The sequence below is a fragment of the Pelmatolapia mariae genome, linkage group LG6 (assembly GCF_036321145.2).
Source record: "Pelmatolapia mariae isolate MD_Pm_ZW linkage group LG6, Pm_UMD_F_2, whole genome shotgun sequence".
NCBI lineage: Eukaryota > Metazoa > Chordata > Actinopteri > Cichliformes > Cichlidae > Pelmatolapia > Pelmatolapia mariae.
In genome coordinates, this window is record NC_086232.1 from 29,671,315 (window position 1) to 29,743,403 (window position 72,089).

The 72,089-nt window shown below is 40.0% G+C and overlaps 1 protein-coding gene and 1 long non-coding RNA gene across 2 annotated transcripts; both read left to right on the forward strand.

The window, feature by feature from the left end:
* The first annotated feature begins 8,885 nt into the window (after positions 1-8,885).
* On the forward strand, positions 8,886-45,251 carry cygb2 (cytoglobin 2). Its single transcript, XM_063476539.1, has 3 exons — positions 8,886-9,558; positions 32,831-33,062; positions 38,435-45,251. Exons 1-3 carry the CDS (start codon positions 9,365-9,367, stop codon positions 38,597-38,599), a joined length of 591 nt encoding a protein of 196 aa, XP_063332609.1. The 5' UTR covers positions 8,886-9,364; the 3' UTR covers positions 38,600-45,251.
* Positions 45,252-53,840: 8,589 nt separating this feature from the next.
* Positions 53,841-69,324, forward strand: LOC135933146 (uncharacterized). Its single transcript, XR_010573684.1, has 5 exons — positions 53,841-54,056; positions 58,857-58,947; positions 64,291-64,341; positions 65,657-68,232; positions 69,310-69,324. It is a non-coding gene; the product is annotated as an uncharacterized LOC135933146 (long non-coding RNA).
* The last annotated feature ends 2,765 nt before the right edge of the window (positions 69,325-72,089 follow it).

Here is a 72,089-nt window from a genome sequence, read left to right on the forward strand (position 1 = left end):
GGTTTTGTTTATTATTAAGAAAGAGTTTGTGAATACTTGGAGCTTTTCTGATGCATGAATTTCTTTGAGTTTCTTGTTCAGGTTTCCCAGTCTTCGCCCACATTTCCCATAGCTTAAAGTTGCTGTGTGCAGGTATATCTACCTCTGTATTCAAGTTACTTGTTTATTTTGGTAATACTTATCTCCTGTGTCTTGTGTCTGGTTCTGTCTTCCTGATTTTTTTTAACCCATGTTTTTTCCGTAGTGGTGTCCACTTCCTGTAGTTAGTGCATTCATAGCCTCAGTTCTCCCATTGCCTTTTGTCATGTTGCAGTTCATAGCAGTGTGTCTCTGTGTTTTCTTTATTTGTGAACTAAATCTGACTTCCACACAGTTGCTCTATGACATTATCTGCATAGTTTTTGTTGCTTCAGCTTTTCATAGAGTTCATGCTTTGTGCACACTTTCACCTACATTGAAATGTAGCTATAAACAATATTTTGCTTTTCATATTACACATTAAGCCCATTAAATGACCAAGACATTTTATAGACATCTATAGATAGCACAGAAAGTTGTATGTATAGCCAGCTGTATACTGCCCACCTGTTATTCATGTGATCGGTCATAACAATCACATAAATCCCAGTCCCAGTCATATATTATTTGATGTCCATGTGTCTACCTGCTGGTTTTAACCAGTTCTGAACTGGCCTCAGTCAGATTCTCGTGTAGAGCCACTGGAGCTGCTGTTTACATGGAAATCAAACTTTCAATCGATCAGACTTTCTGTACCATCTTTCAGCTTTGCAGGTGACTGACAAGCCGATAGTAAGACAGAAAAAGAATAAAGCAAAACCAGTTATGTTAATAAGCAACATAAAATAAGAAAAAATAATAAAGTCGATAAGTAAGGGTACATAAATGAAAAACAATGGGAAAATGAATAAAAAATGAAGTAAAAATATGTAAGTAAAATAATATAAAGTAAGGCTAGCTATAAAATGTAATATAAAATATAGTCAAGGTAAATAAAAATGCACAATAATGAATAAACCTAATCTATAGATGAAAATAAGATAACACAATAATGAGGGGGGAAAGCTAACAAAACAAAACCAAACCCAAAAACCCCTAAAAAATTGTTAAAGTGCTATGATTTTATTTGTGAAGCACCCAATGATTTGTATCTTGAAATACTCAATATAAATAAATGTACTTACCTATATGGACAGGCCCTGTGGGATAGCCTTTTTCTTTTTTTCTAAACTTGTAACTATGTTTCTATTCTGTTTTTTTTTATGTACCACCACGACAGGAGTTATGTTCCTAATACAAGCTGAAATTCGTAATTCACACTTTGCTTTTCATTTCTCCTCCTGCTGTTTCCTGTAGTCTAGCAGCAGGATAAACTTACACTGTTGGCATCCACCTCAATGTTTTATTTTTAGGCTCAGCTCCATCCTGACAAATACACATGAGCCCACACAGAGAAATCTCATAAAAACAGTTAAACATAAATCCCGCCCACTGTCCAAGTTACTGCTGGTATATTTATTAAAGTACAGTCAATCAGACCTTCTTTAGGTATATCAAACAAAATTCTTATATATATACACTTTATACATTAAAAATTGAATTCCTTGCATGTATGTGTGCAAAATTAATATGGCAATATTATTCACAGCACTAACAGCATCAACACCCGCACAGAATTTTGCTAATTCTTGAGGATTTTATTAGTAAAAATTGCTTTAAATTTTTCTTTTCCCTCAGGTATATTCTCCAGTATTATCCCAAATACACCTGTATTATTCCTTCATGAACATCTGTTAAACCAAATGGTTTTAAAATATATCTGTTGTTGAGTACGTCCACAAGTAATTGAGTACGTCTGTTAAGAAAAGCAAGAGTAAATTAAAATAAAAGTCCACATTGTCTTAGTAAACACTTACTTCACATACAAATATTTAAATAAATCATTGAAACAAAATCAAGGTATTTAGTTTCTTTAAAAATACTTAAGTGTAAATAAATTGTATGTGCCTCTTCACTTCTTCTGTAATCTCTTTGCTCCACAGACAGATTCTCAAAGTTTGTTATAATAAACTACTAAGTGGTAAAATAGAAAAACGACCTATACGATTGTGCATGTTTGTCTTGTAGGAACTGCGCCTCTCTGCATCTGTTCAGTACTTTCAACTGGTGAAGAACCTGGTTTATTCATTCTGCATTAACACCAACTGACCACAAGATGGAGTCAGAGAGTCGGTGCTTACCCTGAGAAATTCATCAGAGACGCTGATACAAATTACTTTACAAAATGTCCCAAAGTTTCCCAGACCGGGTCTTGAAATGACAGAATTAAGAGTTTGGAGTGATATATGAAGACTTTGAGTCAGCCAAGTAGAGCAGGTAATTTAGTGACGTATTCAAAGCTAATCACGCCTCAGCTGGTGCTTCCTGATTAAACATTATTAAGGCTAAACCTAGCATCAAATAAATAAATAAAAAAGCGCCAAACCAGATTATTTTCCATAGCACGGCAGTAAACACAAACTATCTAACAGAACACCAACTAGAAATGCCCAAAATAGCCTAATATCTAACTCAGCTATGCACTGACATACAAGTAAAGCAGTAAAAGTTGTATCTTATTCATGTAGCATCTTGCTAACATGTTAGCTACATGAGGATTCAGAGTCAATTTTCATGCTTTTATTAATATTTTTTTTCTAACCATTTTTAAGGTCATATCATAAATGTAATAATACTTCTCAACAATAATCTCAATACTAATAAATAAAATGAATGAAAAATAAATAAAATCTTTAGGTATTTACTGAAGTTATTAACATTTATACCGTCTTACTGTAAAAAAAAACTAAAACTAAAATTAAAAAATACTAAAGTATTTGACAGTGGATCAAAATGATATAGTCTACTTTTTAAATTTGAGTTTTATTTTTACAGTGTTTGTAATTACTATCTATCTGCAATTTTTAAAAAATATAATATTGTAAATTTTGTAGTGTTGTTGATTTTTTTCCAACTTCATCAAGGGACTTTTAAAATAAAGAGATCAGCTCAGTGTGGACCTCCAGTCTTTTGAAAAGAAGTTTCTCTTTCAAAGTCTTTGGTACACTTGCCTCATGTTACTATGGGTGCAGTAGACAGTAGAGGGCAGCAGCTGCATAAACTAAAACTTTGCTGACTTTGAGCCTCATGGGTCCAGTTGAAGTTAGTGGCTAAAACCTTTGTTACTCACATACTCTTTGAGTCATGTAGTGCTTGACAAATACACGATTATATACTTCATGTATTGTCAAAATGACACTTCATAGTGATTTTCATGCTCAGGGGAGTTTGACAAGTTTCTAATTGTATTTTATATCCATTTGTCCTTCTTCATAAATGTCCCAGACGTTCATCACCACACAGCTTTGGCACTCACAACACAGTGCACTGAGTAGTTTTTTTTCTTTTTTAATATTTCATGCTACATAGTGAGCACCAGCATAGCTGTGACAGATGCAAGACGTCTGAGGCAGTTATTGCATCGTGCATTGACGAGTGACAGAGTGACACCCTTTGGTGTTGCAGTGAAATCTGCCATTTTGAAAAATGCTGTGACAGCTCCATCTCTCGATTGTCGGCTTCTCCATTCGCCTCTGTGGCATAATAGACCTGTCAGCAGCATCGTCCTCCACCACCCCTCTGCTGCTTTTGTCTAGACAGCAGTTTAGTAGTTTTTTTTTTTTTTAAGATAAGGAATGTCAAATGTGGCGTTTTCAATACCACCGTGGCAGATTGGATTGAGATAAATGTTTGACCTCCTTCTCGGGCACAGTCTTCAGTCTTCTGCACAAATATAGATTGATGTGCTCTCCTGGCGCTTGCTCATTGCAAAAATCTACATCTTAATAAGCAATTTTCTCTGTCACCGAGTTCTGAAAATCTAATTTTCTTCACCGGATCAAAACTGTTTTTTAAATAGTTAAAAAAAAAAAAAAAGCACACACAAATGAGTCTGAAATATTTTTATAGTCGAGTCTCTTTATTTTATTCAGTCCCATTTTTGCAGCAGTTCCTACCACTCACTGAAAACAACCACCTTCCAGGACGCTGAGGTCATGATCTGGAAGGCCCTCTTAAAAGACCTGACTGTACTGGCAGCCCGTAGTGAAAGCTGTACGGTAAAATACAGGTGGCACACATCTAAGAAAACAGGCATTTACAGGCTTTAAACATGATGGAGCTGCACTCAGAGTAGCTCGAAGATTATTTGAAGGACTGAGAAAGAAACTGTGATTATGCAGGAGCCTGCATTAACTTTAATGACATTCTGGTCTGGTCTCTTTCCTTTCCAGGGCCATGTTATTCTCAGCTTCCTCCGGACCTGCTCAGCTGTCCACTGCAATGTCCAGAGAGAGTTTGTGTATAAGCAGAACCTTCTCCTTGAGTTTTAAAGCATGTACTATTTTCTTTGTCTCAATGCCATCTTTACATCATGACTCATTTCTATGCTGGTGCCCTCTGACAATAGCCCCTGCAGCTCATCTGTACAATAATAAGTTGCCCCTATTCTGCTTATTGCCATGAAAAGTGAATATATTTATTTTTTCAATACTAGAGCGAGCAAAATACAAAATGCTTATATAAGAAAATAGACGATCATTTACGTCAGTCTGGAGATCTTTAATCAGTAGCTGTTTTTAATTAAAAAACAGTATTGTCACAGTTTCACTAATTTTACAAGCAAAACTTCAGACATTTGCTCTTGTAGAAATGGTAAATATGATTGTTTGATGTGTAAAACATCAGAATCTGAGTACTTCACCTCTCACCCTGGGCTCTGGGGAATATTATGAGCCGTTTGTTTTAAAATCTTTATGAGTGAGTTGCCTCTGCTTAAACAGAACCGAATTAAATCTATCACTAAGTCCTGACAGTTTAAAGATAAAACTGTTAACTAGCTACTTGAAGATACAATGTTCACAGTGTTATAATAATAATAAAAAAATAACTATGATAACAAAATTAACATACAGGAAACTCCTATCACGTCATATCCTGTCATTATGTAGCCACAGGCTGCCATGTTGATTGTATAAATATGATAGACATAGACTGAATGTGCAGCACCTTGAATCTGCAGTCTTCTTAAAGGCCAGCAGGGGGCGACTCTTCTGGTGTTTTTTAAAAAAGGTCAGATATATTGACGTCTATAGGAAAACAGTACCTGGGTATCTTCACATATAACCTCATTAAAACACTTTCCTGATGATATTATAGCCTCAGCTGCAAGTTTCAAGTTCTATTGACTACAACATATCTGTCATTTTGTTCATTTAATTCATAAATATAGAGAAAGCAGTTCTCTAAGGCTGAGTGACCTGTGATGCAGCCAAAATGCTCAAGACAAAGCTTTGAAACAGGACTCAGTTTTGATGATATTCATTATTAACATCATTTCCAATGCTTAACTAATGTGGTAGACCACCACCCAATCTAAGATTTATGCCCTAAATTAACAGTATTGGAAACAACCAAAATCATTTTTACGTCCTTGTATTGGTTAATCCATCAGCAGGTGCAAGCTTTTTAATCAAAATGATATTTTTAAATGGTAAAATATGATTATTGTTGCTATCCAGAAGTTTTTAAATGTAATCTTTTATACTCAAATTTGGGTATAAAAATGTGAATTTTTGAATTTTTCTAAAATGTGTTTTTTTGTTTTGTTTTTATGTGAGGTGACAAGTTGTTAGGTGAGCATTCTAGCAGAACTAGGCTCTTCTGGGAGTTCTTTCTGTTAAAATTTAGTTTTTCTTTCCCACTATCGCCAAATCATGTGATTGTGGGATTTCTTTTGTTACCTTACTATGTAAAGTGTTTTGAGGTGATGTTTGTTGTGATTTAGTGCTGTATAAATAAAACAGAATTGAATTAAATTGCCATCATTTACAAAAGCAATAAGAGCAGACATATTCCACTAAACAAGCTTGTAAAGGAATCGCAGGCAGGTGGAGGTTGTTGTTGGCTTGTTGAGGTACAGAGAGGGGATATGATGTGGTATATTATCCATGAGACTGCTGCTCAAACTGCAAAGACAGGCTTTCCTACATCGGTTCTGGTTCAGGGCTCCTGATACATTAAACCAGTCAGTGAAACGGTTTAAATATGTGTCGCAGACCCAGCAGTAGCAAAGATGAGATATAAGATGGCAATTTTCTATCCCATTGTATGAGTACCGGTGGTTATTAGATTTTTCAGATAGGGAAGGTCAACCAGCTTTACGGTATAGAAAGCAGTGGTAAGTGTAATTATCTCCAGTGATGAAAGCATGGTAAATTAAACCTGGCAGGCTGAAAGTGGAGGCAGCAGCTTATTGATATTTTTACCCCTATAATCCCGAAAACAACTGAGAAGAAGTGTCAGATTTCTCTCTCTCTCTCTCTTTTTTTGTTTTAAATCTTACATATTTAGGTGATGTGAGCAATTTGTGGTCACATAAGTAGAAAGCACATCATCATCCACCTCTCTGGATCTGTTTAATAGCCTTGCTTTTATTTTCAGGTAACATTTTATGATTGTTGAGGGAACTTGAATGTGCAGTTTTTCCTAATCCACTTTGAGGCAGTAGAACAAAGATTGATTTCAAAGCTTGAAGTAAACGAGGATATGTTATTATTTCTGGAAAAACAGATTAAATGTGAAAATGTTCTGTTCCTTTATTAATCTTGGATCGACAGCAGTGACTCTACAGAATATTTTATTGTTTTACGTTCATGGCTATCAGCTTCACAGTTTAATTTTACTAAGATTGTTCAACATAGAAGAAAGAAAGAAAGAAAGAAAGAAAGAAAGAAAACTCTGAAAAACTGTGTTAGCAAGGTCAGCTTAAACTTCCTGACTTGGTACCAATGAACCCTTAAAAGCTAAGCTCACTTTATCAAAATACATTTATAGAACTATTTTTGACTATGACTATAATCCATTAAAGTCTTAAATGGCCTTGATGTAATGCCTTTCACGCTGCTAGCTTCTTTCCATGCTTGGATCTCTAGGTATGCAAATTAATTCCTGCCTCTTTGCTGGAGCTCGTAAAACTACTCTAATGCCATTTTCACACATGACCTCTAGATAATGTTGGGAGAATCAGACTGACATTTTTTGAAGTCGCTTCAAATGCATCCTCATTGGAAAGACATCACTTGGTTTAGGTCAGGGGAGCTTTCTGCATAGAGTGGGCAGGAAAAAGACACAGCACAGTTATTTGTCTTATTCTCACATGGGCAAAATCAAGCTTTATACAAGGAAGCTGTGCAGGATTGCACATGCTCACTGTACAACCCTCATGGTGCTTTTTGCACAGCTCCATGTTAAAAATGTAAAAGATAAATCTATAATGACTATTTGATAAAACAGCTAATAACAGGCAACATTAAACAAACCTGTCAGATCTGGCAAGTTAACCCCACCCTGCATGCTGACAGATTGGTTATTTAGGTGTGATGTATATGAACGCCAGGCTGTCTGGGTTTTTAAGACTGTTATTAATTAACTGGTTTCAGAATGGAAATGTCTTTTGCTCATATTTTTTCTACCAGCTCCAGGTTAAAAAGGCCCCAAGTAGATGAATTACCAGGCATTAAAATGACAGAGCATCAGTGAACAGTTTTATATACAAGCATCAGACATTTAGCAACAATTGAGAATTCCCAACATCGCTCTCTTTTTCTCTGGTTTTGGTTTTTCCACCAGCTCCCAAGTGAAAAACTTGCACTGGACACTTTATTAGGTACACCTATTCAACTACTCGTTGAATAGGCGTTGATTACACAAATGTGTAATCAGTCAATCACATGGCATCAACTCAATGCATTTAACCTTAAGCATTAGAATGGTGAAGAAAGGGGATTTGAGTGACTTTGAACATGATGTGGTTGTTTGTGTCAGATGACCTAGTCTTGGTACTTCACAGATCTGCTGGGATTTTCCTGCACAACCATCTCTGGGGATTACAGAGAACTTTCAGACAAAGAAAAAATATCCAGTGAGCTGGTAAAAGCACCTTGTTGACATCAGAGGTCAGAGGAGCATGGATAGATTTGCTTTGAGCAGATCCAGAGGTAAAAGTAACTCAAATAACCACTCCTTACAATCAAGTCACGAGAAGAGCATCTCTAAAGACACAACACGTTGAATCAGGTAAGATGCAGCAGCAGAAGACAACACTAGGTGACAGTTCAGCATTATTAAAATACGACAGCCTACCTGAACATTGTTTTAAGATTCACACCATGCAGCTGATAAATCTGTGACGCTACCATGTGAACATGGACCAAAAATGTCTGAGGAATGCTTCCAGCACTTTGATGAATGAAGCAGCTTCAGCCATGAAGCAGTGGCTCTGAAGGCAAAAGGGGTCCACCCCAGTACTAGCAAGTTGTATCTAATAAAGTGGCTTTTCTGTTTGTTGCTGAGGAGATTGTGTTTATTCATTAGCACTGTTTATTCTCTAAAAGACAGCACTGTGCAAAGAGTGAAAAAAGAATTAAGTTGTTGGCTTTAAATCATTGAGAGATGCTGAGACACTGGGAACCTGTTAGTCTCACACAGACTCATGCAGAGCAAAGGTTTCTCTGCTGCACTAACGTTGCACTGCTGCCTCTAATAATCACATATTTACATTTATTGATGGCATGTAGAAGAAAATATACCATGTAGATATAAATGGGTCCTCACTCTTTGCATGTGTCCACATATGCACTAAGATATGTGCTCCTCTCTCTCTCTCACCTCCTCTTTTATCCCCCTCCTTTCTCCTGGTCTCTCCACCCCTCTGTTTCTTTCTCCTGTCGTCTCCCCACCCTGCTCTCATTCCATCAGGTCCTCACAACACAGCCTCAGCACGCCTCATCTCCTCCACCCAGAGCGAGTGGATCAGAGAGAAGCAGAGGAGAAGTGACGCGAAAACAACATCAGCATCACCGACAAGCATCTCCCTCACCGGGAGAGGGAGAGAGAGGGAAGGAAAAAGGGGAAGGAGGAGGAGGGGAGAGAGAGAGAGAGAGAGCAGAACAGTGTGAGAAAGAAGTTTTTAGTTAGAGGGAGTACAAGCGAGTGAGAGTTTGGAGTGAGAGAGCTCGGTGGGTGGCAGCGGAGCTTCATTTTCCCTTTCCTTTTCTTGGCTCTGAGTGCCGTCTGCCTTCTCTCTCCTCCCGCTCTCCTCCTCTTCTTCTCTACTTCTCTTCTCATCCCGTCTCTCCTCCAAGCTCCCGCCGTGGGGTCTCAGCTCTCCGTCTCCCTCCCCCCCTCCCTCGCTCCCTACCTCCCCCGGGCGCTGCTGGGAGCCTCCGGGCTGCTGCGCCGCAGGAGGATGTCGCGCCGGGAGTCTCCGCCGCCACCCTCGCCACCTCCGCAGCTGCTGGGAGTGCAGAGAGGAGAGGTGGAGTGTGAGGACCGTCCGGAGCGCGCGGAGCCGCTGTCCGACACCGAGAGGGAGATCGTCCAGGACACGTGGGGGCACGTCTACAAGAACTGTGAGGATGTGGGGGTGTCTGTTCTCATAAGGTGGGTTTTCCGTCAGCGCGAGTAAACTTAGAAAGTCTCCACGCTTAAAGATCCGAAGGTTGATTCGTGTCTTTTGATGTAACACTGCTCAGTTTTCCTGCTGCTTGAGCTCGAACATGCAAACCTTCCTGGTGCCCTGAGCAACATCCCGCGCTGCTGCTGACCACTGATAGAAAACATTTGCTGCACAGTCACACCTGATACCCCACCGCTTCTTTACTCTGTGTAAGATAAAAATAAGTCAGTAATAATATTGCTTATCTTGGTTATTAAGTACTGTGATACGTGCATCTGTGTAGGTGCACTTGCCCAGCTAATCACCATTTAACACTCAATCCACTGCTTATAGTCTGCAATCATATTTAAACATTGAACTTTTATTATTTCGATGTTTGTTTCAGCTTTTAGCCGTAACACAGAGGGTTAGGACTCACAGTTTCAGTAAACATTTGCAACTCAAACTGAGTGTGCTTACAAATCTAACCAGGTATTAGGGACCAGCTGTTTGGCAGGCAAGAGTTGGACCCAAAATGCAGGACGCAGAAGACGAGGAATACTTTTAAGCAGCTTTATTGCTGAACTCATACTAAATACAAAACTCAAAACTAAACAGGTCAGGAGCTGTTATTGCACAACTAAGACTCTTCTAGGTATAAAACAGCCATGAGGGAGAACACGACAAAGGACCAGGGAAGACTGAGGCAATAAATACACACAAGATAACCAGCGACTAGGACACAGGTGGGAGGACAGCTGAAACCAGTTACAGATAATGAGAAAGGGATGCAGAAATTTTGCGATACTATCAAAATAAGACAGGAAATGGCTAACACTACAACCAGGACTAAGACATATGAACTTGACTCAGAGACAGAGGATAAAAAAAACACACAGATTAGACTGGAGGGACAGCATGGGAACAGCCTATCGTCAACTAAATCAGTCAGGGAACTAAAGGCACAGATAACAGGAATGTAACCGTAACACTAAAAACACAAGGCTAAGAAGCCTGAACATAAATCCAGAACAAACTTAAAGATGTTCGGAGCAGGCATCGGCGTAACTTTGTGCTTAACATTGGGGGCGTCAAGATCTCTGTCTAAATAAATAAATAAATCTGGGTAAATTCCCAGATGATTAAACATGCAGCTATTTTGCTGGTAATAACTGAAATGAGTAAAGAAAATTAACAGCCTATTTATGCAAGATAATTCATAATTTTATTGGGGGGGTTATATTGGTTGGGTCCGATTATTGGGAGGGTCATAACCCCCCTAACCCCCCGCAAAATTACGCCCCTGGGAGCAGGAGCACAGAATTGAAGGCATGAAATACCCTAAAACGAACTTGAATCAGTTAAAGGAAAGACCAAGACAGGTAAACACTAAGAAATAACAGAAAGCAACAACAAAATCAAATATCAAGAATACACAATGCAGAACTAATGCAAAAATAATGAAAACTGGAAAAACCCTAATCATCCCTGGAACTCATAACAACACCAGCCTGATAAACTAAAAATGTTTTCCTGTATATTTTTTTTTATGCACGATATTATTTCAATTAAAAACAAAACAAAAACAAAAACAAACAACTAGTTTATGTATGTTTCAGTTAAAACAATTTCCCACACTGAGTTATAGTTTAGTTTTAGCTAACTAACCGTGATTGTGGTTTATCAGATGTATTAAATATTTTGATTTCACTCTCAAAGCCCTAAAAGTGGCTTTCCTTTCTCAGTTCTCCCACACCACATATCCTCAGCTCCTCTCCTCCCCATTCTTAGCCCCTCCCACCAGACATGTCAGGAAGGTGTGAGGAGACCAGGAGGTGAGGGAGGGACACGAGGAGAGAGGAGTTGAGGCAACAGACGTTTAACCAAATGAGACACCCTCGCCTCGGAGCCTCATTTTAAAGCGATGAGAAATTAAATATGACATTTCACAAAATGGCATCATAAATTGTTTTGTTATAGCCCAACTGCTGCTGTATTTGATGATCTGCAGTTTAACAGCGATCAGGACATTTTTTATATTTAATAGGAGGACTTTTAATTAAAATCACAACATGGTGCAATGTGACGAGACATTAGACCTTAATTTAATCACACATGCAGGCAGCAGTGAAAGGCAGAAAGTTGGATCATCTTAAATAACCAAAACCACAAGTACAAATGACTTGCGGTTTAATGAGCCCTCCTCTCCCCATTGTTTGTATAATCCAGCTGTTCGCCACTTCAGTCTTCTTCAACGTGGCTCAGATTTACACAGAAACGAGAAAAGCCCTGAGATGCTCTGCTCCGCTAGGTTAGCTGATCAGAGACTAAAGCGGGGTGCACAGCAGGCTAGCAAGTTTGTCTGATTGTTGTTCTTCTAATTAACTGTCAAATCATCTGAGACATGACCAAAAAAAAGAGAACACATGGTACAATTTAGATGCTCTTGCTAAGATCTCATTTGCTTTCTGTTCTTGTCATTCTTTTATTTTGTAATCACAATGAAAAACACACAAATTAAAGATATTTTTCAAAAGGTGGAAACATCTGGACAAATCTTTAATAGCTTTGCACCATAAAATTCACCTATAAAAGGAAATATCAAACAGAGATTTAACATTATTCATGCATATATAATGTGTAAAGGTCAATAATTTGGTGAATTCTGGTCTCAGTAAACCAGAGGTTACAGTACTGGCTGTTTAGGTGGGTGCAGATTTTAAGAATTACCAACATTTTTTATCTTGAGGTGCTGGAAACAATCCTAAATCATCCAATTACTGCAAGCAGCAGGATATTACATAAGCTAAAAATATTTCCACCAAAAAGCTTTCCATTAATAATATAAAGTTTTAATCAATTTTTTCTTTGCTCTTCTCACGGGTTTGAATACTGACTGTGTATAAAGGCTGGATGTACCTTCTGGACCAGAAACATGAAACCAACACTAACAAGCTCCTGGCCAAGCTAGAGGATCACGTCTGTGCTTATCCACCAAACAGCAGTTCAGAATACCCGTCCTTGTTGCAGTCTCTGGGTGGGATCCTGGGAGGTGTCCCATCCAGAGACTGGAGAAATCTCAACAGTGTCGACTGGAAGGAAAAGAAAAGACACAAATTAATGTCACGCATTAATTTACTTGATCCAGGAGAACCTTAACCGAAAGGTCACTGATCTGTGTTGTTGATGTATTTGCCAAGACACTCTTCACTCTTGAAGAGAGGAACAGAGCTGTCAGCTGATCAACACCTCATGGTCAGCTGGAATAGATAACTATTAAAGGGCCGATGGGTACCAAAAAAAGGTCAGAAGGGCTGTCGCGTCTGCTTTGGCAGAACCAAAATCTCAAGCCTGGGAAGAGTTCAGTGAGAAGGACTTTCAGATGGCTCCTAGCAAACTGTCTGGTGAATCAGGAGCAGGAAATAAGAAAAGCAGGCTTGGCTCAGCCTCAGGCCAGTTTTTGGTCAGAGACGAGAACTGCTGAGCCTTACTGGAATATTGTGGAAAGAGCTCTTTGAGGTGCTCCTGAACCGGATGAGCACGTCCTCAGTCTCGAAGGCAGTTTGAAGACGTAGGGGCGGCCTCACCTCATCTCCTGACAGAAGTTGCTGAAGTAGACAAAAAGCTCTGCAGTGAAAAAGGACGGGTAGGGATGAGATTCACTCTGTTTTGGCTCCATTGGCTTCCCTGGAATGTAACCCTCAGTGTTAGGTGGCTAACACTCTCAAGTACAATGGTGCACTGCTCTTTGTGGGTTAGCGTGAAGCAAGGGTGATCAAGTATTTTGAGAGCCTGTTGATGGGACCAGTGAACTGGTGCGGGCATTTTTTCCAAACTTTGTACTAAAGAGAGCTGAGCTGGAAGGCAAACCCTTCGAATTACCATCACTGTAGGTTCCCTCCCTCATGGCATGTCTGGGAAGCCGAAACAATAAGGTTGCACATAAATGTGGCTGAAAACCTTTTCCTCAACAGGGTGGCTGGGTTCAGACTCAGAAATAGATATTCTATTCTGAGATGTTCTACATTTCAAGGAGTATTCATTCACCGATCCAAATCATTGAATTAAGATGTATCAATCACTCCCATGGCCACAGGTGTACAAAATCAAGCACCTAAGCATGCAGACTGCTTCTACAAACATTTGTGAAGGAATGGGTCGCTCTCAGGAGCTCAGTGAACTCCAGTGTGGTCCTGTGATAGGATGCCACCTGTGCAACAAGTCCAGTTGGAATATCTCCTCAGTACTAAAGATTCTATCGTCAACTGTTAGTGCCATTATAACGAAGTGGAAATGATTGGGAATGACAGCAACTCATCCACGAAGTGGTAGGCCACGTAAAAATCACAGAGTGAGGTCAGTCATGATGCCTTCAGAATAGCTTAAGAAAAGTGTGTAGAGAACTTCATAGAATGGGTTTCCATGTCCGAGCAGCTGCATCCCAGCCTTACATCACGAAGTGAGAAATGAGATGCAAAGCGTCGGATACATCAGTGTAAAGCACATCACCACTACACTCTCAGGAGTGATGAATAACACTTTTCCATCTGCCAATCCGATGGACAAATCTGGGTTAGCACAACTCTGAAATGAAGTAGACCGTGAGCCAGACCTTCTTGTTGTTGTTGTGATGTTCTCCAACATCAGTGTCTGACCTCACAAATGAGCCAAATTCCCATAAACGCACTCTTGAACCTTGTAGAAAACCTTCCCAGAACAGGTGAAGCTGTTATAGCTGCCAAGGATGGGTTAAAATCGTATTAAAGCCTACGTATTAAGAATGGGATTACACTCAAATTCATATAAGTGTAAAGACAGCGTATCCAGAGCTGCTGCTTAATTCTCAGGCTTGTGAGTAGTATGACTCCTGGATAAATCCTTCTGGAATTTTTCCAGGCACAACAGACTTGGAAGCAGACCCCTGGGTAAACCTTGCCATCACTGTGTTGGCCTGCCATCACAACGGACTAAATAGGCTCGCGTCTGTATGGTACCAGATACGAATGTCATCATTTCGATGATCGGCAGCAGCCTGTTGTAGCATCTCTTCGATATTTAGCTTGAAGCATTGTTCAGCCTGCAGTGCACGTGGTGACGCAGCAGGCATCGCAGCACGTATCGCTCTGATATGCAGAGTGTTTTTCAGGTCTCTTTGATGTGATGCACAAAAAATTCTGTATAATCTCTATTGTGTCTCAGTTAACACAAAGTACTGAATTTATACTTTGTGTTAATGCTTTCATGTTGTTTTTTGTATTAGACAGTAACAGAAGCATGTATTCATCTTTCCCAGACCCTTAACTCTAACTATGAGCCTGCAGTCTGCTCTCCAAATGTAATGAGCTATGCTATAAGGACTTGGTTTTCCCCAGAAGGAAGGCAGATCCCCACAAAGTGACGGCACAAACAGATTTATTTCCCCACAACAGGCACACCCACACCATGTTCTGCACCGAATCCTTCAGCCTCTCAACAATAACTGAACTGTGACAAGTGCAGGAAAGGAGGGAACATCAAGTTCCTCACTCAGTAAGATGCTGAGACGGCTCCATACACCACATCTTCTCACAAGTAAAAAAAAGTGAAAACTGTGAAAAGGGCACCTTAAATTTTACCTGTACTCACCTTGTTTATATTTTATTTCACAGTTCTCTCTTTCACTGCTGCTGTCTTTTTAAGTCATGTGAAAATTAAACATTTTTCCAGGATCGAACAATCTTCTGCCATGCTTCACTCTACAGAGCTGCAGACCAAGGATCTAATGGCGCTTCCCCTTTTTCCATTTAAAAAAAAAAAAAAAAATATATATATATATATATATCAAAGAAGAGAGGCTTAATTTATTTAAATCCTCAGCTAAACTGTCTCAGTGTCACTGAGACCTTAAGGGCTTGTTAAAATGGACAGCGAGTCGTAGCCAAGGAGACTGATGTGACTGCGACAAACTGATTTTCGGTTGGAGGTGACGATAATCCCCCGAGGGGGAGCAGATGAGGCAGAGAGCATCTTGTGTGCGTGTGCGTGTGTTTCGTGTGCTCTTATCTGTGGATGACAGCAACAGGCTTTGTCGCTTGAATGCCTCGTTCCGTGCTTCTGCAGAGCTCTTCTCCTCGAGGTCGCTCCTTTCATTTCTTATTACTTTTTTCCCCTCTAAAAGGTGACATGGTTATTCCTTTGAAATCTCAGCTAAACCATGATGACCATTAAATCCGTTAAGTCAAAGCTGCCAGTCACATCACCTGTCCACGAATTTTTTTTCTTTTTTCAATATACTGACAATTTAGCGTTTCTTGTAGCTTAGAAACTGCAGAGCCCACATAAAGTGTTAATTTACTGCCACATAAACAAGATCAGAATATACTCAACTTGGGAAGCATGTAAAAATATTTTTTTTATCCAAAATTCTTATATGCAAATATTTTTCTATTTTTCTTCCATAGAGATGAAATTTTCACTCTCACATCCACACAAACCTACAGAATGACCTGCGGACTAATTAACATGTAAACTTACAGTAATGAGTAGAGAGGACCCCAAATGCAGGATACCGATTCAGTCTAATTAATCAGACTGAAGCAGAATCAAAAATAGCCACATATTGTCCAAAAATAGGCCAATCCATGACTGATAGTGCTCCATTGTCTGTTTTTTTCTATCCAGGTATGCATTTACTGCATTGGTAGAGTGTCATGTTGAAAAATGAAGCCATTGTTAGTCAATGCTTTCCAGATGGTATTACATGGTGGATAAAAATTTGATGGCACTTACGGGGTTCATGATTGGATCCATTTTAACAAGCTCCCCAGCCCCGACAGAGCCTCCACCGTTTTTCACGGATTGCTGGAAACTCTTAGTGTTGTACCTTGCTCCTGACTTAAATTTGGATTCCTTCATAAGACCTGTTACTGTTTTTTTAGTCCATGTATTGTGTAATTTAGCTCACCTTTTTCTCCTTGTTTCTCATTGTTCTTAGCGTCTTGATATCCACTCTTCCACTGAGACTATTGCTGATGAAGCTTCAGTGACTAGTAAATCTGTCCAATGCATCGCTCATGTCCTTTTTCTTTGAGTTTAGTTTAACTAGGAACTCCTTTCTTCTTCCAAGGGAGTGGGCTTATTAGCAGTCCATAAGATGAGAGACACTTTCAAGTTTCCTAAACTCCCCTGACAGAAAAGAGTGAAATCGTCAATAGCTGGCATGCAGTCTGCAGCTTGGGTCAAACACTTGGGGCGGTTGAAATCTTCTTGTTGTGAGCAGTGCACAACATCTGCCACGAGAACACAGACTTAATGTTTTCATGTCGATCCATCTGCCCGGCTGCATTGAGTGAACAGACAGCGACAAAAGCCTCAGCTGATCTCACCAGTGCGTACAAATGCAATTGCACCAAAAAGTGAGAGCGCCCCAGGCATTGTCAGAGCAGTGCATATGGCAGCTTTGTGAACACAATTAGACCCCTAGTGCGTTGACTTGCATAGCATTGTTCTAGGTATGGTACTGATGGGAGGAATCAATTACATTTTCATTCTTAAGAAGAAGATGGTATCATTTGATTAACTGCACAAAGTTTTTTGTATGTATAGTAAATTTGCAGGTGATTGCTCTGCTGTATTTTAGGAAGTGGTTGTAGTTTTTAACTACAATAACTAATGAAGAGAAAAGGAAAAAGCTCAGCCGTGCTATCATTTTCTTGGTTTAGTTTATTTATTTACACATTATACTTTTTACTGCTTGCATAGTCTGCGTAAAGTCCACAGACCGTGTATCTGACTCAACAGGCTTACAAGTAGTTCTTGTGTATATCTGGCCTTAATTTCTATAATTAAAGGTCATCTACCCTCCCTCCTAAAAAAAAGGAAAAAGAAAAAGAAATAACCATGACACCCAAAATCATTCACACTTAAAATATTAATATTCTTTCTTTTAGAAACCAAAAAGACCAGCAATAAAGCCATAAATCTTCTAAAACCCATCTTTTGCTTTTCAAAACCTTTTTTGCACTGTGAAATTACCTCTTTGTAATTTGATCTCCTGGATTTGAGAAATAACTTTTAGTCACAGGCTGGAAATAACTTTTGTTTAGATATAAACATTATTTGTGTAAATAAAAAAAAGAAAATTAACAAAAAGCACACCAGAAGCACACCTCTGCCAAAGCAGCTCACTTTGAGCATTATTTATTTTTAAGGGAATAGTATTGTGTTTTGTATATATTTAATTTGCTTTCTTTGTTCTTTTAAAATTACTTAAAAGTTCATAGTTCAGTAAAAATCAGATAAGGGTAGCATGACAGATGTTTACTTTGATTACACAAACATTATATTAGAGTAGGTGATAGATAATAGCTACTGATTTGTAAATAACATTAATAAGAACATTAATAGAGGCGGCGTGCTGGGGTGGGTATCCTAGCATCCCCTCAGCTTGTTGCCTGTAAGTTGTGGTTTCTCCTGGTGGATGAGAGGGTTTGTTCTCTGCGCCTTTGGGTCGGGGAATGAGTCCTGACTGTCGTCTGCGCTTATGCGCCAAATGACGGTTCAGAGTACCTGGCCTTCTTGGAGTCCCTGGGCGGGCTGCTTGAGGGTGCGCCACCCGGGGACTCATGTTGTCCTACTGGGAGACTTCAACACTCAACAGATGTGGGCAACGGCAGTGAGACCTGGATGTATGTGATTGGGAGGAACGGCCTCCTGGATGTGAACCCGAGCTGTGTTTTGTTACTGGACTTCTGTACAAACCATAGTTTGTCCATAATGAACACCATGTTCGAACATAAGGGTTTCAATAAGTGTACGTGATGCCAGGACACCCTAGGCTGTAGGTCAATGATCGATTTTGTAATTGTGTCATCAGACCTGCGGCCATATGTTCTGGACACTTGGGTGAAGAGAGGGGCTGAGCTGTCAACTGATCACCACCAGGTAGTGAGTTGGATCAGGTGGCAGGGGAGGATGCTGGACAGACTTGGCGCACCTAAACATATTGTGAGGGTGTGCTGGGAACGCCTGGCAGAGGCCCTAGTTCACAAGATCTTCAACTCACACCTCCGACAGAGCTTCAATGGCATTCTGAGGGAGACTAGGGACATTAAGTCAGAATGGACCATGTTCAGCACCTCCATTGCCGAAGGTGGAAGGAATACTTCGAGGACCTCCTTAATCAACTCGTCTATCTGCGGGGGTGAGGTCACTGAGGCAGTTAAACAACTCCTTGGTGGCAGGGCCCCTGGGGTGGATGAGGTTTGCTCTGAGTTCCTGAAGGCTCTAGATGTTGTAGGGCTGTCTTGGTTGACATGCCTCTACAACGTTGCATGGAGATCAGGGGTGGTACCTTTGGATTCGCAGATCAAAGTGGTGGTCAGACTTGTTTCTGGTGGGTAATGGCTGCCGTTTGTCACGATACTGTTCATAATTGTCATCAGTCATTCATCATTCATTTAACCTCCTAAGACCCGAACTCTTCCATGGCATGCATTTTTAATTTCTCTTTGATATTTGGGCATATTGCGGCCCGATGAATGTAAAAACAAAGAATTACCAGATTTGGTTTTTTTTTTTTTTTTACCTTATTTTTGTTTTTAAGAGAAATAAGAGCCACATATGAGGATATTCGTTTAAAATTTTGATAGAACAGTAGCAGTATAATGTCCTCATAAGTGGATATCAGGCCCTTGTAGAGCAAAATTGAGTATTTTGGTCTAAATAACCCAAAATGTGATGTCCACATATGTGGATGCCAGGTCCTAGGAGGTTAATGGACAGAATTTCTAGGTGTAGCCAGGTGGTGGAAGGCTTCCACTTGGATTGTCTCAGAATCTCATTGCTGCTTTTGCAGATGATGTAGTTCTGTTGGCTTCATCAGGTGATGGCCTCCAGCTCGGACTGGAATGGTTCGCAGCCGAATGTGAAATGGTGGGAATGAGAATCAGCACCTCCAAATCTGAGGCCCTGGTCCTCAGCTGGAAAAGGGTGGAGTGCCCACTCCGGAGCAGGGATGAGTTCCTGCCCCAAATGGAGGTGTTTAAGTATCTCAGGGTCTTGTTCACGAGTGACGGGAGCGGGAGATCGACAGACGATTGACAGACGGTCCATGATGATGAAGAGAGAGTTGAGTGTAAAAGCGAAGCTCCCAATTTACTGGTTGATCTACGTCCCTACCCTCACCTATGGTCACGAGCTGTGGGTGGTGATCAAAAGAATCGTGGATACAAGAGATCGTGGATACAAGGAGCAGAAATGGCTCCTTCTGAAGGGTGGCTGGCCTCTCCCTTAAAGATAGAGTGAGGAGTTCAGCCATCCGGGAGGGGCTCAGAGTAGAGCTGCTGCTCCTCCACATCGAAGGAGCCAGTTGTTGAGGTGGTTCGGGCATACCTGCTGGGCGCCTCCTGGGTGAGGTGTTCCAGGCATGTCCCACAGGGAGGAGCCTGCAAGGCAGACCCAGGACAGGCTGGAAAGATTATACCTTTCGGCTTGCTGGGGAATGCCTTGGTGTTACCCTGGACAAGCTTAAGGAGGTGGCTGGGGAGAGGGAGGCCTGGGCTTCTCTGCTTAGTCTGCTGCCCCTCAACCCAGCCCCGGATAGGAGTAAGAAGATGGATGGATGGATGGATGAACTAGGCAGCAATTTCGCTTTCTGTTGACAACACTTTCTTTACACACACACACACACACACACACACACACACACACACACACACACACACACACACACACACACATATATATATATATATATATATATATATATATACATACATATACATACATATAAGGTGTTTTGGGGTCAACTTGAAAGAAAGGCAGATATGAAATGTAAACATGAGATCAGAGGTCAAATTTGACATTATGTTTAGATATAATACTGCTATAATGCAGTATTTTAAATCACCGTACACCAGTATCATTTCCAAAATGTTGCCAATACAAACAAAGGCAGTAATATTTAAAGCATAGTTGTCAAGATAAAAGGCATTTTATGAGAGTTTGACCTTATGACCTTGAAGAAGAGTTTAAAGTAATGTGAAATCTTTATATGGTACGTTCTATATGGTTTCAATATACACCGTACTAATGGATTGTTAACATGACCTCACTCTACACTCCTGCAAAGTTTTGTCAGAATTCATTGAAAATGTTTTCCATTGCTGCATTTACAAACATAATGATGACGCACATACAAATACTACCAAAAACAACCTCCTTGGCGGAGGAGAATATATATATTTCATAAAGTGGGGGTTAAACAGTAGATCTGAAAGGTGTACTACAGAGCCAGGCTTTCTTCAGTAAAACCCCAGTCAGGGACGGTAGGTGTCATATTATTGGTTAGCAACTTTCTTTCTTAACCCAGTCTTTCTGCTTCAGGCTCTGTGTCACTCACATAAAAAAGAAAAAGGAGGTGCTTGATGCATCCCTTGACTTCTCTTCTGCACAAATTAATCAACTGAGCACCATCTACTCAAATCAGAGGCATTATCAGAGGAACCAGTGATAAAGAAACAAATGCAACACTGCGGCTGCAAATAAAACGAGAGAGAAGATCATTAATCTTGTGAATTCATAATCATCACAAGCAAGCTGAGCAGAAAAATAACTACAATCTTCTGTTATGTTTTACTACTCAGTGCTATTTATTCCTAACATCATAGCTGCACATTAAAACATCCAGTGTTACTCCGCATGTTCGGATTCGTAAGTTTCCTGTAGCCTAGGAAAGGAGACGGGGATAAGACTTTAGTTTGGAATATTGTTGGCAATAAATTCCCTACAAATGCCACTGATGGATTTTCAAAATTGATTTTTTTCTGAGCTCTGTTAGCTTCAGCTCCAGCAGTGTAAGAGAGACTTTTAGCACCATTAGGAGTAAGCAGAAGACATTCATAGATTTTCGCCGATTGTACAGTTGGTGTTACTGAGGTTTGGCTGAACATGTAACAAATATAGTAGAGAATCTGTATCGCACTTAAAACACACCGGAAATAAAAGAATCAGTGAAAACATGGCACTTCCAACCTGGTCCCTAGGTCACACGGTCGGCATAAGTTACCACGGTTATTTAGACATGGCACAGAAAAATCTTCAAGCTCAACATAGCTCAGTATCTCATTAATCTTCATAGCGCACCCCTCAGCTGGAATGATTACTAGTAATCTGTGTTTTTGTGATAAAATAATTAAATGTTTTAAAGGTCGAGGCAAGACAGTTCCACACTGTAAGAAACGTTAGGAAAGTATGAGTGAGTGATCCAATACGTGCACGGCTCTTGTTTAAACAGAATCACTAGCAAGTTTTTTCTTTAAACAGTCAGCATGTCGTTCCTTTTTCTGTGTTAATACATAATTAGCCACACCTCAAAGTTTTGCTCCATGAATTAATTAAATTTTAACGTAACATATTTTGTGTTTGATGTCCCCGTCAGTTTCCTTTTGATTTCCAAAAACCCTAATGATACAAAGAGCTTCTTTGTTTTAAAGAACTTTTGGGGAATTCCAAATAATTTTCAGTGACATACAAAACATGTCTGACACATTTGAGCAAAATACTAACACTTTAACTATATATATAGTTAAAGTGTATATATTTTTAACTATATATATAGTTAAAGTGTGGGCTAAAGTATATAATCAATATTTTAAAAAAAGGGGGTACCCCACAAATAATTTTGTTAACTCCTGTCCCAGATTGAAGCTCATTAATTTCTTTATAAGGTTTCATGGCAGTCCGTTCAGGAGTTGTGGAAATTACAGATAAATAATAATAACTTAGTTAATTAGTCATTTACTTTTTTCTCTCTTTTTTTTTTAACTTCCTGCAGCTATCTGACTGTAGAGCTTCTAAAATCTGGACTACATGGGTTCCTTTAATTAGTCGGTAATTAAGCCGGCGGTGTGGACTTGAAGAGTTTGTCTTGTGAAAAAAAGATGTCCTTGAAATTCCAGCAGTGAGGCTCAAGGTTGTTCGTGGTGCTTCAAAGAATTAGACGAACCCTTCCAGTGTAATCAAAGTGCGATTAACAACCGTCGCTAATGGTGCTGCTTATCTTTGATGACTTCATTTAAATGCAGAGACAGGTGCAGGAATGTGTTCAGAGCTCTCCAAAGTGCTAAACATGCACCGAAACTTATCAGATAGTCACTGTGGTCCATCGTGTTCTCCTCCATTTGTACACCTCTCTGTGAAGTCCCTCAAGCCTCTTTAATTATGCTGGGTGGAAAAACTTTGAGATACTTCATTTTAAATGTAATGCAATGGCCGTGTTCAGGAGGGTGACAGAATAGGAAAGATTTATTATGCCTTGTGCATTTGTATAATGATAAAAAAACAAAACAAAAAACAAACTCTTTCAGTTGTTTAAGATAATGTTACAACCATTTAAATATGAAAGGTTCAATTGAAGCAAGACAGATATATATATATATATATGTGTGTATGTATGTATGTATGTATGTGTGTATGTGTGTGTGTGTATTTACTGTCATGTCCTAAGTAAGAACATTAATAGACAGGTTGTATACTGGCTTCAGAATGTATTTATTGTTTTCATGCTCTGCAATTACAGAAAATGTGTATTGTAATTATTGTGGCATATGTATGTATACCTATGTACTGTATCCCTGCCTTAACAGGTGGGGTAATCTGAACAAAACTTTGCATGCACATTGTCACACTTACTGCGATTATTGAGATCTGTTTTCTAAAAAGGTTTATTATAAATCCGAATTCTTCGGATGAAAATGTGATGTCATGTTCTCTGTTTGCATTTGTTTCATGTGTCATGTTCAACTTAACGGTCATCAAAATTTGTATGTGGAACAGAATTTTGTTCAAGTTACCAGTAAATGTGGATTTAGAGACTCAGGGAAAGATCAACAGCAAGAAGGGAAAATCAATGAAAGTGGACACTGCTGGGGAAAACAAGACACAGGTGCAAACAATCAAGACAGGAGGTGAAGTAAAGCCAAACACAAGACAACAGAGGCAAGTAACTGCCAAAATAGAAGAGGAAGTGAGATTACATACGCAGGGAAAATAGACTCAGGAATAAAGTTAAAGAGAAATTGACACGGGGGTGAGACAGAAGACACTGCAGTAAACAAATAAAACTGTAAAGTTGAGACTAAATTATATGATAAACTAAAGGTCCCAAAAATGCTCAAGAAGAAATGAAGATCAATAAATAAAATTATGGACATCTAAAAAAAAAAAACCCCTCAAAAGTTAAAGAAAACCTAAAGTCAGACCCAGGGTCATGATAGCCAGGCCTGGGGAGGGTAAAGCAGACACTTCAACCGTAAAAATACGTGTGTGCTGACAACTGATCATTTTTCTCGTCACACTGAAAGATTTACAGCTGTTATTTACATATAAAGTGAATTAAAGGACAGCTAGCATTTCCTCTGTAGACTTTTAGTAAATAGTGATATGGTTCAGCCGGTTTAATATATTTAATTGTCCTCCATCTTGTTACATAACAGTCACACTTTTCCCCCCTGTGTCTTCTGAATCATTCAATAAAAACAAAATTCCTGAGATACAGGGCTGAATAATGCTTAGGCCAAAACAAAAAAGAAGTGCCTGAAATAAAAAAAAAAAAAAGAAACAGTTGAATCATTCAAATCTTTAGAGTCTGTTTTTGAAACTGTGACAGAGCCTTTTGCTCGCTGAGACTCCAGATCAGAACAAGGTTTTTTCTGTTCCCCTTGTGTTCCTGCCATGTTTCTTGTAATGTACTATACAACCATGGCTTGGCTACAGAGAATTAAACATTTATCATTCCAACACAAGAGGATTGGCACAGAAACAATTTTTTTCTACAGAGAAAACATCAGAAAGAAGTCTTGTTTTCTCTAAGCGCTACAGTTAACTTTCATGTTTGTCTAAGCAGAGCAGAAAGCGTCTGAATTATAAAGACTGTTTACGTATCGTGACAGCTGGTAAAGCCAAGCTAGAGGCTCTGCATGCGACACAAGTGTTTCTAAGCCTAGCATGACACAGGATCTGGGGGATGTGGATCCATTGTCGCAGAGCTGCTGAGGGCAAAACTCCAGCGGGGAAATAACGGTACGAGGAATTTAGTTAGCTCAAGCAATGAGAAGAATTAAACTGGGCCAGAGCAGAAGTGTGTGTGCGCATTTAAATCCATCTGTTTCAGTCACTGCACTCATTGTATGTAAATTTCAAAAGCGTTGTGTTAACAGTTACGCTTTGCATTGTCTGTGAAAACCAGCAGTACTTAATCTGTGCCATCCTCCTGCAGCCAGGCTTGTGGAAACGCTCTCACACACGCACACCGAGCTGCTGCGAGGCCACAGGCTGCTGCAATGAAAACTGTCAAACCCTGAATCAAAACAAATCTTTGTGACTAGAATCCCACAAGATGTTTTAGTTTCTCTTTGTTTATCTCCATGCTTAAGTCTACCATGGTGGTTGAAGAATGGAATTTACTTCACCTAAAATAACTCTGATTTTAGGTACTGGTCAGAACTCAAACCCACTACAGGGACATTAGAGATAAATAATTTTGTTCTGTAGTAGAGCTTTGAGTAGAGCTTTGAGGTAAAGCTTTGAAAATACCTGCTTCCTTCTCTGTTTGAGAACAGTGTTCTGCTTCCCTGTCAGATTCATCTGTTGGTTGGTTGGTTTGCCACTTTTGGTTGGGACTGAAATGTCCAGTGCTATGAACCTCTGTATTTATGGTCACGAGTAAAACTGATGATTATGAGGATATAATTTAACTAGAACCTTTGTGTGTAATCAAATGCATTCACCAGGCACTTCATTAGGCACTCCTCTTCACCTGCCTGTTAATGTAAATATCTAAATAGCCAAACAAATGTTCAAGCTGGGGGTGGCGTAATGTTGTGAGGGATCTTTTCTCAGCACACTTTGGACCCTGAGCCTAGTTCTGCCAGAGGTTTCTGTTTACAAAAAAACAGAAAAGAAAAGAAAAATCACCAAAGTGCTTGCTCATAGGGGATCATCTGCTTGTTGGGGTTTCATTGTATTATTGTAGGGTGTTTACCTTACATTATCAAGCGCCATGAGACAACTATTGTTGTGATTTCGCACTATATCAATAAAATTGAATTGAATCGAGCAGGATAATGCTCTCCATGTCACAGACTTCAAATTCTCTCAAGTATCTTGAACCTGAAAATGAGTTAATTGCACTCAAACGGCCTCCACAGTCACCAGCTCTGAATCCCACAGAGCAGTTTTGATCTTTGGATATGTTAGAACGAGAAATCCACATCACGGACGCGCAGCCAACAAATCTGAAGCAACAGTGTGATGCTATGATGTCATCATAGACCAAAATCTGTAAGGCATGTTTAGAGCATCTTGTTGAAACCTTGCCATGAAAAATGAAGCAACTTCTGAAGGAAAAATCTAGCACTACCGAACAAAGAGTGCAATGAGTCTATGCGCAAATCTATGACATTTCTAACATTAAGTCTAAAGCTAGGGTTTTAAAATGTTACAGATGCATATCAGAATCAGAATCAGAATCAGAATCAGAATACTTTATTAATCCCGAGCGAGCAGGCAGCAAGCTAATGGTGCATGCGCACTTACAAAGGAACCTTCTGACCAAACTTACACAAACAACACATTGGGAAGACATGTCAGAGAGGTCGGCTGATAGGAAAAAAACAATGAAAATACATAACATGAGGTGAGAGGAGGAGAAAAAAAACTCCACTCAGACTGAGCTCCTAATGGGAGAACAGTTTGAGAACAGAAAAAAACACCTCAGCACAAAAAGCACATGACTATCAATACACCATAGAAACACAAGACAAGCAACAGGGGCGGGTAAAGGGTAAGAGAGAGCCGGTGTAGACAGCACATCCGGTCCTGCAGCATGTCTGCGCTGGTCCAGTCGACCGCCATCTTCCCCGGGAGGGAACAAGCATCGAAGGCGTTTGGAAAGGGAGGGGGGATGAGTGTGTATCAGTGTATGTGTGTGTCCAGAGTTCAGCTGAGACAGTGTCCTTCGCCCTGCTAGGCTAAGTAAACAGTCTTCCAGCCAACCCAGGTGGCCTTGCGTAGGGGAGGAACAGTCTAAGCACAGTCTGTTATCGGGGTGTTTTTGTTCAGCTCCAGCCTTGAGATCACAGCTGGTACTGAAGTGGTAGCCGCATGAAGTGATGGTGGTTTTTACTTTAGTGCGAACAACTCATGTGAATTTCAAAGCTGTTCTAACAGTCCGACACTAGTCTCTCAATCTCCTGTTTGAGAGCCGTGAGCTTCTCCATGATGTTATCAAACTTATGCTCTGTGATGTTGTCCTTCTTGTGCTCAAAGAGCAGATTCTGAGAACTTCTCCAAGACGTAATCCAATTTTCGCTCAGAGATCTTATTCTGAGTGTTCACGGCAGTCGCAAGCTTCTCCAAGATCTTATCCGTGCTGCGCTCAATGAGCCCATTTTGAGAACTCACCACTCGTCCCATCGATTCAATCCCAGCGGGCAGCCTTGTGGGGGTTTGAACAGCCGATTCTGCTTTCTTTAATCTTCGATAAGTCAGGGCCAAGCCAGCTCCGATCAGCAAGAACCCCGTTATCATGGTTCCGAATAGGTAGATATCTTCAACACTCAGGCTCACCCGAGCCCAGACTTCTCGTTGAGAAAAGGGTGTCAATTGCATTCATGGACCAGTTGATCAAATCCATAATTCCTCTTTAGGTTTTAGAGAACAGACTGTGAGAGAGTGTTCCAGGGAAAAGTAATACAAAATACACAAGACTAGACAAGGACACAAGAGGCTAAGCAGGGAAGATAAGGAGGAGAGGAGAAAAAGTGTGACCGCCTTCGCCAAGAGCCAAAGACAACATATATATTATGTTATGTTTTAGGTACATATTAGTGGAGTTTTAACATTTTTGAATATTGTTAAAATGCCTGGAATTCTGAAAACAAACCACAAAATGATGCCAGAGACTCGTTGAAGTGCATTTCTTTTAATTTAGCTCAAAATAAAACAGCATGCTTAAAAATGTTTGAGGCACTAGTACTGTGCAACTGTCTCTCTTTGTAAGACTCAACAGTAGTCACCCATCATGCTTGGATTAAATATAATTTTTCCATCCCTTTTATATCTTGTTCTTTTCCCATGCTCATCACTGACATGAATCTGACAGATCTGGTGGAAAAAAAGCTGAGTGCAGAATGTAAAAAGTGAAATTCTGGCACTCATTAGCTGATATGTCTTCAGCATGTTAAAGCTCAGCATAATTGTGTGCTCTGTGACTGCCAGGAAAATTTTGGACAACCTGCACTAATGCTCCCTGTGCTGCTGATTCAGTCAAGCATCGGTTCACAGGATCAGCAAAAAGGCCTTCTTTAATATTTTGGCTTCACTTGTCTGGAGATCAAACTTATTTTTTAATTTCTGAACGCCATTGCTCTTTATGTCCAGTCATTGTAATTGTCTACTACTTGGAACATCATAACTAAAAAAAGGGACGTACTAGACAAAAACTGTTTTCAGATTTGGAGTCAGTAAGTGAAATTAAAGTACAGGTGAAAGAAATAGATTTAGAGTTTTAACAGGAGTAGGGACGACATTAAAAATAAAACTGTCTTGTCTGTTTTCATTTTAAAGCGAAAACATCAGATCAGAAATTATCTCTGTCCTCACATTTAACGCAGGATTTCTGAATAATGGAAAATGTTTCAGCTGGCATTGTGCGTGAACATTAGAGGATGTCAGGGTGCAGTGTGAAGGTTTGGCAGAATAACGCAGGTCTCACCTTTCCAACACGCTCCTACTGAGTCCGATCATTCACACCATTCATGCTGGAAGCTGTGGACAAATAAAACACATTTGTGATTTCAACAAATGGGGCTTCGCCATCATTGAATGTACGAGCTGGATGTTTCTCAAAATATTTTTTGATGTGTTGTGACCAAATTATAGGTACTTTAAATGTTTTCTGTGGACTCTCACATTAAAAGCCATTATGTACTGCTTCACAAACAACTCACATGAATTCAACAAGGAAGGAGGTCAAGGTAAACGTATCTTCTATAGCAGTGCTAAAAAATATGCATCTCCAAAATATCTCCATTTAATAACATGGTATAATGTTTAAAGTGTTACATTTATGTTTTAAATAAATGGACTTAAAGGCTTTAAGATACAGCACTTTCTTACAGATGCCTTATTGAGATCTCTTGTTTAAAATGTTACTTTAACATAATGCTACAAAAAAATGTGGCTCCAAAATGCTCAAAGTGGTCCAAGATGCTCATCTTTTTGAGGCTGAAATTTTAAGTCAGTTGTTACCAATCAGTTGAATCATATTGCTGTATGTTCAAATTATTCCCTACTGCAAATAGCCAATATATTGAGTGAATAAATAACTGTAAACAAAAGATGGACAAAGCCAACGTGACATCACCCAGTGGATGGTGAAGTCAGGATTGGAAGCTTTAATTTAATTCAGCATGAGTTCTTTCTTTTTGTTTATTTTTTGTTTTGTTCAGAGGGTGGAGCGAGGAAGATCACAGGAAAAATATGGGTGGAATATTAATAAAAATGTTGTGTAGTCCCATTTAAAGAGGGAGATCTGCATCGCATTGAGATCAAGACAAATTCTTGCAAATTACTGGTAGAAATTCAATATTAGAATTAAACATTGGACGACAAGCAAACAAGCACAGTGAGCCATATTCTTTTTTAGACAACAGAAAACTGCATTACAGTGCTCCAAAAGACACTAACACCACAAACAAATGCCAAGAAGCCAAGCAGGAAGCTACCTGCTCACGATCAAAGGGAACGCACCTTTGAGCCTTAGAAGAATTCATATTAAAAATAAATTACAATTTATTTTCATCATAATTCTGATGTGAAGTTTAGCATTTTCATAGACATCATAAAAATTGATCTAACACACTGTGTCTGCATTTTTGAATCTTTGATATTTTGTGTTTTTACCTCTGTGATATGAATAAAAAAGGCTGAGACATAATTTATCAGCTAACACAAGTGAGCTAGGGCAACAAGATGAATTTATAAACTGTACAGGTGCAATACACAATCCCACATACCAGCTAATCGAGGTTAAGCAACAGTCTAAAAAAAGCCAAACCCTATAACTGTACTCACCAAACATAAACATCTTGGGTGGTCTGCATCTTGTAGCCACGATATTAGTCAGAAAATCTGTAAAAAATACTCCAAAAGTCTTCAACAGCTCAAACACAGCGAAGAGGTCCAACTTAATGAAGAAAGCCATTCATCTCAGAGTTCATATGAAGAGGGAAAATATCCAAGACCAAATCTGTTTTTCCACCAGGCTGTAAATGTTGTTTAATGCTGTAAACGTAGACATTATACCATGGCAGTGTGAGGATTCACTTGCTTTGGAATCAGTGGCCTTAAGAAGATTTCAGTTTTTGCCACGTCTGAGTTTGCTTCACTTTTAGGATTTTTTTTTACATTTTTTTTTTTAAATTTTTTTATTTTTAGAAAATAAGTAGTTCCCAGTCTGCTGCACGTGGTTGTGGCATTCATTCTAAAATGAACTGCTAAGCCCTGTTTACATAGGCCCAGTGATTGGCCTGTGATCCCATTGTGACCAATTTTAGTGGTTACCAAATAGCATACAGTGCTACTATGAAAATCTCCTCGTGACTGTTGAGAAACTGTGACAAATGCAGCACAAACAGGAAACAGACTGTTCACCTTCAAAGTAAAAGTTGTTCTTTTAGTGGTAAAACAGCTTTTACCTAGAAGGCAACTGGATCTTGTTTGTGTCAAGCATCATTGCTGTTTGGGGGTAGTTGAGTGCTTGCAGACAAGTCAGCATCTTCCATGCAACTGTGGCAACTCTAGCAACCAAAGCAATCACAATGAGGTTTTTGTTGCAGGGCACTGTTTGCCAAAGATTTTACTAATGGGAAACCAAAAACCTTGAGCAGTTACTCTCGAACCAGTTGTGGAATACGTCCAGAGGATTGCTAGGTTGGTTCCCAATCAGCCTAACATGCCCAAAAAAACTTTTACCTTTCAGTTAAATCTCAGCATACATACATAACTGGGACATTGCTGAAGCTAAACAACATACATGCTTTAATATGTATTTCTAATATTACAACCTCTGTAGGTGTCTTTCAGCGTGCTACACTCTGATACACCACGCTTGAAAATTAAACGGCACTCTTCAGCCCACCTGCATCCAATTACACTCAAAGAGCCTGATCAGTCTTGACTGCAGAGTCTCATCAGTGCTTCTGTAATGTAAAGGTTTCTGCTGGGAACTTCCTGCCGCACGGATGGTGCCAAGGCGAATTAAACACTTTACAGAAAGGAACTGCACCTTTTGTCAAAAACTTAGTTAGAAAGAGAGAGAGGGAGAGAGAGAGAGACTGGTTGATTAAAATTTATGGCATGTAGAGAGTTTAAAAGCTTTGGGGTATCATTTGGATGATCGTTTTAGTGGCTAAATGGCTTTGGGTCATTCATTTCATGTGTAAATTTGGATAAAGCCAAAGTCGACACATTCTTCAAATGCTAAGACGCATGTGTGCTTCTCATTATGATATATTGCCGCTGCTGTTATTGCCGCTGTCTAATGGGATTTGTGCCAATAAAACCTTGCTAGATGTTTTAGCTGTCGCAGATATTCAAACGTAAACAACAGCATGAAGATGTTTTGTTGCTCCTGTTTTCCTAATTCTTTTGTTCCTTGTAATATATGGTTTCAGGGTTTTAAATCTTCTTTTCCTCATTCTCTGTGAAATTCCTCTGGAAGTGCAGTATATATTTTCCATTTGAAAGAAATCCTGCTAGTACAGTTACTGTAGGTGAGCAGAGAAGATCACTGATTACTTCATTCCACTTTGTAAAAGTTTATTTTTTTCTTGTTTCTCTGTTTCAAAGACGGAAAATGTGTGAATTCAATCAAATGTTCCTCAGAGTCTTCAGTTATTTAAATAAAAAGCTTTTTATCTTCAAGGTTTTAAAAGGTTATATACTGAATCCTGTAATTGTCCTTATTGATTACAGTGGACATGTCAAAGCTTCGTCCCCAAGTCATCAGAGTCTTAACCCTCTCAGGCTCAAATTAAGTTTTTTGTTGCTAATGCACAACCAAGTCCTGCAGTGGTACTTCTGAGTAAAAAAAACTCATAAAATATGTATGTGGGGTAATCAGGTTGTTAGTGTTTAACTGTTGCAAATCTGCAACGCCTGCCCTGAGAGGGTTAAAGGATGACACCTTAAAAGTGTAGTGGAAACTTTGGGGCTTTCTTTTCACGACATTAATCATAAATGAGCCAGCTGCAGGTGCAGTTTTGGCCCCTTTTCTGCTATTTGCTGGAGGATCAGACATTATAAGCTTTGCAGCCACGAGTGAGAAGATGATTGCCTGCCCATGATCTTCTCACTCACGCCATCATTGTCTTGTTATTAACACCTTCAGGAGATCCAGAACACTGCAGTGAAAATACTAACTGGAACTGGAAAGGGGAACCATATGTTTCCCATATTAGCTTTTCTTCTTTTGCTCCCTGTTAAAGTCAGAATTGAATTTTGCTTACAAACATGTTTTCCTCACATCTCGAATAATCCTACCACGTCATATCTTAATGAACTCATGCCTCTTTTTGCTCTTTACTCTTTCCCCTTCCCCAAATGCCTGCCCCTCCCTGAGCCTGGTTTTGCAGGACATCTCTTCCTGTTCAAATCAAGTTTTTCCTTCCTACCATGCTTATTTATAGGGGTCTGTGTGGTTGTTTGAGTTTCTTTCTAATATTTTACCTTACAATATAAACCACCTTAAGGCGACCAATTAAAATCAAATTGAACTATGGAGCTCCTGAATTTTGATAGAAATGGAAATACAGTTCAATCTCAACTATTATTTTTAACTTACAGGCATATGTTTGAGTACAAGCTTTTGATGAATGAGGGGTTCGGGACGATAAGCTGTATTTTATTCTGAATCTTTCTCTCATCAGATTTTTTAAGTCTGTGTAGAAAAATAACAAAAAATGTAAACAATAACTGACTTTTGCTACTTTAGAAATGGTAGTTTTAGAAAGGAGTGCTGCATATATTATTATCAGCAGTTTTACTCTGTTTGTGGTTCCCAAGTAAAAATCAGAAATTGATCATCAGACTTCATCCTCTGTGGACAGTATTGGTCCAAAATGTAAAAACACTGACGTATTCATTCACACACATCAACCTGGATGTAAAAAAAACAAAACAAAAAAAACTATTTTGCTTTCATATTTTAATGATGAATTTTATTCACCTCTTTAGGTTTTTTGTCAACTTCCCATCGGCCAAACAGTATTTTAGCCAGTTTCAGCACCTGGAGGATCCTGAGGAGATGGCACGGAGCAGCCAACTCCGGCAGCATGCCTGCAGGGTGATGAATGCCATCAACAGTGTAGTGGAAAACCTCCACGACCCTGAGAAGGTGTCGTCGGTGCTGGCCCTGGTGGGAAAAGCACATGCTATCAAACACAAAGTGGAACCCGTGTACTTTAAGGTAACTTTAGAAAATGACCTGTTTTTTGGGCTTTTTTTTTTTTCCAGACTTTGTTTTAAACACTTTTAAAACATGTTGTTTGCAAACAAAGCAGGGAAGATTATTGTCAGGGGTTCTCTATCCTGAATAACTAGCAGTTTAATAAAGGTATTTTCTTGCTTCAGCAGCCCCTTCAATTATCAAAGCAGCCCAAAGAATTTTCTCATTACCAGTCTAATATCATGGGGGATATTTCACTTTTGCCACTTTACTCAGGACAGAAATAATTCCTGTTTTACTTGTTTTTCTGTTTTATTTCTCAGCTGCAGTGTTTTGCTTTGTGTGTGTTTTTAATAGAAATACTTCAAGCTTTTGTGAAGCTGGAGGCTTCAACCTTTCTTAGACACATGCAAACAAATTATGGAAGAATTTTATGGAGCATCAAGTTTTCAAGTTTATCTTGTAATCATTGTTCTGTATAATGTAAAAACATGCATGGGCATAAAAACCAATAATAACAAATTCATTAATTTAGTCCCAGATCTTTAACCCTGTGTTGAGTTTTATTTTTGGATTTATGATTTGTTCTTTTGGATTTAAGGAATATTTATGTTCTAGCTCTATATTTGCCTTGAGTTTAGTATTTCTTAGTGCCTTGTAGTTATTTATATTTATATTTCTAGTTCTTGCTTCTTGTTTTATTACTTTATGTAATAAACCGCTGGTCTGTTCCATAAAATTGCAGTTACTGGAGTTGTTGGAGCTCTGTGCTCAGTAGCGTGAATGACAGAGACATTCAGACGTGTAACTCGTATAGAGCAGCTTGTCTTGCGCTTAACAAGAATAAGCTACATAAAAGTCTTTGGTACAACATTAGTTACATTTTTAGATGTCTGTAAATTCTCTCTCTTTCTATAGTTATGCTACATGCTTCCATGTGCTCAATTTAGCTCAGTCCCAGCTGACCACGCCTCGAGAGGTCTTTGCACAGTGGACATTCTGTCACAACAAATTTTTACTGGAACCTGAGATACTCCCATAATCATTGAGACGCTAGAAGTCTATTGTAAATAGACCTCTTGACTGTTGATGGTATCAGTTACCCAAAGGCAACTGAACCTCTCAATCCAAACCATCTTATAATAATGAAATCCAAAGCTGCCCTAACACCACCTGGGAAATTTGTGAAAGAAGCAGTTAGTTGCCTTTCATGTTCATTCTGTCCTAGTCTCGTCTCTGTGTCTTGTCATCAGTTGTATCTCCATATTTTGTTTCCCTTTCTGTCTCTTCTTGTGTCCCGTTCCATTGTTTGTTCTGCCAAGCTTGTACGTCTTAGTCTTGGTCTCAGCATGTGTTACTTCCTGTTTTATTTTGATAGTCCCTTGCTCATGTGCTTCCTCTTTTTGCTTTGTTTTGCCACATTCTGTTCAGCTGTGCTCCCAGGTGTCTCCACTCTGCCCTAATCTCCTCTTGTGTACATATTGTCTGTGTCTCCCTCTTTTCTCTCATGGTGTGTGTGCCTCTGTCCATCTGTTTAGCCTCAAGCTTGTTCCTTTTCAACTCTGTGTTGCTTTTGCTAGCATAAATAAAGCTGTGATTTTAAGTTTGCTTCCATCTGTTGAGTCCTGCACTCTGGGTCCACTCTCTGCCTGCCAGACATTCTGATCATGATGTTTACATTACGAATCCTAACCCTAACACAGGCGCAGGAACACAGATGAAGGAAGACTGATCTTAAAGCAAGCTGTTTGAAATAATTCAAAAGGTAAAACACAAGTCCAAAAAGAGAACCTGGAAAAATACAGAAACAAAAGCTTGAAAACACATGGAGAAGGATCCAACAGTGCCTGGATCGGGGAAGTGGAGAGAGATGAGGAAAATGAAACAGTTGAACTAGATCACAGATGAGACACAAGACGAGACAAGAGAAGCACGCTGGAAGCAAAGCACAAGGAACACTAATTCACAAGATAAAACAGGAAGTGGGAAAATGCATACAGGGATTTACTACAGGAGACTTGACACAAGAGGATAGGACACTGTGGGAAGAATTAAACTCCCACTATTAAACTGAGGCAATTAAGGGGGAAATACATGAAACTATCTAAACACTAAGAAAACAAAGAATCATGGAATATTGAGCATTCCCTAACCTTTTAACCATAGTCCATAAACATCTGGCAAGTGAGAAGACCAACTGCTGGACTTTTGGGAGAGGAATGTCCTATTCTCGCCTGATATAAGATTCAGTCCTTTATTTAGCAGGGGAAAAATCCTTCTGAAAATCTACACCCTGGAGTTTTTCAGAAAATGAGTTTTCAGTGATTTATATGTGGACGAACAGTCCAAATTCCTGAAAAAAGACAAGTATATATGCGGAGAGCTGTGACACCAATAAGTCCTATTAACATCAAATCTCCTTTACAAGTGAGAGAAATGCCAGGTGGCAGCTTTTTGGTCCCATAGCATATCAACCACTGCAACAAAAAAAAAAATGCAACAAATACATATATATAAAAACCCACAACAGTAAAATAACAGTGGCCACTTAAGAAACAACTACATGCCACAGGAGTTAATCTCTCTCTCTCACACTATCCCAAATATCCTCCTCTGTCACACCAACTCTCTGCATTTCCTCCTTCACTACATCTATGAATCTTCTCTGAATCTTTTCCTCCTGACTAGCAGCTCAATATTCAACATCCTTTCTCCAATATTTCCACTATCCACACTACCATCATGTGAACCTTCCCCTTCTCTCTTGCTACCTTTTTAAATTAAAAAAAAGTTTTATGCACAATTTAAAAAAACAACAACAACAAAAAAAAACAGCAACAACATCAGTCTTTACTTTGCTGATAGCTTTCTGTAAAACCTTATATGTGTAAGGTGCTTCACAAGTAAATACAGTTTTCCACAGACCTGGAGCACATTACAAAGTTAGCTTTTAGAGAAGCGTAGACAGAATCAGAACCAATTAAAAATGTCTTAAACTCATTTTTGTATACAGCCCATGTTTTTACATAACATTTGTGTTACATTCAGTGTTCCTCCTGCTCAATCTGACAGGGGAAGTAGATTATTTCTCTTCAAGTCTTCTGAATGTTGTGTTGGTTCATAAACGCAACAGTAACGAGAGAAAACTCTACCACCATTTAGACCTGCATTGATCACTCTGTGAATAGGTCATTAAAAAAATTAGTCCCACTGTATATTCCTTGAATTTTCAACCTCACGTGTTCAAGGCCCGACTTTTTTAGGCCAGTCATACATTTCATACTTCCTGTTTTCTCATAATGTGTCACATTATGGCCAGAATTTTTTCTTTTTTTTGCGTGTGTTTTTTTTTTTTTAAGGTTGACTTAATGGCTGAGACAAAACTGAAACTGACAGCCAGGTGGTAAAACTGAAGGTGCTGCACATACAAGTGAGAAAAAACTAAGAAACGCTGTACAAGGAAACAGTGGGGAGATATGGGAACAAGAAACAAGCAACAACGACTGAAGGAGAACATCCAGATGTTTGACCAAGCGAATTAGGTACCAAACAAACACAATGACCTGATAATCACCTCTGAGGACTGTACACTGCAACATTTATGTTTGATAAATATAAAACAAAACCGCAGTGACTCAAGGAAGCACCAAGTTGCTTCCTGAATGTCCAAATGCTCCGTACAGACATCGATACAACCAGAAGTCCTTAGATCTAATGACCGGATGAAATACGAGAGCCCACACTGTTCACTGATTACATTCTTCATGCTGGCCACTGGGCAGGATACAGAAATAAATCCTACCAGATCATCATCAGCTACCTTTATTCATTTAGTTTAATAAGATAAAGGGTTTGCGGCATAGTGGTGCCGCAGTTAACACTGTTGCCTCACAGCAAGACGGTCCTGGGTTTGAGTCCACTAGCCAGCTGGAGACACCCCAGTGTGGAACTTGATGCTCTCCCTGTGCCTCCCGCAGTCCAAAGACTTACACGTTGGGTTATTTGGTCATTCTTAACTCCAACTGTCGTCACATTTGAGTGACAGTTAGCCTCACCTTCAAGTTGATTAGATAATTTCTAATCAGTGGTCTTATGAATGGGAAGAGGCAGGTCTTTTACTCTGCACAATATATTCTCTCACCCAAGTAAACTGAAGGCCACGTGTTCATGTATAGGATTTTTTAAAAAGAGAGAGACAAAGTGGATATCCTCTACTGCCATTGAAGATTGTTTAGAAGAAAACAAAGCCTCATATGCTTTGACAGTTTAGCAATAACCCCCCCCCCCCCAAACCAACCAAAAAAACCCGCAAAACAAACAAACAAAAACCCCAACACAAAACAAACAAAGATACATTTATGTCCTAAAAGCTTCAACCTCTTCAGCACGTTCCCAGCATGTTTTGTGCTTCCTCCTATGGAGACGTCGTGTGTTCAGCTCCATATAGGATGTAGTCTTGGACTCTGCTGGAACAGCTTTTACATAAATCACATTAATAATAATTTACAATAAACATTATTACCTGTTCATAACAAACCTTAAACACACTATTTTAGTCCACGTTTTATGAGAAGATAAGCCTTGCTTCAGCCTCTGTTCTAAAACGAGCTGTTGTAGCTCCTTGCAAACAGAAGGCTTGAATAGATGGTAGGCGGGGCTTCTGTGCTCACAGCTATGTGTCTGAGATGACCATGTTTGGGATATCCCCTCTTTGTAGCATCGTACAGAAATGCGAATAGATGAAAATGTTCAAAACTTAAATCTGTAACAAATTACTTGATGTCTCCAAGTAAAACCACACAAAGAGGGCTATAGTTTTGATTTTGCCAGCACAGTAACTTTCATCCATATCACATTCATGCAGCTGCTCAGCCGATAGAAATCGTTTTGTTTGGTGTCACATAACATGTCAAATATGTCTCAAAGATTTAATAGACCCCCCCCCCCCCCCTCATAACCTCGTGTTGAGAAGCTTTTGTTAAATCAGCATCAGCAGTTTGGTTTTATTGCCTCAGTTCTGCCCAGGTCAGCTGACTTTATGGGGGGCTGCCACACTTACACTGAGCTTTCTCTCTCTGTGCTTTTGCTTTAGCCACCTCTGCTGCTCTTTCTCTCGACTTTGTCATTTCTGTTCCTTTGTTTCGCCTGTCCACCCACTGCTTTCATGTTTTACAGTTATCATTTTCAATTCTCACCTGTCTCGCCCACTTCTCTATAACGCTGAAATGAATTCCTTTTTTCTCCATCACTCTGTTCCCACTTTAGCCACAGAACACAATTTTTCTGCATTACTCGCACCCCCACCCTTATTATCTCAATAGCCACATTTCCCCTCGCTCTCCGTCTCTCTGTGGCTCGCTTAATGAAATTTGTTTGTCACCCCTTCCTCTCAGATCCTGAGCAGTGTGATGCTGGAGGTGTTTTCTGAAGATTTCCCAGAATTCTTCACGGCAGAGGTGCAGATGGTGTGGACCAAACTGATGGGGGCGGTGTACTGGCATGTGACGGGGGCCTACACAGAGGTGGGCTGGCTCCAGGTCTCCAGCTCGGCAGTGTGAAGAGTCGGGAAGAAGAGGTGGTAAAGAAGTTTTCAGTGGACTCAATGAAGTTTAAAGAGAGGCAAAATAATGTGTTTAAAATGTTGATGGAGATTTTGCGACAATGGTTTCACAGACATGGATCAGATTAACGTGGTAATCCGTGCAATTTTGTTTCTTTATTCAACTTCTTTTGGATGCGTTTTGGTGCTAAGCTTTGCACGTCTCGGAGATCAGATCAGTTGGACACCAAGTAATGTAGCCAAACATCATTTTATTTAACTGCTGTTAGATTTCCACTTACATCAGTGGCGCTCTGCTGTGTTATCACTGCTAAGGCTAACTATCAGTTCGACATCCGCACACACTGCTGTTGCTGCCAGAGGCACACAACCAGTCACTTTCTGTGTAGCATAAAATCTTCCTTTTTATACACCTGCTGAGATAAGACTGCTCCAAAAGTGTTAATGAACTTCTAGAATCAATTAAAAGTTGACCAATCCTTCTGTTTGTAAGCCTGTCAAGCTTTGCATCCTTGCAAAGGATTCAAAATTGTAACAGTGGCAGATGCACTTTAATTAGAGGCAGATGAGGATAAAAGCAGAGTTTGCTAATCGACATTAGCTGTGCAAGTTAATATATTTCTAGAGTTGTAAATATGATATGCAACAGCAGCCTGCAAGTACCGTAGAAGACGAAAGGATACGTGTCCTATCCGGCACTATAGCAATCAGAATTATTGTCTGAAGGCCAAGAAAAAACTCCAACAGATTTATTTTCCCAAGCAGATCATTATGGCTTTTGCTATACTGGTCCACTTGATGGTCATATTTTATTCGACCTTTATTATTATTATTATTATTATTATTATTATTATTATTATTATTATTATTATTTTTCTTGTATGAAGGTATCTTATGGAGTCTTTAATACCCGGCAAACACAGCATTTTGTCTCCCAGACAAAAATTACTGAAAAAGATCACCTTTTGTCAGCTAACAATAACTAGAGATGGGCCGATGGGGATGTTGTTTCCATGTAAAATAGAGATCCAGCTAAATGGACAAATTAAATGCATGTGTCCTTGTTCCTTTTAAAACAAAGGTAATTGACTGACAGCTAATTTAGTTACTACATAACTGTTAACGGACATTCATAGTTCTTCATTTACGCAAACTACTGATGATTGTTTTTAAAATAAATAAAACAATTTCAGACATTTATCTTTTTAAAATCACTGCATCTTAAAACAGTTTAGAGTGCAACAACAACAACGAATGAGAGAATTTTAGCTTATTCTTAAATTTTTTTTCATATTAAACAGTAAAAGGTGAAATTTAATTGTATTATATTTGATTATATCACCTATGTTTGAATAGGTTTTAAATACATATGCTTGTTCTAATGATCTAATCGGTTGTTGAACTTGGATCTCTTGCTCGAAAAGTAGGTCCAGGGTCGTTGAGAATGTTTGCTTGGTATGTTCCCGCAGTCTTTGTCCCCCAGACGTTTATGGTACATAGTAAGGAACCTCTGGGAACTTGTTACAGGGGTTAGCCTTAGGATGAACTCTCTCAAAGCTAAATAAAATGGGATTTTTTAGTGTGACTGCACAGCTACTTTGAAGCCTTGTTTGAATGAAAAATAGACATCCATGAAAACTGTAATTTAAAATGTGTCAAATTCTACCCAAACGCAGCAAAAGGTCTAATGTGTTTTATCAGAATACTGTAGAAAAAATCCCACCCCACCACATCCAGAAACACAAAGCTTGACAGGCCCGCTCTTACGAACATGTATTTTATCCATCTGGGGCAAGAAAAGACATTTTTTTCTGAAAATAAATGCGGATTATACTCGACCGAGTTCATTTCTGTGGAAACCTGCAGTTTCAAGGCGGCGCACATGAATACACTTCACAATACTTTGAAAGATGGAAGAAATGCTTAGACACAGAATGACTTTTAGCTATTAGAGGGGGCAGTTAGTTGTTGAAGCCCCGGCTACGGGACCATGGAGCTGCTGACTGTTAATAGATCCTCTTTGTGTCCTGCTTCAGTATATCCTCATGTTCAGGGGACGTGCGGCCCCTTTTCTCTCTATTTAATGTCTTGTTTAACTTTACTGAGGTGTTGTTTGTATAAGTGTACAGTGAGTAAATGTGCATACTCTTCTACCTTCGTTTACAACTCAAGGACACGACTTGTGGACGCGTAAAAGAGGGCTGGCTTTGCTTTTTTTTCCCCCTCATTTCATCTCATTGCACACACACTAACAATGTGAACGTGAGATGGAAAATATCAGCAGGTGCACGCTTACACTTTCACACACAGGCATGGCGTAAGACGTCTTTCATGTGAATATTTACAGGAAGGTCGCTTAGTTTACATCTTTAAAACCCGATCAGAGAGTCATGCTGCTTTGAAGTCTCCATTAAGGGCTTTAGAAACCCACTCTGGAGGTCTGTGGAAAACACATCTGTTTCAGAAGTGCCATCAGTCGGTTTCTTTAGATCTCTGACCAGTCGAAAGCAAAAAAAAAAAAAAAAATCCAAGTATTACAGAATGTGGCCTGTGCTGCCTTCTCGTTACCTTACCTGACCTCACCTTCTTTGAAGTGCATGTGCTCCTGCTGGCAGTCCCCATCTTCTCAAACATACACAGCAAATCTGTTTAGGGTGGACACTTGATCCAATCTGCAGTTTGCGTCTGCTGCAGTGACGTCTTGTTTCTCCCATCTGACCCCCGTCGGCATCAGCATCTGGCATTAATGAGGAGGTAATGAGTCTCCTCTCCTCCTCATTTGGCCATTCATCTACTGTAACTTCCCATTGCCTCTGCTCGGAGCGCGTCACTGAGAAGGAAAACAATTACGAGTGGACAGATGGCATTAAACCTACCACAGTCATTCACAACAGCATACACGTCTTTCATTGACTGAAAGCAGATTCAGATTCTCGATTACAAACACACAACACAATCAAAGGAAAAAAACTGGGATGCTGTGAAAAATGTAAATAAATACAGAAATGCAATGAGTTGAAATTTCATTAACTCTTATTTATAATAGAACATACAAAACAAATCAAATCACTAAAATGAGAAAATGTACAATTTTTAAGAAACTCATTTTGAATTGATGGCAGCAAAACATCTCAAAAGTTGGGACAAGTCAGTGATAACCGCTCTGTAGCATCCTTTTTCTTTTAACAACAGTCTGTAAACATCTGGGAACAGAGGAGAACAGCTGCTGGACTTTTGTGCCCTTTTGTCTGATAGAGGATTTTAGCTGCTTAAAAGTTCCGGGTCTTCTTTTGTTGTGTTTTTCATTTCATTTTGTTGAAAGGTCGGGACTGCAGGCAGGTCAGTTCACATCTTGAATGATTTGAGTAGAGAACAGTTTCTACTTTGACTCAGTCCATTTTAAAAGACCTTTGGTTTAGAGAAGGAGGCACTGTGTCTGGATCGTGTTCACATGTGGCTTCTTCTTGGCATGAGAGAGCTTTTAGTGGCTGTCATTGTGATCTGTGTTCAGACGATGTTTTCTGGAAGCCCGTGCAGTGATTTCCATGACAGAATCATGCCTGTTTATGTTGAACAGCATTATTCTGGGTTATTCCATTTGTAGGTGGTTTTTTGCATGTTAGTGATGCCATCGAACTAAAAATGAGAGGTTTTTCCTGAAATTCTAAAATGTCTCTGCTTGATCATTTCTATAAATAAAACATGGGTTTGAGATTTGCACATTCTTGCATTCTGTTTTGTTTATATGTTATACAGCGTCCCAGCGTTTTTGGTAAAAGCGTTCTCTAATGTTCTAAGTGTTTTGTTTTTGTCTTGCAACAGTGGGTTTAAATATTATTCTGTCATGATATCCTTTAGAAAAACAGCCCCCTGATGTGTGATTGAATTTTTATCAAAGAGTCCAAGTGAAGAAAACACGCAGTGCTTGTTTTTAGCTCATCTGACTGAAAGACCGACGCCTTGGTGAAGCTCGGTCATCAGGTGTCATAGGCCTACAGTACTGGTCTGATTTTAGTGAAGCTTGCACACTTATCACTTCACCCAAACGATGCTCAAGGTTAATGTTAAATGTCTTCTTTTATGGGCCTTTTATCACTTTCACTTTACAAACTTTAAGCATACTTACAGCTTCACCAATCATTTGCACCTGATGTACTGAACAGCATTCATTTCAGTCCATTTAGCAAAATCATTGACATAAAAGGATAAAACATTGTTGCATGCGCTATAAAATAAATAATAATAACTTTGTGAAATATCAAAGGATGCGATGACTTCACATATTGCTTTTGCACACATGTTGCATACCACTTGGTCATGATGGAGGGCGTGGTCATGATGGGGAGAGGGAGCGTGGTAACGGAGGGCGAGGTCATATTGGTTGAAATTCTTTTGTTAAAGAAGTTAAATGAAGAAGAATAATAATAATAATATATACTAGCAGATGCCTCTCTCCCAGACAGAGCTGAAACAATGTAGGATTCAAAACTAACCTTTATTAAGGTTGAGGACAAAGGAGTACAAAATCCTTCAAAGAGACAAACAACAGAAACTCCAGGCACGTGTGAAGGCAGAATACATTAACAACCACTTTGAGCTCTAAGAGAAGGAAGATCGGACAATTCATACACACAGGAGGCCAATCAAGAGAGGCAAACAGCGGTGCAAACAATCAGGAGAAAAGCAAAACTGATGTAAGAAAGCTAGACTTCAAAATAAAACGGTAAACAAATGAGACGACACTTGAAGCAGACCAAGAGCAGCTATTAACAAAAGCTGGGACACAGAAAGGAACACATAAGGGAACCACAAAACTAAACATTGCATTAAAAATGTTCAAAATTCAGAAGTGAGACTAAACGGCCCAGACCGTGATGACGTGACAGTAATCTGTGAATGGCGATGGATCGTGTACCTTATGAGCTGCTACATCAACCACCTTGTGCTTCACTGGCAGTGAAACAAGGCCAAGAATTGCTTCATAATTTGGATTCAACTCTTGCTTTTACTCGATAAATTATATTTGTTTCTGAACAATTTGAGCAAAATTGTCTCTCGAGTGGGCCTCGCTACGTCGAGGAAATTAGTTTTATTATTGGCTCAAATTTAAAGACTGAAAAGGTTTTTAAATTTGTCTACTGGTGTTTGTAAAATTAAAATATCTGATTAGTTTTACTTGGACTAAACAGTTAACCCTGTAAAGCCTGAACCACAAAAATTGCCAAAAAATTCAAATTGTTTGTTTGAACCATCTGACAAAGTAAGAAAAATAATTACATATCAGTTTTCATATATGAGTTTTATTTTATATCATTTTGCATATAAGAAAAGGATTTAATGGGGTTAGGATTAAAAAAAAAAATCACAAGGATGTAGATGTCTCAGAAAGTCATGTGTCAAATATGACGCACGTGGTGTTGCCGGGTCAATCCTCGAATTATTGCATATTTTCAGTTGATGATTTTAAAAAAAGAGTTTAATTATAGCAAAAAACTTTAAACTGTAAAAGTGGTTGTAGCTGCTGTTGATTTAAAAAAAAAAAAAAAAGTGTGATTAAAAAAAGTCCTTATGTGGTCATCTCCCAACATTCGCACACCAGACGTTGATGAAAAAGCAGATTTACTTTTTCTTTTGCTCTGTTTTTGAACAGAAACTCTTTTTGTTAACGATTTATTTAAACAGACGAGGCGGTCTTCACGGGGAGGTATGGTAAATATCTCCAAGGGTCTCCTTTGAAATGTCCCACATGCACACACAAGCAGAGAACAAACTTCTTTATCTCACAAATATCTAGTTTACATCCCAAGGTATTACATTCACGTAGCGGCTCAGTTTCACTGATTAGCCCGCCATAAGAAAATGTCACTTTGTGATCTTTAGATAATGAAATGAAAACACTAATTGCTGCCTTAACGACTCTCGACTCCTGCAAATGTTTACTGAAAGCTCCCCTTCCAAGCTGAGCTGTGAGCTAATCTCTCACAGCAATGAGTCAGACAGGTGGATAAAAATACACGCAGGAGTCAAACAAACGTCAAGAAAACTGTTTCCACTTGGGCTCAAATCGCTTTGGAGGCAGTAAACCTGCTGCTGGTCTTGAATGATCTGGTTTAAAAATGCACTGCGGTCCTTTTCAAAGCTGCAGGCTCTCTGCACCTCGCCATCTGTGTGCAGCACGAACCTCACCACAATGTAAACACACAGCATTATGTGTAGACACATCCTAGTTAAACACATCGCTTCATCGCTTTCCACACACACACGGTTGGGCATGTTCTCACATGCAAAGTTTACTACTGCAACATAATTCACTTATTTTCATCTAAAAATGTAAATTTTTTGGCTCATTCAACCCATATCATATGTTCATGTTCATTCCCTTTCAGCTAATAAGGGCATCACAGCACATGTGGACTTGTGTGTTTTTGTTGTGAAATGTTCCTGTCTATGAGTTGGAAAGTTAGGACTATATTTTTCTAAATATATCTCTGAGGAGGGTTCTGTGTATTTCAGTACTGTATATGCATATGTAACTGTATACTGTTGCTGGGAGCGAATTCAGTGGCTTTGTAGTGTTTTTGAGCATGTTTGCACAGACTTGTACCTTCGCAGACCTGGTGAAAAACAATCATGACCATCAATAAACTCTACTTGTAAATTTGTCTGTCTTTGTGTTTTTTAAAGATTACTGTGTACACACTGATGATTCAGATCAAAATGGGAACCAAGCCTCTGGTTTTACCTGTTTTTAACTACAAACAACCAAGAGGTTCAAGATGTGCCAGGTGTTAGAGTGAATTGTTAAATGTTTGTCATTTTTATGCTTACCATCCATTTCTACATTGTTTAACTGTGAGGCTGAAGTGGTTTATCACAGGTAACATCCTATCTAAAAGATCTGTTTGTTGTTTGGTAGAACTTCCTGCCCTTTGTATGGTTTCACTGTGTTATCTATGGTAAACCATACATTGGGTGTGGGGGACACTACCCTCTTTATGACCAAGGATGTTCCTCCTGCTTTTATGTTTTATGACCCTTTGATCAGCAGGAGGACACACACACACACACACACACACACACACACACACACACACACACACACACACACACACACATTCTTACTTACATACAGAAGTTCACACATATACATACAATGTCTTAGAAACTATGTGGGCGTTACTTTTTGTGTGAACTGTCTCTCAATAAAAGGCAGCGAGAGGAGGCCATCGTCGGGGTCATTTTCGTGCTGGACACAGATGAGGCCTCCCTTGCGCAAGTAATCGATCGAACGCTGTTGCCTTGTTTTTCTTTCATGGGAATAAGTCCTGGATACAGCGGGGTCTGAGTTTAGACCCAACACCAGGCCGAAGTGAAACTGAAATGGTGAAATGATCAGTTTACTGCATGTTACATAATCATGCCTGTTCAGGTAATCGATTGTTCCCTGCGTCTGCGCGACACAACATTACATCCACGTTACATCACCTGTGTAAAAAGTGCAGTACATGAGTGCTTCATATACGTTAAAGTTTTTTTTCCCTGTCTGAAAGAGAACATTTTCCTCCTCTTCATTCTGGCCACTGGAAGTCCCAACAAACTTCCACCAGAAGTGAAGATCATCTGACGATGATGAGACGGTTTGAGTGTTTGACTGAGTCAAACGTGGATTTTTAAACACAGTTCTGTGTTTTACCTGCATCAGGATCATTCTCTTTAACTAAGCGTGAAGTAATCACAAAAAGCTTGTTTTGAAAAACTGAAATAGATCCTATTTATTTGTGATTAGTCTGACCTGATGAAGCTTTGAGAGACTGACTGGAGAAGTGTAGAGGAGGTCAGGAGTTGCACTGTGTCTTTGTGGCCCCCGGGCATTATGTTTGACACCCCTACTTTAAATCATTCACTGGAACCATATCATAAAAACAAGCTGTGGAGGGAGTCACTGGGGCTCTAACTTCATGATTTGGGCATACCCTCCAACAAAAGTCTTGTTAGAATACGACTGGAAGTTCTTAAGGAAAAGAAGAAACAACTAAATGTAAAACAGCTCAGTAAGACATTAAAGGAAAGGCAGAGATTTAAATAAATATAGAACTAAAGAGAGCAAAAATTTCAAGCCCTGATTCAAATGTGTTAGAGTTTCATAAATGTGGAGCTCACAGGACGAATGCTGCTTCTCAGTGGGAGGTTTGGCTGGTTCGTAACATATCAGCAGATCAAAAATGTAATTCTGTGCCGAGGCCGTTCGGTGATCTGTGAATGAAACGCGTTTTGAAATCAATTTTCGGCCACACGTGGAGCGCAGATCGGCGAGCTGGTGCGACGTGTTCCACTTCGTTATGAGACGAGTACAGCAGCAGAAACCCGGCAGCATAGATGTTATTAAGTTTTTTTTTTTTCCTCAGCCAAAGGTTGAACGTGATCCAGATAACATAGTGCGGCACATACGCTTACACTGATGTACTGCTGTACAGAATTTGGCCCAGTATTATACCTTTTATGGTTTAAGATGAATCATTTACAGGCAAAATATCTCGTCAGTGGGGAGGCACAGGACTGGGTGTTTTTATTTAGACTCCTCAGCATCAGAGAAACGAATGAATATAGTTTATTTTATTTAGTTTTTTTTTTTTTGCTTTGAAAAGCACTTGCAAAGAAATGAACAGTCTCTAATGTTTGAGGTAGTTTCATTTTAACAGAACATCAACCAAATATGCAGAAAAAACATGTATGTGTAATACAGATGATACAGTTAGATATTTCTAGTTGCTTAGTAGCAGCAAAATGAGGTCTTGCATTAGTGCAGTGGTTGATTATTGTGACTTTAGGTGTGTTGTTCTTACTGTTGTTGTGGTGGTTATTTTAGATTTTGATATGTGTGAAATAGTTTCCACTGTTTGAGGACCACCATGACAGACTCCTGTAGTGATTAATTGCATCCGGCTAGCATTCATCTTCAGGCTGTTTGTTGTGAGTGATGAATGCAGCCACATCTCCAAAACTTTGTAGTGTGAAATTTGATTTATGGCAGAGACATTAGAAGAAAGAGACCTGGCACTTGAAGAGTCTTAAACTTTTAAACAACAGCAAAGATGATGATAGAAGTTCGACTTTCAGAGTGAAAAAAGATTTTAGGTCTCATAAACGTTCCTGCACATTTATATGGTTGTAACTGTGGCATGGTTTAAGTGGATTACTTTATGACCTTTTGTTTTGTGTATATAGTGCATGAGTACACATTAGCGAGTGTTTTTAAATTAAAAATTGTTTTAATGAAACAGCAAAGTCAGATGAACCAAAGGTGTTTCCCTCCACCACACGCAGCTTGTCCAGATGTCCCTCTTTATGTGGGACCATTTTAATTCCTCTCTCCCTTTGTCCCACATGTTGAGACAATGTCCTGCACTGTGCATGGAGGCCTGGCGAATGCTGGGCCCATCAGAGAAGGAAGCTTTGCAGACTTTGGTGGATATAGTGGAAACTACCACAAAAACAATGAAGTGTCAGTTTATGGTGGGAAATGCAGTTTTTGTCTTTCTTTGGTTAAAATTGTTCTTCAGTTTCACACGAGGTAAAACATGACATGAAGTGACACAGTGTGCATGTCACAATTGATGAAATTGTCACACATGGCTAAACGAGAAATGTGTGAAGATCTATGGATGCATCCCTACTGAAATACAACCAGACTTAGAAGCAGCTGAAATAAACAAGAATACAAGAATAAATAAAGACTATTGCATGGAAAAGATGTTTTTTGGTTTGTATATACTTAGAAAGGCAGTTGGAAAAAGCTGTTTTCACATTAATCTGGCTTTAACCTGAATATTTTTACCTCCACCCTCAACTGCTTTTTTGTTACCTGCCTATAATATTTGCCTATATTATCGGAAGCACAAAGCCTTTTTTTTTTTTAACAATAAATCAAAATGTTGTTGTAGATAACTGCATGATTACTCTAAGATTAAAGATAAACGCTGTTAAATCGAGCTATCAGTATTTCAGAAACTTCCTAAAATCTTCTAAATATTCTATCTGCAAGTTGGCATAGAGACTCTGCTTGGCAGTCTCACTGTTTTGTGAACCAGAGATGATTAAATGGAATTAGATGTAAATGTTCCTAATCAATGATTAATGGTTGCCTGCTCCCTGCTTGACGCCTCAGGCGCGGCTCTCTCGACTCTATAAGGCTCTAATGGGAGGTTCATGCAGGGAGGAAGATTTTCATTTTTCAAATCCATAGATAATTTATTCAAGCCATACATTTGATTATAAAGTGTTGACAAAGACTTCTTATAGCTGCTCTTTAAACACAGAGAAAATTAGTTTTATAAAAGGATCTGCTCAGGTTATACTTCTAGGTTTTTGTACAGTGTTTGAACTGAAAATGTGCTTGCAGCCTCATAGGAATAGATATAATATTCAGAAAAATCAATGTTACTCTCCTGCTGCCTGGCTTGAGTATAATAGGAACAGGTGAAACAGGTAAACAAAATTATGAGAGTCAGAAAATAGTCAGTCTCCCACGAGTGCATCCGTGGTCGACAGGACACTGACTTGTCACCATGGCTACACATTTTCTCACTGCCACATATTGTCATTTTCAGAGAGCGCCAGTAATGTGGGCTTATCACATCCCGCGGGCAAACACACCTGGACAAACTCCACTTTGACACCACGCGGAAAACACACAAAAGCCAAAAATATAATGCCAGGGATTTATATCTCGGCTGATACCCTGATCTCAGCTCCTTCTTCTGTTCCATGATTAAATCAGGATTTCACACCGGTACGCTCGTGCTCATCCGTCTCTGTCAGCAGGCGTTGACTTATTGGGATTCATCAGGTGTTCAGAACACAAACTGACACAAATGAGTGGAGCTCATTAAGAAATCCCCTCTGTGTATCTCAAGCTGCTTTATCGGTGAGGAAGGTTGCACCAGTATGCGTTCTGCTTAGGCTCGCTGCATGCAGTTCAGCAGTAATGAAGCTGATTAGTGAGTTTGATCTTTTTGCCTTTTGTTATTTTTGAAGTGCACCAATTGATATTTATGTCTTGTAACCTTATTTTAATGAAAACCAAAGAGAACTTTTATCTGATTCTACATTTGCCCCTCAGTGTTAATGGTTTCTGTTAATAATGTCTTTTTTTGGAGCAGCTTTACTGTTGTTTTCCTTATCAGCATCTTCAACAGCTGAACAGGCTCTGATAAACCCACAGCTGTTCAGCACAGAATTACAAAGCTAGTGATTAGTGAACAAAGACCAGTATTCGGCAGCTTAAGAGCCAGACAACCTCCAGGTTTTTGGAGGTGGTGGAAAGCAAGAACTTAAAGGAGAGAAAGCAGCGGACATAGATTCATTATGTGACCAGAAACAATTTATTCTGATATGATTAGCATGCTATGGTCAGAGCAAAGCTGCTGTTCCTATGCATAAAAATGAGCCAAATGTGGCGATTCATTCATTCATCTGTCAAAGATACTTCCTGGGTGAGGTGATCTTGGTATTACTAACTGGAAAAGGTGATCCCAGGCCTTCTGAGGATATTCTGATGAGATCAGGGCAAAAAACATAAAAGACTGAATTAACTTTCTGGCATAATCTGGAAAAGTGTTTACATAGTAATAAGCATTCACCCACTAAATTTCACACAAGTGTTGTGTCCATTGTTATGTCTGGTGTTTGGAGACTGCTTGTAATGTCAGGATAATGCATATTCTGTGAGTTCACCTGTATTCAACCTGATCAGATGTTTGATCACTATAGTATGGTATACAGGCCCCTAAAACAAATATATATCAGGGATTTTATTCCTACTGCTGGAGTCCAAAAGGTAAAACATGACAGAGCTGTGTTGTCTTGATAGCAAACATCTGTACTATTCTGCTCATGGCTAAGGCGGGGTTAACATTTTAGAAAATTCAAAGTAGTAAAACTTACTAAGTAGTTTTGTTGCTTTACTGTCCTTATCTGACATTCAGTTCTTGGTAGTGTTGAATTAGCCTTGTGTATTTCTGTTTGGTTTTATTGTAGTTTTGCTATATCTATGGAGTTTGGTGCCTGTGTTTCAGCTTTCTCATTGTTTCCCTTCATATAAAGTTCAGTATCAATTTTTTGTCTTGTACACTTAGTAGTCATCTTTTGGGTTGTTTCCTGTTTTACTTTGGTAGATAGTTCTCTTTTGTGCCTAGCTTTGAATTTTGCATTCCCTTGTAATTGTCTTGATTACCCACACCTGTGTCTCATTCCTCCAGCTGTTTCCACTTCCCTTATTACCCCATATGTAGAAATAGTCCAGTCCTTCCCCTTTGCTCTTTGTTGTGGTGTCTGTGTGCACGTCTCCCTAAAGCAGGGGTCCCCAATCTCAGTCCACGAGGGACGGTGTCCCTGCAGGTTTTAGATGTGTCCTTGATCCATCACAGCTGATTTAAATTGATAAATTACCTTCTCAACATGTCTTGAAGTTCTCCAGAGGCCTGGTAATGATCTAATCATGTGATTCAGGTGTGTTGACCCAGGGTGAGATCTAAAACCTGCAGGGACACCGGCCCTCTTGGACTGAGATTGGGGACCCCTGCCCTAAAGGCTTGGCTTCCTGTTTAGGCCCTTTTGGGACTGTTCATTGGAAGTTTTTCTTTTTTTGTCCTGCATTTGGGTATTTCCTTCACAATACACAATCACAAGCAAACTACAACTCAAAACAGCTTCCTTTTGTAGAAGAATAAAAAGCTATTTTAAGCAGAGAGCCCAAAAGGTAAACTCATCTCTCTCATTACAGGGTAAAATATTCTGTTGGTTGGTGCACAAAAACAGAAATGCTTTTCCCCTGCATTTCAGCGCCTGGTAGACCTTTGCTTCGTGTCACTGTTCTTGCTTTATCCAGATGACAATCACATCTAAATTTAAAGAGCCCTTCTTTTCCTTCATGCACCTCCTGTAATTTAGACATTGGTCCTAAATGCATAAAATCCTCTTAACTTTGCCCCAACAAAAATGTAACACTCAAAAAAGGCAGGCCAAGCATATACAGGTCAACACAAATTACAGCTCTGTGACACTTAAATCCTCTGATTTTGAGGCACTGGTGAGTCTGTGCAGCTCTCCATCAACATAAAGCACAAGAGGACCCCTGAAGAATTTTCCAATTAGGAGGCACGAGCATGTCTCAGAGCTGGAGATGAGATGCACAGCCACATCGCTGTAACTTGATATTCCTCACAGCCACTTGTGTGAACTTCCATCAGTCTGGCGTCCATGCACCAGAGGTTTCACGACAGCAGAGTCACAGATTCAGGTGGTGAGGAACGTCATCAGTGGTTAAGAATATCCCTGTCCTACTGTCTGGGAGAAATATAACTGCAGTCTAGTGACACAGACAGCTGAGACCTTTAAGATGTCTCAAACCGTCTTGTCTTTGACCATTCTTGAGTTATGTTGCCAGGTTATTTTGTTCCACCTGACAACAGTCATTATACAACCTGAATGGGATACAAATTGTAAAGTGGATTAAATTTACTGATGTTCAGAACTGCAGATCATTGTCATCGAAAATACACAGGCCTCTGTTGAAGATGTTATACTATCGTACAGGATGGAATGAAACCAAATCGACTCTACGATGCCTCCAGGTTTGTTATCATCAGTTTGTTATAACTGATGTGAGGAAAAAAGACCAAGCTGGAAAGCTTAAGAAGCCTGCAAGTCTTAAATTTGTATTTTGTCAGTCAATAAGTCAAATATTGACTAAAATAACAAATGCACAAAGCGATTTCTGTAAAGGTGCTGACACTGTGTGCATGTTAAACCCATCTCTCGCTCACAGTCTCTTGCTCTCGCTGTGAAGTAAGAAATTGTCCATAGAAATTTGGTAATACCATGTTCAGATGGTTATTTTCATTACAGTTATATATAAAAAAAGGATCAGGCAGGCAGGAAAAATGTTGGTCAATTTCAATAATGTCATTACTCCAATCTTGTCCAGTCATCTTCTCACCTGTCTTCTTTGAGCCAATCAGCCTTCACTCTGTGGTTTAAATCCGTGCTCTCTGTCATTCCCTCTCATTCATGCAACCCATTTCCTCCCCATCTCCACCTCACCCAAGTCTGAGCTTTATCCAAGTCTTGTTCTTCATCTTCATCATCACCAGCATCTAGACTCCAGGGGTTCTGTCCTAAATCTGATTACCGTTGGGATTCTGTGCCTCCATGATGGTTTATTGGAGTCTAAAATCCAAGTATATCATTTTTTTTTCAAAATTTCTGTCTCTATAAATCACATTCACTTCTTCCAAATGATCTCTCATTAATGAGAGATCATTAATGCACAAATACCTGATAAATAAGTAATGCATTAAAGTTCAGAGAAGGGAATTAGGCTTTATAGATCTAAATCATTTTTTTGTACCAATTTATTTTAGTCCTGCTTGCATTTTAACCCTTTCATGCATGAATTATGACAACCTCAATCAGGATTTTTTTCTTAAGTATTTTTATTCATCTTTAGGCATGAAAAAATATTTTTTGAACTTTTTAAACATGTACTTTTCAAAGTTGTTTTTTTTTTTTTTTTTTTTTTTTTAACATATCCACTTAGGTGGACAATATAGTGGTTTATGTGCAAGTATACCATCAACACTGTCCACTGTAGTGACCACTATGCGTGAAAGGGTTAAAATAGGAGTTCATGGAGATTGACTCATGTTTTGAGTCAGCCTCAAGTGGCCATTTAAGGAACTTCAGTTTGGCCCTTCTTTGCTGGCTTAATTTCTTTCAGCCCTGGAGGTTTCCACTTGGTTTAATTGCACAGTTTGGATGAAGAAATCCAGACAGAGAAACTGAAAGTGGCTTTAATGATAACAAATGAAGCTGAAGTGCATAGTCGGTCCTGAAGATGAACCAGTACACAAGGGAGATAATTGGGGAAATGAGGGGCAGGTGTGCAGGCAGCTGATGATGAGGTGACTGGGGAAAACCTAGGCTGGCTGGCTGGCTGGGCAGGGCGGGCTGTTGGATAATAGATGTTACAGCAGCTGATATTACATGCTGCAGAAAAAGTTGGAGAATAACTGGGGAAAAAAATCCAGTTGCATTTCATGGAAAATTAAGCAGTGCAGAAACATGAATCATGCACAACAAGTGCGCACACACACTGTAGCTTATATTTGCAGTGCAGGGCTGTTCTTCAATTCTGCAGCATATCATCTTTTCTAATCTGGGATTGACTAATCCTCCTGTGTTCCTGATCCAGGCAAGGGGAGAGACAAACACCTGGTAACTGGGAAATGGTTTTCTCAGCTGTGCTTAAGGTTTACAGAATGGGTGGAATATTTTGATCCTGCTTTCTCTGTGAATGCAGGGTGGTGGTGGACTCTTAGGACCATGTGCACCACCATCATGTTTCTCTCTACTCTGGCTTTTGTACTGCGCCAGCATTTCTTCAGCCGAAGTAAGACGTAAGTTATTAATTTTTTGTTCATCTGAGTTGATGGTTTTTGTCTTTGTTTGGAGCAGCAGTCATGCAGTACAAGTACATTAATTTTCATATAATAAATCTGCTACATCTTAAACTCATGTTTACCAGGACTAGAGATTTGACTTTGGTTTGACTACTGAAAACACGACTGAAAAAAATTAATTCTTGAAGGTGCAACAGGTGACTGAAGTATTTTGGCAATCAAACTCTGTATTTCAGGATTCATTTAATTTAATTTTTTTCAATTTAACAATGTTTTTTTTTCTACTTGTGGAGCTTAATATCACTGAATTTAAGTGGACCTGTTTATACCACTGCTGTAATCTGCAGTGTTATAATAATAGATGCTCATCATGGTCAAAGTAAGTGCTTGAATGTTTGGAAGCAATCCCCAAACATTCAATTTCAGATTTTTTATTTTTTTTTTTACTCCTGGTTCGATATGATGTCAGAGTGAGTGGATATCCCTAATTTGGTGATCTCAAGCACATGGCTTTATCTGCGAACACAACAGCTCTGCCCACCTGCTCTTCACACCTTTTTACGAGGGGAAGCCAATCAATAAGTAAGTTGCCTTTGGGGGGGACGAGCTAACGCAGCAGCAGCAAATGGAGAGTGAACTGAAGAGGTTAACCAAGGTTCAGTAGTTTATAGGATAGAAGAATCTAAACACAAAGCTCATTGTGATGCTCATTAACAGTCAAATTCATTCTGAAATGCTCCAGAAAATAATGTTTAAGTGTTTATGCAAATGTAGAATATAAGATTTTGTTCATGTATTCATTGTAGTCTTTAGTGGTATTTACACCAATTTTTTGTTGCCCTCTCACAGAGACAAAGGCATACACACATATTTGAGATGCAGTTTTAATGACTGTAAGTGCGCATTTGCTGTCACTAACAAGCTTCTTGGTTTAATCTAATAGAAATCCTGACTTCTGGTTTATTTTCAGCACTCTCTAGGAAACCATCTCTTCTAAGTAGATCTAATGGAAAAAAAGTACAAAATGTCTTTACTCTCTGACCTTGCTCAACTATACAATCATAAGCATCATGTGACTTCTATGTGATCCCATGTCTCAGAAACTTTGAGATTTGGGTAACTTTTTAAAAAGCAATGGAATATATTTTGCTTTCATCATCTGCCCTGGATGAGAAGGGGGTCTGTTTTAGGATACATTGCTACACAGTTATGTATAATGTGGTGCGACACCTCGGTTGAAGATTTATGCCTACTGCCAGAGTATGAGAAAGCAAGGACAGCAACATGAGTTCTTCTTGCCTTCAAATGTGCAGCCCCTGGGCTTGGTCTGTCTCTGTATCTTTACCTCATAATGATGTTCATCACTTACAGATGAACATAGCAATTATTTAGTGTGAACAACAGTTCAGTTTAGGACTTGTTCAGAGGTGACTATGTGCTGGAAAACAAGCAATGATTACTGTGAAATGTTGTTGACTTTCACCATTAGTCAGCTTCATAGTGGCTGTTCTTTCACTGAAGGGAATTTCTGAGAACTGGATGCTATTTTTAGCTAGAAAGAAGTAAAAGCTGACTGGAAATACCAAAATTATGGTAAGAGCTGCGTTTGCACCAAAAGACTACAATTGCAAAGATAATCTTTCAAAATAAACCAAAATAATGCCAATGCCAAAATAAACACTTTATTAATATGTGGCAGACTTTTTCCTTCCCAGTTATTACATAATTATCTTTTTGTCTCCTCTCCCTCATAGTTGGCTTTAAATGTTTGATGTTCTTTAATTCATCCATAATTCAGTAACACATTATGTATAGATTCAGGATCTATACATGATAGTTGTTTTTAAAACTCTATATTAATGTATCTAGATCTATATATTTATTTGTCTGTATCTATATTTATCTAGACTTTCAAGTTGATCTAATTTTACTGTGCAGAATTTGCGTGTTTGGAGATGTTGGTTCGAGCATTTGAAATTACTGCCAATGAAAATTGGAAGATAAATAAAAATCTGTTTCTGCTAACTCCGCTATCATAGGCTAGCTAGCTCCAACCACAACTTTATTGACATTTGCACCATGAACATCACAGTAATATGAAGGAAGAAGGACATGTTGAGACTTTAAGCTGTGGGATGTCATTATTCTCTTCTTATTGAGACAGCATCTTCATGTCACCACAATCAATGCCAGTCTGTAGCACATGAAAAATCACCTCATTTAACATTACCAGGCATTAACCTGCCAATCAGATTCAAGTTCTGTTTACTGGAAGTACCTGAATGTCATTTGGGGTTGTTCAGGCCCGCTTTAATCACTGTGTTCTACCTTGTTTAAGAGGGTTACTACTGTGCTTCCCATCACCCTCAGTCACGTCAGATTGCTTTGCATTTCCTGAGCCTGGTTCTGCTTAACATCTCTTCCTGTTAGAAATGAGTTTTTCCTCCCCGCTGTTGTCATGTGCTTGCTCATATGGGATTGCTGGGTTTCTCTCTGTTAGATATATATTTTTTAAAGTACCTTGAGCTCCCTTTTGTTGAGGATTGGTGCTATATATATATATATTAAAACTGATCTGAAATGTGGCCTCCTGACTATTAACACCAGTCAGAGTTCTAAATACAGTCTCATAATAACGCAGATATTTTCTCAAGTATGATATCTGAATAGGAGTTTAATATGAGCCTGTTAATATATCCTGTGATGGATTTAGGCCTTTTTCTCAGGAGCACTATTTTGCTCAGTAATTGCCTCGGATTTAAACTGTCAGTTTTCTCAGTAATGCTGGCACATCCAGTAATACCCATCCTTTTGTTCTGGCGTTAAATAAATGCAGAACAAACACCCCAATTACACTGTACTCTATTCCCTGTGAGGTTAAATTGAATATGGGTTAATGGAAAAGGTTTTCTAAGTTTTGAGAGCTGATTTTTAAATGAATTGATAATTATATGAAACAAATTCACACAAGCTAAAAAATCCTATGACACAATATTAAACACACTGCCACTGAGACGTGTATCGATCCATTTTCACACAAACATACCTATATCCAGAGTTTATGCACATGTCACATTGTGCCAGTACCAAAACAAACTCCCTTTTGTAGAGTCTTTGTTTGATTTATACATTTTCACACACTTTAAAGTGAACCCATTATGCTAATTTACAACAGCATATTTTTGTTCTTGCACTCTACTAGAAAACATTTGCAATAGTTGCAGTTCAAAATTATCTATATCTTGTTTCAATGTGGTACACTTCCTTAGTTAATCAAGTGTCTTAAACAGGCTGTTTTATCCCCCTGCCCCCTTATCATAAGCCAACTTTCTTCTGATTGGCTGCACCATGCAAGCAGAAGGTTTTAACAGCAGGTGATGGAGCCTTAAGTATACTCCACTCTTGCTGACATCATACAAACACAAGAGTGGAAAACTGCTGTCAGAACGACCCAATATCATGGCAAGGCATGTTTGCATTTTACGCTTTGCCTCTCCAAAACATGAAATAGACACACATGCAGAAGTTGCTGTAACAGCAGAGAGAGATACTTTATTTCAAGCAAAAATCCCAGGAAAGTGTTTAAAAAAACATTCCAAATACAGTTACATGTTTTTAGCCACCTATCTTAATAGTTTCCAGCGATTATGGACCCTGGAATGTACTTCATACATTTTTGTGCCTTTAAATATATTATCTGCCCCTGCTGGTAATGCAACTTCTGCATTCATGTCCGTTTCATGTCTTGGAGTAGCAAAGCTTGAAATGGAAACAGTGGACCACCATGTCTAATACACATTTACTGTGATACTCAGTTGGTCAAAAACATTTTATTTGGAGCAATCTGAAGCCAGAGCTTTAGCTCATAGAGAATATTTGTACTTTCATCCACCATAGTTAATATTAGGTCACAGAAAACAAACAAAAGCATAATATGTTCACTTTGATCAGCTGTTTCTACCCAATAATCTGCAAAGAAGATTGAATCAAAGGGTTGTGAGCCTCAGCCTAAGATTGTTTCTCATAGAAGTTCGTGGTGGTTTTGGCACTTGTAGACCTGATATGTGAGAATTTGATACTGGTTAGCCTGTAAAACATCCTTTGTATGGCATATAAGCCATATTATGATTGGTTATGTTATATCGGTATAATATATTCTCTGTGCTGTTCATATCAATAGCTCCTGCTCCTGCTGCTCCTTACCCGCTCGATCCAGCAGCATCATCACCCAAACCATATACAATGTTTTGGTGGTGTGAGCACATCTGAAGCAGCCTGTTTCCTTCTGTGTGAGGAAAGGGGGGAAAAAAAGTCCGATCTATGTTTTCTAAAACAATCCAAAGTTAGTTGTGAAAATTTCCTATGAAGATCCTAATAGCTGTTTTCCAAGTGTAATGCACTGATTTTGTCCTCGAAGGGATTGAACAGTCATCATTAGCGTGTTGAGCGTGGTCTCTGAGCAATTCCTTCAGTTAACAACGCGTCTTTAAAAACTGCAGCAAAACCATGGTTGTTGTTCCAGAAACTTATTGTGCAGAGAAAATTACATCAAAACGGGAACATTTCACTTCCCATTTAGGTTCGCATCATAAAAGATCCTTCTCATTATAAGAAAACAAACAAGTGCAAGCTGACCAGCAAAACAGAACTTTTTTTCTTCTTCCCAGAATGCTGATCTTATACCTCCATTATCTCATCACTTATCACCTTCACAAGTACTTTTTTCATTGCCGTATCCTCTCTCTGACCCCCCCTGTGCCCCACTCTCCTACTCCCCCACTCCCTCCTCCTTCACAGCTTTCCAAAAGGCTCGCGGGAGAAGGAGTCACCATCGGTGGAGAGCAAAGACACTGACAAGTGACACTCACTTAATGGACATCCAACGCAGGTAAGCATTAATGGATTTTGGTGCCACAGATCATTTCCATTAAATAATCACAGATAAAAGCTTCTGTTGTGGCATTTATCGGTGAACCCTTTTTTAAAACAACTTTTTGATGTAAGAAGCACAACTTCTTTTCAGAAAGTGCTGTTTTCCTGTTTTGTTTTGTTTTTCTCTCTGATTCACCTGCACCAGTAGTCTTAGTTTGCTCATATAGTTTTTACTACTTTTGATATCGTTCCTGGGCAGCACGGTGATGAAGTGGTCAACACTGTTGCCTCATAGCAAGAAGGTCCTGGATTCATATCATCTATCTGGCTGGGGGCTTTCTGTGTGGAGTTTGCATGTTCTCCCCATGTCTGCATGATTTCTCTATGGGTACTTCAGCTTCCTCTCACAATTTAAAGACATCTAATTAGTGAGTTAAGGCTGAATGGTGATTCTAAATTGGTTAAAGGTGAGAATGGTTGCCTTTCCCTCTGTGTTAGCCTCTCACCCTGTGGCAGCTGGGATGGGTTCCAGTCCCACCGCGACCCTGATAAGGATAAATGGAAGACTGTTTGTTTTAATTCATGGAAAAATATCTTTTTCAGAAGGGAAAGCCATCCAGCTGAAACAGATGATACACTCACTTTGACTTCCCAGATTCATCTATATTTGAAGTCGTGTTTTTAATACTGCACATGGACATGGTTTGAAAATTTTAAGTCTTTATTTCAGCCACCAGTTCATATTCATATTCATATTCCCGTCAAAAATATTTTGAGGAACATCCAGCTCCTATATTCAGTGAAGGCCAAGCCCCTGTTTGTTTAAATGTGTTTTATTTGTCCACAGCTTCCAGCATGAATAGTTTGAATGTTCAGACTCAATAGGAGCGTGCTGGAAAGGTGAGACCTGCATTATTCTGCAAAACCCTCATACCGCACCCCAGCCTCCTCTAATGATCACAGCCCAAAGCCAGCTGAAGCATCTTCCATTATTTAGAAATGCTGCACTGAAAGGCAAACAATCATTAAAAGATGTGCATTCTCTCAGCTTTTGTTGGACTGATAATGGGACTGTAACAACCCAGCACTGTCTATACTGCGACCTTATAACGTCCAAAAACAATGACTACCACCCACAGTTTGGCTCTGCGTTAACAGAGATCAGTTTCCAGACTCGTGTTACACTTTGTGAAAACTGTGTTGGCCCTTTGAGGAGCTGGTTGTGGTCAGTGCTGCGACCCAGCACACTGCGTGGAGGCGACATCATGGCTAAGAGAGGAGACAGCAGGGCAGCCGATGCATTGTTGCCAGGGCACTGGAGGGATCTGAGAGAGTGGAGCATAGAGAAGAGACAAAGCCACAGAGTAAGACTGTTTTTCCACAAGCTGTCCTGAACATGTTGTAGTCTTGTTTTCTAGGTACAGAACAAACTGAGAGCATCTGCACATTGCTGACTACTGCCAGCACAGTCAATACTAAGTAATTTAGACAGCATGCTATCTATTTTGGTCAATTCAATAACACACTGATCATCGATCAGAAGATCAGTCAGTGTCACTGCTTCTTTATTATCTCTGCAAATTATATGAATAATTTGCATATGACTTCTCTCGTGCTGCTTCTTTCAAGGATACAGCAGTTAATGAATTTAAGGCTCATCATCACAAGTACTAATGCATTGAGCTCGTTAGTGTTTGTCAGATTGAACTGACTAAGCTGTCCATTACAAACCATCATGAGACAGGTTAGTTTTACTAATATTTTTTACATTACCAATACTTTTTACATTATACATGCTTCCCTTAGGCAATATTATTAGAAAACACTGTATACATTTTTATTGCTATGCAGATAATACCCAGCGTTATTTAACCTAGAGCGTTAGTTAACCTAGAGGAATGTCTTAAAGAAATAAAGGCCTGGATGACTTCTAATTTCTAAATTTAGTTAAAATTTAGGTACGCAGTTTGTAGAAACTTGTGTATAACCAGATGCTTATGTTATATGTCATTACCATGGCCTCCGGTGAGGAATCTTGTAGTCATTTGTGATCAGGATATGTCCTTCAATGTGCACATTAAACAAATAAGGAGAACTGCCTTCATTCATCTGCTCTGTACCATTAAAATGGGAAACATCCTGTCTCAGACTAATGCTAAAAAGCTAGTTCATGCATTTATTACTTCCCGGACGATTGTAATTCATTTTTGTCATGTTGTTCTAAAAAGTTCATTAAAAAGCTTTCAGCAGATCCAAAATGCCTCGAGTACTGACAAGGACTGGAAAGAAAGAGCATATTTCTTCCATAGAGGCTTCTCTTCATTTACTACCTGTTAAATCTACAATTTTATTTTAATTTTATTTTAAATCTTAAAAAATCTGGCTCTGTCATAACTAAAGATCTTATAATACCTTATTATTCTACTTTATTCTCAGCCTGCAGAAGGTTTCTTCCTGTTAGAGTTTTTTCTTCCTGCTGTTGGCTAGTGCTTGCTCATAGGAGGGTGTTTGATTGTTGGATTTTATTTTTAATATTGAAGGGTCTTTATCTTGCAATATAAAGCACTTTGAGTCAACTGTTGCTGTGAATTAGCACTTTATGAATATAATTGAGAAAAATTTGATCTTACTGATGATGTCTTGTTGCAGTAGTAATTCTGGTTTGTTACAACAGGAACTGCAGGTTCAGACATTCAGTTTGAGTGCTTGACTGACGAGAAAATGGCTGAATGCTCCAAATCAAAATATTGTAGTTCTGTGGATAGCAAACCCACCTAAACGAGTGAAGGAGAGCTGGATAGTTTGGATGTATCCATAGATTAGCAAAATGTTATGCCATATCTGAAAAATAACTCATAACAAAAACTGTTTCTCAGAATAAACTACTCTCTCATTTTCATCCTGGTAGTTTCCATCATTTATATTCCTTAAAATCTGCAAAGCTTGTGACTTTTTGGTAACTTGTTACTGTCCTTGATGAGTAAGGCATTACACAGGCCAACCTACTTGCTATAATTTTTTTTTTTAAAGCCTTCCCTTCATATACATTGGGTAAAAGCCAGACTTCAGAAATGTTTGTTTTCTACAGAACCAGTAAAAATGTGGGACTCAAGATGTGGGAGAAAAGCGAGTCTTTCAACACATATTCGTTCACTTGGTGATGGAGAATGGTGTCAAATATATCAGTACAAACCTGCCATAGGTGTTTAACTGGTGACATTTAAGGCCATAGCATATAATTCTCATCTTTTTCATACTCATCTATTCGTTCAGCTGGCCCATGTGCCCTTTTGGCATTGTTAGATTTAAAGACATCACTTCAAATAGGATAAAAATGTTTCACCATAGGTGTATACTCAGAATAACTGTGTACTGTTTTTCACGGACCCTCCAAAAGCATAAAATGGACACAAAACATGTCCAACAAATACCCTAAAAGGAGCCACCAGATCACCTGACAGCAGGAGTCAAGTGCTCAAGATTGTCCTTTAAATGATGTCTTGTCTATACATGCTTATATATATGTTTACCAATACAGGTTAAAAACTGCCTTACAATCAGGCAAGTTCTTAAACCCCACCTACATTTTTTGTGTTTTTTGACTGAGCTGATATTAAAAAATGTCATAGAAATATGTACCAATTAAAGTATTAATTAGTTTGGTTAATGAAGCTGTGAACACAAGTAAATTACCTCACAGTGACCATGAAGCAGAACTGCACCATGCTGTGCTCACAGCAAATATTAAGAAAGACGAGGACGAATCAGCCCATCGGCACAGATCTGTCTCCAGCTGTGTGTGAACTTTTAATTTAAGTGGAAATTAAATACCTTAACCCCTTCCACCCGGGAGGCTGTGTCAATTATAAAAGCACCGTTTTTCCCAAGTTGCCATGGGCGACTCATTCACTAAACTACTACCTATGACTAAGATTCTGCTTCAACGAATTGAGTAGAGCTGCAGTGCTGACACATTGGTATTACAGACTCTAATTTATCCTTTTTATTTATAAAAGGCACTGGTCATGGCCGGTCTGAGTATTTCTGCTGGGTTTTTTGCACATATCCTTGTCTGGGGTTTGCAGAGAATGATCTGAAATCAGAAACTTTTCAGTTCTCAGGGTGAAAATACTTTGATGCCAGAAGTCAAAGGAGTAACCAGACTACTTCAAGCTAAAGACAACAGTAACTCCTTAGAATCACAGTTTGCAGAAGAGCATCTCTGAACTTGCACAGCCTCACTAAAACTGGAACACTGTTAAAATGTTGGCTGGTCTAATGAGACTCAATTTCTGCAGCAACACTCAAATCGTAGGGTCAGAATTTGCCTTCAACAACATGAAAGCAGCGATCCATCCTGCCCTGTGTCAAAAGTTTAGGCTGGTGGTGTAATGTTTTGTGACACACTTTGGGCCTCTTTGCACCAACTGGACATAAGTTATGCCTGAGTGTTGTTGATGAGCAGGTCCATCACTTTATTACCACAGTGTACCCATCTTCTGAGTGCTGCTTCCAGCAGGACAACATATCAAATCATGAAGCTCAAATCCTCTCAAACTGGTTTCTTGAACATCACAATGAGCTTACTGCAGCACAGCACCTTTGGGATGTGGTGAAACAGGAGTTTCACATCATGGATGTGCAGCCAACAAATCTGCAATGATTGTGTGATGTTGTCACGTCAACATGGACCAAAAACCCTGAATATTTCCAGCATCTTGTTGAATGTATGCCACAAAGAATTAACACACCTCTGAAGGAAACAAAACGGGGTCCAGTCTGGTGTTATATATACTGTATAATAGAATAGTAATGATGCATAAATCAGACTTTCTTCCTGATGACCAACTAAAACAACAATTACTCTAAAAAAATAACTAATGAGTAACTTTGTGTCCCTTGTTGTAAAGGTTTACTCCAAATCAATGAGACAAGAGACAAAACCAGAAAACGAATATATGTATTTGCTGAAAAACTGTGCCCACGCTGGACCTCCTCACACACTTAACATGACCTTGAGACAAATGTAGAGCATCTTCAAACAGAAAACATGTCCTGTAAAGCGAGGTATGTTGTTTAAATTGGTTACACTGAAGGCTGCCCTTTCCATCTAAACTTAAGCAGACCACCTGTGTGTGTTAGAGGTGCAGTAAGGTTGGCCGCCTCCCGGAGCCTCTTTAATATTTTATCAACCAAAATGTGAAACCTCTCTGTATGCTCAGAACTGTGTCTGCTGTGATCAAAAGGTGCATGAGCCAATTTCATTTGCAACATCTTTCTTTAAATGATGAAATACTTCATTTTGTTGCTTTCCCTGTGTCCCCTTTGACAACCCGCACCCACCTCCTGCTCCACACAGAGCTGGGTTTTAGATGTGGAAGCCGTGCTCAGGTCCATGGAAAGACAGCTGGTAAGTTGATCCAAGTCTGTCTTCATAAACATTAATAGATATTAATATATAATAAAACTAAATCAAGCTGTTAAACTCCTAAAAATGTTTAGTTCAGGGCATCGTCTGAAGTTTTCCTTTCTTGCACGCTTTTCTCACTTTTGGTTCAAACGTCTCCGTGTGAAGTTTTGTGTTTGTTTGTTTGTTAGCTAAACTGGTTGGTGGGTGTGGATATAATTGTGTATGGATGGTAATAAACTCCAGAAAATGTAGGTGGAATTGGGTCAGGAGAAACTGCCCTGCAGCAGGAGGCAGTTTACATCAGTTATATTCTGACTGCTGCCTCTCACTACAGTGTGTGGCTTATGTGCATCGAGTGTGCGTTCAGGCATCACGCAGGTTAGAGGCCGTTTAATGACCAATCTATTCCAGCTGCAGCGCCTATTTGTATTCCCACAGCATATCCGTTGAGGCTGCAGTGCCGGTCGCGGTCACGGATGCATAAGAGAAGCAGTCTGAGCGAAACCAAGCCTGAAAACGTCCTTTAAACCGTAAATGGACTGAGTCTGAGAATCTAATTGGATATTTAGATCTGGATTTATTTGTGATATTTTCTTGAAAACTTCAAGACAACATCTCCCAGCATTACAAATTCAGTTTCACATGTCTTTGTGAAAGGGGGCAGAACGGCGCAGTGGTTAGTGCTGTCACTCTGCAGCAAGATGGTTCCTGCTTTGAACCTCCTGGTCAGATAGATGGAGACTCCAAATACATGTCCAAGGACGTGTTTGTTAGGTTAGCTACTTTATTAAAAGTTGGCCTTAGGTATGGATGTTAGCAGCTGATATGCTGCTGAGTGTATCCCAAACCCCTAATATTACCATATATCTTGTGAGAAAAAGGATGGATCAGTGATAATAGAACTTGCTCTTATGTAGCGCTGTTCTACCTTACTGGATGTGGGGTATGTTTAACATTTACATTTGAATGACAAGAAACTCAGGATTCTTGCCCAAGGGTACTTTGGCAAGTAGACTCATGGATTAAATCACCAAGATGACCTGTTCAACCTCCTGAATCACAGCCAATATTTGGATCCAGATTCCAGTTGACTTTATCACTTTGAAGTTGGGCAAACCTTCAGCTCTGGTAAATTTTCCATCCAAAGTCCAAAACTTTGAGTAACCTGCTAACAAACTGAACCTGTCAAACAGTCTCCTCAGCAGAAGTAACGACTGTGTATTTTTAGATGTGTTTAAATGTTTTGTTTTTTCAAATTTATACCCTAATGTTGGCAGTGAAGCATCAAACTAAAGTTTCTTCTTTTTTCCCTCAGAATTCTCTTCTGGAGAAATGTCCTCATTCGAAATGTGGAAACAGCCCAGTGGGTCCTCCATCTCCTTTAAGCCACAGCAGGTCTCGCTCCAGTCAACAAGCTGATCCGTAAAGTCAACTTTAGATGCTTTTCAACTTTCTGACAGCAAAACGAATCCCATATTTTTGCCCCAAACAGTCACTTGGAGTAGACAGACTTTGAGCACCTCTTGTTGACGGTTTTCCTTTATTCCAGCGACAAAGAGCCCACAGAAGTGTACGCTCTGTGCCACGAGCACCAAACCTGATATGATTGGCAGCATTGTTTGAGGTTTTTTTGGCTTGCTAAAATCCCTTGTGCAATAATCTCTCCTTAAGTAGTTGTTTGACATTACAGGGAGGAAAGCAATTTCACACCCGGTTGTATCATTACTCAACTGTTCCATAAGCGATGAAAACCTGACGGTCTCTGGAATGACTGAAAAACTTTCTGTCATTACCGAGCTGCCAGACCAGAAATAAACAAGTGTTTTCTGTGATGTACATGCACTGCCTGCTGCATCTTTATTTGAAGGGAAATCCACACCCACACTCCCAGCAGCACAAAAAATTAAAGCTCCCTGGCTTATTCGTTTCTATAATTGAGCCTTTTGCTCTGCACGTGGATTCACAAGCATGTTGAATTACGACTAAATCATATAGCGTGACAATGGGGCCCCTATGCACAGGATCTTAGCAATTAATACTGTTTTTCATCTTTTTATGGGCTGCATCATTTCCCTTGCCGACAAATGAGATCTTGTTATTTCCTGCCTGATTACATAAGTGATTGGATCCTTATTGATATTAAGGTTGTGCGCTGCCCCAGAGATACCAGTGTGCATTTAATGATACGTTCCAGTGGGAGCGACAGACCGCTAAGTTATTTTCGAAAAGGGACCAAAACCGCCTCTGTGGCGGGAATATGGCCGACTGTTATGCATCTACTCTATTAAGAACTCTATTATTGTGAATATCCCTGTTTGTCACTCTGACAACTGTGTACAACAAATCCCTCCGGCTGAAGTACTCCACTGGCAGAAGCCCGGGGAACTAATGAGCCTAATATGTCCCCAGGAACATCGCCTCTGCCAAGTGTGCACTCTAAATCCTCCTGTGTAATCAAGGCGGTGCAGGACATAGATATCTGCAGATAGTGGCAGTAGTACTTCCATATCTCACTGTTGTCTCCTGCCCTGATGAGTCTGTCTGACTCAAATTACTAGGTGAAAGCGGGGCTTTTGTGCACCCGGTAACGTGGAGTAGCTTGGGTAATGACTATGGTCTTCCTGAACACTCTGGTAGACCATGGGAGTTAATCTAATGAAGGGGAGAGAGCCATGGTTCATAATTGCCTGAGAGAGAAGCTGGAAGAAAGGTACACATGGAGACTCAAACCTGTTTTTCCTGCGCGCTCCAAACTCAGACACTGCTGCAAAAGCAGGAGAGGAATCAAAGAAAAGAGATGCTTATGATAGTCGTGCATGTTAAGGACACAGAGCATTTAAACATCAGACCTGTTCAGAGTCTTTCTGCACTGATAATGTTTTAAGTGTTAAGATTTTAGCTGATTTTGAAACGGGATGTTACAGCCTGCTGCTGCAGACTCTTGGAGTTTGAGGTGAGGACCCAAACGCAGACAAAACGAGGTGTGGAAACAAACTTAAATTTGTAAGCCTTTTATTTAGGTTTTACACAAAGACACAAAATGTAACATAAACTGGAGAAACAAGGAGAGGTGCGCAGACAACCTGATGATGAAGACAGGGAAACTCACACAATAAATGCACATGAGGGTGACGAGGGAAGTGGAAACACACGAGGAACGCAGCTGGGATGAATAGGCCTAATGACACAAGAGGAAGCAAAACTGAACACACTGAAGATGAGAGACCGTCAAAATAAAACAGGAAATGGGCAGCGAAGACACACAGACTTGACACTGGGACCGGGAAAGAACAGGAGAACATGGAAAGAGAAGGAGACGAAACACAAAGATATGACTGGAACTCGGGGAGCAAGGGACACGGAGGCGAGGAAGGGAGTGAGAGGGCGTGCAAGGGATAAAGAATGAGAGGGAGATGAAGGGCTGGGGAGACATGGCATGAAACATGGGAACAGAAAAGGGAGCGGAGACACGGAGGGAGACACAAACATAACTTAACGAACATATACATGAACATCAACAAGAAAACATGGATCATAATTCTAACTAAACTTACAACCTAATCAGGTCTAAACTCTATACTAACTGTAAACAGTAAAACTTAAACATTTCCCCCAAATAGCAAAAAGGGATCAAAAATACAAAAGACACTCAAAATGCTGAGCCAACGACCCAGCACGCTGACACCGGAGAGGTTATAAAGACTGATGGTTGTGTTTTGTATTCACGTCAGTTGTCCTGTTTCACTAATTTGTGCCTCCTCCTGTGTGTGACCTGGAAATCAATCTCAGTACACCATGTTGTTAGACATGTCTCAGCTCCTGAAAATACATCTGCAGGGCAGAGCGGAGCGGCGGCTTCGCTAGAAGAGCGATAACGGAGGATACACACATGTATCCTTTTACAGAAGGATTTTCTGTCGATTACTGTTTCTATGTATTTTTAATTTAATTAAAATTGTCTATAAATATAAAAAAGACATTCAGAGGTTGACTTACTGGTGTGTTTCGGATCATTGTCCTGGCACATAACCTGACTGAGCTTGAACTTCAGGGCATGAGCTGATGGAGAGACGTCCTCCTTCAGGTCTTTCTGGTAGAGAGAATTGATGTTTCCATCAGTTACAGTAAGTCGTCCTGAAGCAGCAAAGCAACCCCAGACCATCACATTACCACCATGTTTGACTGTTGGTCTTTGTTTCTTGTTTTTTAATGAAATGCTGTGTTAATTTATAACACATGTAACAACACTCAAAACATCCAAAAAAGTTCATCCTTTGTCTCATCAGTCCACTGAATATTTTCTGAAAAATCTTGAGGATCATCAAGACTTTCAAGATGTTCTTATCTTTCTCTTTTTTTTTTTCTTTTTTTTTTTAAACCTGTCCCGTTTGGTTCTTTTGCCATCAGAATTATTGTCTAAAGGCGAAGAAAGATGCCCAACGGATTTACTTTACCAAATGGACCATCCCAGCCTTGCCGTAATGGTCCATTTGATTTACCTTTTATTGTTTATTTTATTTTATTTTATTTTATTTTTTTTACTTGCTAGATACGGGACAGGGGAAAAGAAAAGGGAGAAAGAAAGAGGGGGGAAAAAACAAAACAAAACAAAAAAAAACAGCGGAGAAGAGGGACGGGGATAAAGGGCAAAAAACAAAAACCAACAAAATAAGCAGACAAAAAATACATATATCGATCACCTGGATCACCTGTTGAGAAAGAAAAAAGAAAACAAGCAGAAGAAAACGAGAGTAATAGAATAAACAACATCACAATGATATATGGGAATATAACACTAAATACTTAATATTAAACATTATTGTGCAGCACGTAAGATCGACAGCGCACAGTGTGCTTTGAGGTAGGAGCCAAAAAGGGTGTAGTTTGTGTGTGTGATCACCTGTGTGTACACCTGTGAGCATGAGCGCGCTTGTATTTAAAAGGTTCCTTAATGTAATGATCTGCTAGAGGGTGTGGGGGGCCACAGTCCCATCCTCCAGGGCATGAAGCAGGTATGGAGGAGATCAAAACTCCAGACATCCAGAGGCCCCCAGAACACAAGAGACCAAGGAAGACCAACAGAGGGGCAGCCGCGCCACTGTCCCAGAAAGAGCTGAGGAGAGTCCCAGATGAGGGATCACTCAGCAGCCGCGGAGCAGAAGCCAGGGGGGGTTGCAGTGACGTGCCCGTGAGCTCCGCCGGCAGCCAGCTGTGCCTGAGTGACCGAGCCCCAGGCCGAGAGGCCGAGGGCACCCCATCCCCGAAGTGGCCCGAGCGAGCCCCAGGTTCCAGGCCCCGATAAGCAGCCACCAAGGAGTGAGCCGGTGTGTACCCGGATGCCCACCCCCGGACACAAAGAACCACCAACGCATCGATGTCTGAGGGCGTCTGCCACCGGCAGGGGAAGTGGTGGGGGGAGATAGGCCTCCAAACCTTGGAGGGCCTGAGATGTCCCCAGAGAGGTGGCGTCTGATACCCAACCTGACATATAGACACAGACATACAGGCACACTCAAATACAAACATCCATTCCCACCCTCATGCTCTCATAGGCAATTACTCCACACTCAACCAACGTGGAGACAGACATAAAGAGACGCTGTACACACAATCACACTCCCCAAGCGTACTCTAAGAACCGGGTCTAGGTACCCTTGCCCCTGGAGGGGGAAACTGCACCCAGACCCAGGTGGTGTTACCCTTTTCCCTGCAGTGGGGAGAAGCAGACTGCCCCGACTCCGCAGCAGCAGGGAGGCCCCACACACCAGACCCCAGTCGGACGGCCAACTCCTCCTCCTAGCCCCCCCGCTCCAGCAGGCCGCAGAGACCGGGGGTGTGAGAAGACTCCAAACCTCCCTCTACCCACTCATATGTAGTGTTGATGTATATGTGTTCTAAGGTGCAATTAAAACCCAGGAGGGCATGGAGCTACCTGCCAGAGAGCAGCAGGTAAGCGCATAGCCCCTCCTGATAGCCCTCAATGTCTACGTGTATTTAAAATTGAGAGGTGGGCAACGACGCCAGGGGTGAGGTGTACACCCTGATGGTAATTTGGAGTCCGTGTTGTGAGCCCACCCCCAAGATCCTATATGTATGTGTTATGAGAGTGTGAGTAATGTGAATGTCTAAGTTGTGAGATAAAATTGAGGCAGAGGCAGCCAGAAGGGGACAGAGGGGGGGGATGCCTCCTCTGCACCCTGGTGACACACCCCTACCCCAAGGCCCTGCATGTGTGGGTGATTGTGGTGGAGCGGGAAGAGGGAGGCAGCTGGAGATGGGGAGGGAAGAAAGGGAGGGGCAAGTGACCCCTCCCTGGGGCCAGCTCCCCCGCTGACCCCAGTAGGCACCCCCATGCTCTGCGACCCGCCAGGGAAAGGGGGCCCAGGCCCATCCGGACCAGGGCCCAGTGCAGCAGCGCCGCCCGGCCCCACAGAGCCCGGGACAGCCCACCCGACCCCACTACAGAGAAAACTGCACCCACCCCATCATCCACTCATCTTCCAGACTACACAAGACAATAGACGCCCAGGCTGAGATCTTCCTCCACCTCTCCTATATCTCCCCCTCCTGCAGAGAGAATTCCTGAGGAGAGGAAAGCTCCTGCAAGATGTGACAACCTCCCCCACCAGTTGAAGAGTCCCCCAGGTGGCTCGATGCGCTGGCGGCGCCCTGCGCCAGGACTGGGCCCCCATATACCCACCCGCCCACAACCCCAGCAACACACCAACCAGGACCCGAGCCCCCGAGGCCCGGCCAGGGCCCCAGCCCAGAGACGGAGCGCCCCCAGAACCTCACGCCCGTCCCGGACCCACCCAGGGGCAGCCAGGCTACCAGGTCAGTAACCCACGTCCGTCAGCACAGACCCTCCCCTAGCCCCGCTGCACGCAGCCACGAGGAAACCGTCACCTAAGAGCCAACAGAGCCCTTAATTGGCCATGACCGCTACCCCGGGTTGAGCCCCCCAAGGAAGATGCTCCTGGGGAACCCCCCGACGCCCTAAGCCTGTCCCTACCCCCACACCAATCACAACAGTGAAGGTGGGACCAAACTATGACCCCCCACCCCCACTAGGTGATGGAGCTGATCAAAGGAGCCCAGAGCAATTGATCTGATGTGGTGGCAGAGGCTGTATCAAGACTAATGTAATCTAATACATAATTTCTATACTGGTTAGAATTAAGATTATTTTTATTTTTCCAGTTCATGAGGACTGTTTTCTTGGCTATGCATAGGGCAGTGAAAACCATGTGGGCTATATTCTTTTCTGAAGTGACATTATCTAAGCTGCCCAACAAACACACTAAAGGAGAAGTTGGAATGTTACATTTCAGACACTTCGATAAGTCTTCACATATCTCACGCCAAAACTTCTGAACTGGTGGACAGAACCAAAGAGCGTGGATATAATTGTCCGGTGAATTGGTTTGGCAGTGTGAGCAGTTGTTGGTAGACGTAAAGCCCATCTTGAACATCCGATGACCTGTATAGTGCACTCTATGTAGTATTTTGTATTGAATTAATTGAAGACTGGGATTTCTAATTAGATGAAAGGTTTTTAAGCAAATCTGAGACCAGAAGTTTTGGTCTAAGTTAACTGATAAATCCGCTTCCCATTTTGCAATAGGAAGTGATATTGATTCATCTATTTTAGAAAGCATTCTGTATATTTTGGATAGTAATTTGGGGGTTTTAAAAGTAAGAAATTGAACCACACTTGGTGGTGTTTGTAGTTCAACTTGACCCGGTTT

Bases quoted from the DNA above. Each gene is read 5' to 3' on its own strand.
- cygb2 (XM_063476539.1), top strand. From the start codon at position 9,365: ATGTCGCGCCGGGAGTCTCCGCCGCCACCCTCGCCACCTCCGCAGCTG. The intron at 9,559-32,830 runs GTGGGTTTTCCG...TCACCTCTTTAG, and splicing joins GGGGTGTCTGTTCTCATAAG to GTTTTTTGTCAACTTCCCAT. The intron at 33,063-38,434 runs GTAACTTTAGAA...CCTTCCTCTCAG, and splicing joins TGGAACCCGTGTACTTTAAG to ATCCTGAGCAGTGTGATGCT.